At 40.6% G+C, this 70809-nt stretch overlaps 2 protein-coding genes across 11 annotated transcripts; both read left to right on the forward strand.

Moving 5' to 3' along the window:
* Nucleotides 1–6467: 6467 nt before the first annotated feature.
* On the forward strand, nt 6468–41050 carry LOC118261696 (WASH complex subunit 2A). Of its 7 annotated transcripts, none has more exons than XM_035536791.2 (31): nt 6468–6565; nt 6687–6803; nt 6948–7112; nt 8734–8799; nt 9352–9525; nt 10159–10252; nt 10639–10697; nt 11487–11534; nt 12766–12855; nt 13376–13463; nt 14721–14789; nt 15153–15268; nt 16896–16968; nt 17759–17815; nt 19727–19888; nt 20290–20423; nt 21881–21973; nt 22479–22583; nt 23870–23986; nt 24793–24956; nt 25388–25499; nt 26434–26616; nt 27623–27802; nt 29076–29204; nt 29419–29517; nt 31549–31650; nt 33266–33328; nt 34006–34218; nt 35734–36348; nt 36961–37135; nt 40277–41050. In XM_035536791.2, the coding sequence occupies exons 2-31, from the start codon at nt 6687–6689 to the stop codon at nt 40411–40413; spliced, it is 3999 nt and encodes a 1332-aa protein (XP_035392684.1). In that variant the 5' UTR covers nt 6468–6565; the 3' UTR covers nt 40414–41050. The 7 variants fall into 7 exon arrangements, with proteins under 7 accessions (XP_035392684.1, XP_035392598.1, XP_035392854.1 ...); XM_035536705.2 differs by having other exon boundaries at nt 27617–27802; nt 40277–40923; XM_035536961.2 differs by lacking the exon at nt 17759–17815 and having other exon boundaries at nt 40277–41032.
* A 1702-nt stretch (nt 41051–42752) lies between these two features.
* Nucleotides 42753–64348, forward strand: ZFAND4 (zinc finger AN1-type containing 4). 4 transcript variants are annotated; one of them, XM_035569568.2, is made up of 10 exons: nt 42753–42810; nt 43032–43334; nt 50549–50624; nt 50720–50787; nt 52387–52573; nt 55377–55524; nt 56407–57588; nt 58193–58247; nt 61315–61432; nt 63428–64348. In XM_035569568.2, exons 2-10 carry the CDS (start codon nt 43151–43153, stop codon nt 63561–63563), a joined length of 2154 nt encoding a protein of 717 aa, XP_035425461.1. In that variant the 5' UTR covers nt 42753–42810; nt 43032–43150; the 3' UTR covers nt 63564–64348. The 4 variants fall into 4 exon arrangements, with proteins under 4 accessions (XP_035425461.1, XP_035424667.1, XP_035426270.1 ...); XM_035568774.2 differs by having other exon boundaries at nt 42803–43334; XM_035570377.2 differs by lacking the exon at nt 42753–42810 and having other exon boundaries at nt 42918–43334; nt 61318–61432.
* The last annotated feature ends 6461 nt before the right edge of the window (nt 64349–70809 follow it).

The following is a 70809-nucleotide window of genomic DNA, read 5'->3' on the forward strand; positions in this document are numbered from 1 at the left end:
GTAACCCATTTCTGAACAGTCTCCAATTTGACAGTATCTCATCTCAAAACTGAATAGAGAAAAAGACATGGAAGTTTGCCTGTGCTGTGAAAATAACCCCAGATATTAAGAAAAGACATATTGCCTTTGCTGTATCACCACAGCTATCTTAAGCACCATATTTTTCTAAGTACAGAACTTTGGCTTTCCATCCCTGAATTCTTTTCAGACCCACTGATATTCATGCAAAATTCCCATTTCTACAAACTGTAAAAAATCTCTAAAGCATAGATTAAGCAAGCGCAGTTTATTTCACCATCAGCACAACTTTAATTAGTATTTGACTCATTAAGCATTGTTTGCAAACTCTCCCAACAATGAGTTTATGTTTCCACCCAGACCACTTGATATAGATGAACCATACAAGTGTAGAGGAACTGTTGACCATGTGTACCCACCTATGGCTCGTACCAGATTTACATTATTCCCTTCCCTTCACCTACCATGTTCAGGCTTTGCTAACCCCAGGTCACCTTGGGCTTGACAAGAAATTTTATGCCTGTCCTTTTGTGGTTTTTCATAGACAGCTCAAAGCAAGACTGGTTTTGCTTTCAAGGCACTTGTTAGGCAGAACACCTTATTCTTCTGTCAATGAGCTCTTGATAAACACGTTGGAGCCCTGCCAGCCATGCTGCTCATTGTCTGCTGGTAGGCTGGCATTCCTCCGAGTGTCTTTGAACCTCCCGTTTCAGGACACGCAGATCTTGCTTTAAGAGAATTGTTTCCCCAGTCTCTTCCTCAAGTCCTAGATCGCGCTACACTTCCAGTGAGATGATTTTAATACACTTTTTGCAAGAATGATTGTTTCCATAATAATGTGCTGATTTGCTTTTCACCTGTTGTCATACAGGAAGAAGAGAGACAAAACTGCCTTGAAGGTCTGCCCAAGGCATCAGGAAACATTTGTAGGGCTTTGTTGGTATGACAACCACTACTTGGACCTTTCCTAATTTCCCAGTTGAATGCTGCTAAACATGTCTGGTCTCTTTCAGCTTCTCATTTCTCAGCACTTTCTCAGAAGTGTTGACACTTGGAGAAATACCTGAAAAGCTCATCCTGCCCAGCTATCATAGTATTATTTTTCTAGATGTTACAAGTACTTTTCTGGGACCTTCCAGCAGGCAGCCCAGTATGACCCAGTATTTATCCAGCCTGTTGTGAGCCTGTTGTGAGCAGCAGATATTCGGACCATCACTTGCCTTTGCCTGGGCAAACTGAGGCTGGACGAGCAGGTCTCCCAGAGCAGCCAGCCCACCCGAGGGGGCTGGAGCAGCAGGAGATACAAGCCAGCAGCAACAGTGGAAAGCAAGGTGGAAGGGATTCAGTTCAAAGGAGCTGAATTCACCTTCTTTTAAGGGTGTATGAAATCCTACCAGGCTGATTTGGGGTGATGGAAAGATGGTGATTTGCCGCTGTTGTGCCATTCCTGTGTGCCAGGATTGATGTATGCACTGCAACAGCAATCTATTAACAGCAATTAAAAAGTCCTTTAATGATCCTTTAATAGTTTTTCAAGCAGTGTTGCTTACATGAATATGCATACACAGAACCTAGCATGAATTCTTTGGTATGCTTCTAAACTATCCTGCAGCTTTATTCCCTTTGTAACTGCCTTCAGCTTCTCATCTAAGTATGTATAGTTTTGATCTATCCAAATTCACTTAAAAAGCAATATGCCTTTCCCTTCTTTTTAAATGTAAGCTGCATGTTCTTACTTTCTATCATCAAAGCTTTCACTTTCAGCTCCTGCTCCACCAGAAGACATCTGTCCTTGTGGTGGGCTAATCCTCGATGGAAGAACAAGGATTTTGCAATGTTCACTGCCGATTCCATCTAAGATACATATACCATACAGACAAATATTTGTACAGAAATCACACAGAGAACTAAAGTTTACATATATTGGAAATAGCAGTTTTCGCTTAACTAAGTTCCAAGTCCACCAAAGAAGGCTGGAAAACACCTGTGAACTTCTGCATTCTTCAGATTAGATCTTAGGGCTTGAATCAAGCAAAGCACTTAAATATGCCCCTGGCTTTAGACGTGTGGGTAATTGAATTGTCTCCAGTGAAGTCACTCCTTGTTCTCAAGCATAGGCTTGGTAAAGGCTTTGCTGGATCAAAACCAGGGTCATATGGTGGGAACATAAACTCACAGTTTTCCTGCATCCTTGTTGCTTTATCAAGTATGATATATCAACTGATACGGGAAGTGTGATTTCTCGACCTATTTACAAAAGTGGGAAGGTAGAAATATTTCACTACTCATATGAGTTTCATATTTCCATTTTTTGATAAAGAATGAATGGGACAACCATGGGACTATGATTTGAGCATTTTTTTATTTGTTGATTCTAATATTGACCTGATGCATTGTTTGGGTGGCTTGCTTAAGTGTGTTGGAGGTTACAAGTTTCAGAGCTTACTACCTGACTATAGAGGACTTCAGTCCTCAGAGATGGAGCCCGATACTCACCTTCCCCTGCCTCCTCACACACTAGGCAGTCCTGCCCTACTGCAAGGGAATTCCAGGGTAATGGTTATTCTCTAAGACCACGGTTTTATCATTAGAGATTAACTTTTAGGAACAAAAACCACATGGGGTAACTGATGAGCCAGCAAAGTCATGTGTGTCTGAGCCCAGGTTCTTTTAGAGAGCTAGCAGTTCTGCTCTTTTTCCTTCTTTAGGACTTTCAGTTACCTGAAATGAGTTTATCAGCCCTGTTTTGTTTTGGTTTGTTTTGGTCTGGTTTTTGGTTATTGTTTTGTTTTTCCTGCTTGTATGACAACTTATTTCAGCAAGAAAAATCCATTTAATTTGACTGAGTACCTGGCAGCAAGGACTTTTAGGTAATGGGTAATCACAGTCTGCTAATTTCTGACACACAGGTTATAATTAATTATTTTAAAGGAAAGGTCAGCTGATTTTGGATTCCCTGAGATGAATTCTCTGATATACAAGTGGTGTGGTCTGTCATGCATTGACCAGCAGAGGAGGAAGTAGCCCTGGGGGCTTCAGGCAGGTCCAGTGCATGTGCTTATTTCTAGCTATAGACACTCCTTTCTACACTGTGCACCAGGCACCGAGGCATACTCCAGCCCTGACTTCAGTAGCCAGCCCCAAGTTCTAGTAATTGCAGGGCTTGGACAGCTGCATCTCAATCCATGTCTGTACCAACCTACACAACACAATATATGCAGAAGAATGAGGAGTGGCAGGAAAAATGAAGAACAATGCATGAAGTGTGGTGTTTTGTTTTTTTTTTTTTCCTGGCATGATAAAGGAGCTTATCTTTTTATTGTAAATGAACTGTTTCTTTTGTTTGCATCCTGTTCTAGAATTATAAAAAACATATTTACTTTGTGTTAGGAAAGCTGGTTGTGGTATTCTTTTTTTTTTTTTTTAAAAAAAAAAAACACTTTGTAAACATTTGTGAGATTAACCAAATGCTGTGTCTGTTTAAGCTTTTGTTAGCATTTCAAATTTAAGGCAACAGAAAGCAGTACTTCTGCCAAAGGTTTTACCTACAAAAAAAAAAATTATCCAGGCTAGCTGTATGGCATATTGTTACCCTGGATTCTCAAGAAGAGAGAATTATATTTAAATTGATATCAAATTTCACATCAAGATCCTAAATCTTTGTCTACTGTAAGCTGTAAATTCTTCATGAACAAACACTAATATGAATTTAGTAAATGCTTCATCCAAAGAGTTTAAAAATAAATAAAAGAAAAAAAAAATCAGATGATCCTTCTAATAGCCCTGTACCAACTCAGAATATATATTTTTTTATTTCATAGTCAGCATATGGGGTTTAGAAATTATTCTGTGCTTAAAATAGTTGCTTATGGTCTAGAAGCAAATTAATACAGCATACACAATATCTCCCTTAAAGCTGGCCATGTTGCTTTTGGGATATTTTCTGGACAAAGCAACCTATTACTTGCTTTGAGAGTAGTCAGGATCCATTCCAAATGGAAATGTTTGCCCTCAGCTCTGTAGAAGTTGTGCAGAGGCAATAACTGTGGTCATACATACCAAGTGCACACCACTGGCCTCCAAATGATTTTCAAGGTTCCATCATCTTGTCTTTAGCCTTCTGCAGCCATTCTGCAGCTGTGAAAAGTCCTGTGCAGTTCCATGGGCCTGTGGAAATCATTGTGGATGCTATTGAAGACGAGTTGTCAGCTTGTGCAGGAGTGTAAATACTGGATTTTCTCCTTTGCTTTGCAGTTGCTTTTTGTACCGATGCTTGCAGATGTTTCTTTGTGAACATAAAGAACATGCTTTGTGGTTAGGACAACGAACACTTAAACTGGTGGATTAAGGAGTCTTACTGTGCTCTTTGGTCTGGGTACCTCCAACCATTTCTCATACTTGTCTCACCCTTTTTTCTCCCCAGCCCATGCCTTAGTTTCCAGAGGAAGGAAGCTTAGGGACCTAAGCCAGGAGAAAGTCATCCAGATTGCTACAGCACAGGATACTAATGTATGCCAGGATGAACCCTCCACTGCTCAGTCTAAGCTCAGCTAATTTCCTTATCATATTGAGGAGGCAAACTCCAGACACATATTTACATCTGTGTCTCCAGCTCAGTTGGGAAATCCCCAGAACCAGCTGTAATTTCATATTCCTGATGCCAACTCTGTATGTAAGCAAGATTCTAGATCAGAACAGCAAACTTTCATTGCTATTGCCTCCAGTCCTAAGTGTTGTTTTACCAGAACCAACCAGAAGATTCATGAGCTGGCAGCAGTCTGGGATAGTAAATGTTTAGAGACAAGGCTAACAAGCAGTTTCTGGATGGTCAGTGACTTTCTCTGCCATGGAGCTTCACTACAGAAAACAGACTGAAATAGGACCGGGAAGAGGTCCGTGGAAGTTTGTTTCCTCTTGCATCATGTCTGCGTAAATATAGCAACCCATTATACTGTGCTAGTTCTTCACCAGAAACTGGAGGGATGTCCAGGAGAAGAAAGCAGCAATTGCAGTCTGTGCCATGTTTCTCAACTCTGTTTTGTGTATGTTTTCTTCAAACTTTTTGTGCCCTGTATTCTGGCCCACCTTTGCAATCCGCAAGGACTTCTAGTAACCTTCTGACTGTTTGACCCCACCTTAAACACTTCCACTGCAGCCTTTCAGAGCCCCACCAGAAGACCTCTGGCTCCTCTCACACCGCTGCAAATGCACAAAGCAGAGCAGTAGGACCACAAGAATGGCAAGGAGCTGTAACTTCTGTCCTGGTGGCCATGCAGGAAAAGCTTGCCCCCCAGCCTGATTCCAGAAGCACTCTGCCCTGCTCTGGAAGGTCCTAGGGAATCTGAACTACACAAATACAGATCTCAATGTCACATAGAAATAGCAAGCTATGCCACAGAGCTCAGGCATGCCTGTAAGCATGGGTATCAGGCAGCTCAGCTCTGTGCAGTCTTACATGGTCTGTTTCTTAGCATGCAGATCAGTCCCCGATGATAAATGTGATTTTTGGTACATTTACATTGTATACTTATATGTAAAGTTCTGGAGGGAACAGCAAGTGATTTTTCTTGTTGTCATCTTCTCTTTAACCTCTACAAGGAATATAGCAAAATTCTTCTCCAAAAGGAATTTTGGGATTGAAATGTTCTTTGGGTGCCTGACAATAATGTTTAGGTTGGACCTTCATGAAGGCAGATTTTTATTGTGCTCTTTGTAGCCCCATCTGCTCAGAGATTGGTGTACATGTCTCAAAGAAACAATTTTCCCTAAGGAACATTTAGGTTCCATGTTGTTGTCTTTCTTTTTTCCTAGTGGAACCTAATCCACAAGGTCCTCGGACCTGAAGCTGCCTGGTTGCAAGACCTTGAATTTTTCAGCATCACGACACATAGAGCATATAAACACCACGTTTTGTAACGCACAAAGTTCTGTGCCAAGCAGACAAACACTTTGCATTAACAACCAAGAACTTGTTGGATTTAATCCCACATTTCAATAAATATGGAAAATAACTAAAGGCTTTGCTGCTTTTTGGAATGCTGCAGAGGAAGGAACTATGGCAAAACACTAAGAGCCTGGAGAATAATTTTAGATTAATCCCATCTGTGTAGCATTTTTACAACCTTGCTCAGGACGTTGTTGTGAAACGATCCTGAACAAACATTTGTCTACTTGTACTTTTTTTGATTTTCTGCTTTATTATGTCTATTAAAATACTTTAAATGCGACTAAGGCTGAAGGTTTGAGCCAGCTTAGCGATGGTATCTTATTACAGAACCGGCACTGAGGAGGGCGGCGTGTGCCCGGAGGGCTGGTTGTTCCCCTCAGCCACGCACGCACCGAGGCCTGCGGCCCGCCTGTTGCCGCCTGCCCCGCACCCTGCTCCCGCGGCGCCGCCGCGCCCCCTGCCGCCCCGGCCCGGCCTCACGCAGGCCTCGCCCCGCTGGGGCGGAGGCTTCGGGGCGGGCCGTGCCGGGCCGGGCCTCACATGACCGCGCTCAGCTGACTGCGGCGCCCGGGGTGCGGCGCGGCCCGGCCCGTGGTCACGGTGAGCGGCGGGGAGGGTGGAAGTGGCGGCCCCGGCCCCGGCCCCGGCCCCGGCCCCGGCCCCGGCCCCGGCCCCGGCCCCTCGCCCATCTGCCCCTCGCCTCACGGCCCTTCTCCCGCAGATGATGAACGGGGCGCGGGACGATGCGGCGGAGCCGGCGCCGGTGTGGGAGCGGCCCTGGTCGCTGGAGGAGATCCGTAAGGGCAGCCAGAGCTGGTCCTTGGCCTCGGACGCCGGGGTGAGCAGCGGGACCGGGGGACGGGGATGGAGAGGGCCGGGACCTAGGCGTGTGCGTGGCGGTGAGGGCGCGATCGCAGCCGGCTGTGGCGCAGGGGGGCAGAAGGAGCTGCCCCCGAGCGCTTCCTTCCCCTGTCCACAACAGCTGCTGCGTTTTCTGCAAGAGTTCTCCCAGCAAACCATTTCCAGGACGCACGAGATCAAGAAGCAAGTGGACGGGCTGATCAGTGAAACAAAAGCCGCGGACTGCCGCCTCCACAATGTCTTCAACGACTTTCTCATGTTGTCCAACACGCAGTTCATAGAGAACGTGAGTATATTGGTGTGTGGTGTCAAGCTTGTGCTTCAAACCCTGGCGTGTCCACGCGCTATAACTGGTAAAAATGCTTTCACTTCGTGGCAAGTGTTGGTTTAGAGACGCAGTTGCTTATAAACACTTTATTTTAAAAGGTCTTCCAAATCTTTCGTGAGTGATGCACAGTCCAAGATGTGCAGATTCCCTTTTGCCTCTTCTGAGTTACTTACCTCCTTGTTTATGTGTGATGTGGCGATCGGGATTTCCTTTCCAGGATTGTGAGTGAGTTGGGATCTCTGGGGTGCCTTGGCACATCTTTACAGGTAGCATGAATGTAGCACTTGGTTGTCTAAATATAAAGAATGCTGTACAGTGCTGTAAGCTTGCTCAGTGCTGTTACACAAACTGCTTTTAATGTAAAATTAAAGGTGCTAGTCTGCAGGTGGTTGTCTATTATATTTGGTCAGGAAGAGCTGCCTGTTAGTGAATCGTACTGTTTTGTGAATGTTGCGACTTTGGAAAGGTCACAAGAAAGATGTGAAAGCCCCTTATGATACTGTATTGCTAATAGCAAATGTGTAATTAAGATGTAGAGCTTTAATAGTTTTACACATTTGTGGGTTTTGTTTTTTTCCCTAGCACTGGCCTTTATCAAGTATTTTGTTTTGATCAGCATTCCTCGCAGGCCACATGTATCGCCTCTGAAGCCATGATGCCATTATTGGAAAGATGCTGGCAGAGGACAAGGCAACGAAAACCTGGGTTTCTGCTGTGGGTGTTGCTTTTTTTTTTTTTTTTTCCTCAGTACAGCAGTGTCTTTACTGGCCTGCCTTTGCTGTTCAGCTTAACGATTTTGCTGAGAACAGTTTGTACCAAATGTCTTAAGTCTTGGGTACTTCGAAACGTTTGTGCCCAAATTTAAGCCCACAGAAATGGGTCCTCACTTCTAGTTCTCAATTTAGCAATAGAAAGAGCCCTGTCTCTTCCAAGGGGATAACTTTCATCTGTGCTTGAGAGATTTGGATTCAAGTTTGCAGATTCAAGGAGTGCTCTTTATTTCCCTGTGTCTCCTTGTAGCTGTTCCTACAATAGAATACCAAAAGTACTGGATGGAGGGATCATCAGAACAAACTGAAATCTGAGGGAGGATGTGACCCTTCTCTGTAAGAACAAGAGAAGGATATATAGAAAAGAGGGGGAAAAGCTGCTAGATGACAAAACCTGACACATCATAAGTAAATCTAGGCTTGATTTTGAAGGCTTCTAGAACAGCTTAATAATAGAGGGTTAAATAGTATTATGTGTATTTTATTTTAAACATATTTAGGTCAATCTGTGAATGGAATTAAATGGCCAGCTTGTCTTCTACTGCGGTGACATTTGCAGTCTTGAGTCACCTCAATTGGCTTGAGAGGCTGCATGATAGGAACTTGATAATGACTGCAATGCATGAAGGAGGCTATGAAGATGCCTGGCATCATCTATGTTTTGTTCTGTTTTTTAATATTTCATGAATTAATATATAGTTTAATCATACATTAACAGTGTATTTTTTGTTGTTGTTGGCAGTCCTCATGATTTAGCCCTTGCAGCAGTATGTTGTTCTTACTTGAGTTATTTGTGCTTGAATTTTTAGCGAGTATATGATGAAGAAGTGGAAGAGCCGATTCCCAAAGCTGATGTTGGAGACAAAACAGAGCAGGTAGTTACCTTAAGCTTCCATGAGTATTTACTTCCATGAGCTTACAAATCAAACTGTTTCCGTTCTCCTTTGAAGTCTTTCTACTTTATAAGCTTATGTCATTCAAACATAACATTGAAAAGTAGTATTGAAGCTTATGATAACCTGTTAGAGCCTCCCCAAACTCAATATTGTAATCTAGTAGACAAGACTTGTGTTGATTTTTCAACAGCTATGCGTATTTTTTCAGCAAGAGAATTGAGGCCTCAGGCCTTATTGGATTCAGAGGTAGTGAATTAAGGAAGCAGAATCTGACTACAATTCCCAGGGATAAAAACTCAGAGCTTTTTTATATATTTTATAGTTTTGGTGTATTATACCACAAAGGTTCCTTTGATGAGCTGGAAGCACAAATAGGATAGTGCTGTGCTGGTAGGGATGTTTAGAACATCTCTGTTCACCGCGTTGATAAAGGTGAATTAAGGAAAAAAAGTTAAATTTTCTCATGCATGTTGCGGTGAGATTGAGTCTAGAATAAAATGCAATGGCAATGTGTTTTTTTTCTTGTTGAAGGAAAGGACACGTGAACAGAAAGAAGCTGATCTGATCCCCAAAATCCAAGAAGCAGTGAATTATGGGTTGCAAGTACTAGACAGTGCTTTTGAACAGCTAGACATCAAAGCAGGCAACTCTGACTCTGAAGAGGAAGAAAGTAATGAAAGGGTGGAACTGATACTTGAGCCAAAGGTAGAGAGACATGTTCTTGCTGGGAGCATTGTGTTTGTGTTTCGTTTTGTTGGATTTGCTCTTCACTTCTGCAAGCACTGTCACTGTGTTGGTTAAAAATTGATGTTCTTTATCTAAAAAGAGGATTTGGTGACTATATCTAAAGCAGAGATGCTCCTTGCTGAGCTATTTTCTTGTGTAGCCTGCTTGTCTTGCAGTTGGGCTTATCATTAAGGAATGGCGCCCCTTAAGGGATTAGTTCAGTGGTAGTGAACTTGGAAATGGAAGTCTGAGTTCTGGGTGGAAGGGCACCTTTAAATGTCATGCTTTTTAGGTACAAACGGTATCTTCATAGTCAGTTTTTACTGTACCAGTAATGAAGAACCCTAGATGTAGGAATTGCAAGGATGTTTTTATGTTATTATGACATCTAGAAAATGTGCTGGGACCACGCAAATAGAAGTAGCCCATGTTCTTTGACAGTGTTGAAAGGAATAAATCTCAGTTGGCCCACCCCACTTGAAGTGTATGTCTGCTGGGATTCACATGAAACTAGTTTGTATCTTCCTTGCCTTAAAATAAGGGTTGTAGGGCTCATTAGCAACGTAGAGCTGTTCCTAGATGTCAGAAAGACTTCATGTTGTCTCTTTCTAGGATCTCTATATTGACAGGCCTTTACCTTACTTGATTGGCTCTCAGCAGTTCATGGAACAAGATGATGTTGGCCTTGGAGATCTGACTAGTGAAGGTATGTGCTAGCATGACCTTTTATTTCTATGGGAGTAACTAGCTCCTAATTTGAGACTTTGGTCTTAATTGTAATAGCTTGTGTGATACTACGTAGTGGTTTTGCACGTTTAGTTGCATACTGCAGTTAGCTGGGGAAACGTGCACTATGCTGTAACAACCAGCTTTCCAAATATGAGTTGTCAGTACTTCGTGCTCTGTGTATTGGAAACACAAAATGCTAGAATTTCAGCAGACTACAAAGCACTTTCAAACCATTCTTTTTTACCTGATATTTAGTTCTCATCACAAAGCCTTTAAAGTTGCAGTAGGTATGTCTGCTGACCAGCAAGCTGTGTGTGAAGATGTCATGCCTGATCTTAACTTTTCTATTTTCATTTAAAATAGAAGGTTCGGTAGATAGTGATCGTGGAAGTGTGATTGACAGCGAAGAAAAGGATGAAGAGGTAAGCAACAGAGTACTAGCTACTTTGCATAAGTATTCGTGAGTTTTTGTTTACCTGCAAGGCCATTACCTACCTTGGTTTTCCATGTGTGGTATCAAGACAGTATTGCAATGTACGCTCTCTGTGTCAGTTGTGAATGTATTTTTCTGTTACTGTTCTTACACTATAATTTCCTCCGCAGCCTTTCAGAAGAGTGGTAAAGTGGTGTTGGCTCTAACTGCTGTTATAGTAGAATATTTCAGACTGAAATTTTTTATTCCAGTTTAGTCTCACATTGTGAAGCAAAATCAGCTTGAAGCTTTTGCAATGAACAATTGAATTGATGGAGGGCAAATTTGTTGTAAGTTACAGTGACAAAGAATGGAATGGAAACTAACAGGAATAAATTTAAACAGGTTTCAATGATGTACCTCCAGGCTTTGCCTTATGAATCCACTGCATTGAAATAACAATTTCTGATATTTTGTCTGCCTTAGCTGGAATGTCTCTGGTTTATGGCTGTGTTGTAGAAGCACTCCCTTTTTCCTTAGGAATTTGGTTTTGGTATCCTTGTTCAATTAAAGTTTAATCCCTTTTGAGTCACTGAAATGGAGCTTGCTTTCTTTGCTAACTCAGTGATGCTTTACTGAGCTCCTTTCATGAAGATGGTCAGTGGTGGGCAAACAATCATGTGTTTGCAGTGAGGAGATGTGAATACCCAAACCTAAGCAAGTCTGGACTTTGAGCCCTATCCCTTAGCCACTGAATGAAACAGTGTGTGATGCTTGTCTTTGGTCTCTTATGTTCCAGGAATCAGATGATGAATTTGGAAACCCTAGTGAAGATGACCAAAAGACGGTACGGTTATACACCTTGGTACCACCTGAAAGACTTTCTGCTTGAGACAGAGTGAGAATGTAATAAAGAGGAAGGAGATCAGAGCTCTAGACAGTTAACTATTAAAAGCCTTATTTAAGCCTGGTTTGTATAACTTTGTATGGGTAGGTTGTCCTGACTAGGTGGCACTGTATTGTGCAATTGAACCTCTACTGGGGTTAAAGACATGCTTGCAAGCCGTCATTAGATGAAAAGCATATGTGCAATAGCATTGCCTGATGTGTGTTTTCCTCAGCAATAACTTCAGAGCCAAGAGAGTTGAAAGAATCAACCCTAGGAGAGCTAGGTTCCTGAGGGATTATTGTGTCTGATCAAAGTTCTAAACTTGCAAAGCAGGAAGTAAGGAACAATGCAGTCTGGGTATGACATGAAATCAAAGATAAGAACAGCATGAAACATTTGGAAAGTGTGACTATTTGGGTAAAAAATGAAAAGAGAAAAACGCTTAGGTTTAGAAATTCAAGCCTGACTTCAACTGTTGGTGCTAGGGGAAGGAATCTTACCCATGTTAAATGTATCAGTGAAAAAGGGACTTTTAGTGGGGACCCTCTGGCTGAGAAGATGAGGGCCAAAAGAACAGTGTTTCAAAAAGCAACCCTTTTTTAAAATTGTTAAAGCAAAGTTACAAAAGCACTCAGATGTTAGTTATGTGAAGTTGTATTGGTCTTCATAGGGTAACTTTGTATGCATGATGTATTTTAAGTACTTAGTAACTTAGTACTATATTTTAAGATACTGCTATCTACATTTGGAATAGCTCAAAATGGCAAAATTTTGTAGTAGCTAATCTCAGCGTTCCAGAAATAAGGCATAATTACTAGGTCTTTGGTGGAGAGCAGTTAGTAAACTAAGGGAAATTGGGCAGGTAAAGCAGTTCAGGCTTGTGTATGGTAGCAGTACGCTCCTTGTGAGGCCAGCCTTATTGTCCTCAGTTGCCCCTGATCCAGAAATGTTTGGTGATGCACCATAGAGGTGTACTAGAGAATACAGCAAGTTACTTGCAGCTAGAGGCACTCTGTTCGTACCTCTAAAAAGTTGTGCAGTACCTCAAACTGGCTGAATGTTTCCATCCTTTCAGTAAATCTGCTTTGAATATTTTATCTAAGGAGGTGGATTTTTTTTTTTTTTTTTTGCTTATCCTTTTGTATGCCAACTTCAGGAGAACACAACAGGGTATTATTTTTTTTCTTAGAGGACAGCACAGATGAGTGATGAAGAAGATTATGATGGTGGTGATCTCTTTGACTCTGAAAAAGAGGAAGATGAGGATGGAGACATAGAGGTAAGCACAAGGACTGTAAGTAAATGTTGACTCTCTGTGGGGATAGATTTTTGACTTCCCTCATGAAAAATCTGAAAGGTGTGATTATAACAGTAACTCTTGGTTACATGAGATGGGATCCTGTGGAGAGGGCCTGTAAGAATCCTGTATGGTCTTTCAACATGATTGTTCCAGTTTTGCTTCTTTAAACTGGTGGAATCCTGCACCCTAAATTAGCATCAAAGCTGTCTTTAAATGTTGCATTTATGTGTGGTAAATGCTTCTTGCTGGTCATGTTCCCAAAATGAGATGATATTAAAAACTGTATTGTCGTGGAGGACTAGAAATGGCTTTTCCTTGATGCATGCATGATCTCCTAATTGCCTTCTTAATAGAAAGCTGCATTGCCTCTTATGAGTGCTTCAATCAAAGTGTAGATAGGAAATTGTACAACTGAGGCTGTAGAATACAATGCAACTGCATCAAACTGGTAACGGAACTGCATATAAGGAATATGCTGGTATTTTTCCCTACTCCTCAGAAAAAGAAAAGACCGACATCGTTTGCTGATGAGCTTGCAGCCCGAATCAAAGGAGAAGTACTGGTCAAAGAGGATGAAGACCGTTCGTGTAAGATAACTCTCAAGTTTTGATACATGATTGTGAAATAGTGGGAAACTCCTGAGAGTGTTGGACAGGAAACTTTGTGTAACAATATCTGAAATTACACAGATCTATTTTTTGAGCATGTATTGGGTGAAAACCTGACAGGAGGAATTAAAGACACTATTATAATGGTTTTGTGCTCTGAGAAACTTTTTGGTCATTACTTATAGGAATGAACCAAAATCTACTGAGAGTTATAGTGGTAAACTTACTGCTTTTGGGTGAGACAGGTCATTCCCCAGGTGCATATATTATGGTACAGGTTTTCTCTCTAATCTGATTCTCTACCGGTATGCAAAACTGCGTGTTTGACCACATGTGCTTTCCCCCCTGCTTAAGATAGGTTTGTGGAAGCTGTGGTCTCTATAGGCATTTGGTCTCTATAGTCTTCCTTAAAGCTCTGCAGTGGAAAATCCCTCAAGCAACAGTTTGGTGTTTTCATGGGGTCTGGGTGCTTTTTATCTCCCCGTTTGTGGCTTAAATATGCTGTGTTTTCAGGAGCTTGTCCTTACAGCTGTTTTCAGTGATAGAATAAGTGCTACAGTTACTTCTGCTACAGTTTCAAATGGAGAGGTATCTCTCTAGTTATTCTTGCAGCAAAGCGGCAATTGAATATAGCTGAGTGAAACTGAGTTGTAGAGTGCTTGTGAGCCTGGTTTTGGCTTGTAATTTTGAGAGCATAAACAGACAAATACAAAATGTATTTGTTCTTACTTAGTTCAAATGATCTAGCTAGGATTTTGGATGATGGAGTACCAAAAACTATCAGATTAACCTCTTATTGAGTTACAGGCAAGTCTTCTGTTCATTGAAATAACCTTGTCGAGGGATGAGAGAGGGGATAAAACTTTCTGGATTGGTAACTGAATCAGGGCATAATGTATGTCTGGAGCCATTTGAGGTGCTCAAAGGTTCTGCACGCCCTGTGTGAGAGCTGTACCATCAGAAATGCTGCATTGCTCTCTGCCATCTCAGGTGACACTAGTCAGTGTGTGGGCAACCACGCTGAACCTATAGTGTCTGCCAGAATGATGCCATTATGATTTCAAATGTATATTTTAGAACCTGTACTTCATAGAATTGCTTCAGTGGGTTGATTTTATATATATGTGAAGAAACATAACTCAGCTTGATTATATTACTTTTTTAAGGTTCTTTTTACCATAGGTTGAGCACAGGTTACAAGTAACATTTCATTCATTTGAACTTTTCTTCTTAAAGCCCTGCCACCAGAGACCAAAACAAGGAAAACCCCAAAAGAGAAGAAGGAAGCTAGAGTTCCGTCGGATGGTAGAATTTCCTCTTCTTGTTTTTCAGTCACTGGCTGGATTGTAAGACACTGCTTTAGAAAATGTGATATCTGCTGTAGAAACTGGGTGGGATATCAGTGAACATCCTTCAGGGTGAGTGTGTACACAAATCTAGGTTGTGCTGTGTGTGCAAAACAGGACCAGAAATAGGCCTAGTGAGAGTTTCCCCTTAAATGGGGCATTGTGGAGGAACCACATACAACCTGATCCATCTACAGCAGCTTCTCTGTATGTATCATCTTTATAAGAGGGAGGGGCTGGAATTATACCAGTTTTTGTTTTGGCTGTCTCTTTATCCATTTCCTGAAATTAGGTCACAGCTCTTGGCTCTTGTGCTTTCTAGATGATGATGATGACATCTTCAAGCCTCCTAAGCTGACCGATGAAGACTTCACACCCTTTGGTTCTAGGGGTGGACTCTTCAGTGGTGGGACAGGTCTCTTTGATGATGATGATGAGGTGAGAATGCAAGAGAGGATAGAAACAGAGATGTGTGTGTGTCTTACAAAAAAAACACAATCCCAGAGCCCCATCTCTGGACAGCAGTGAGAAGAAACAACATTTTGTTGCTTGGTAACATTCAAGCATAATAGGACAGTGTTATCTTTCTAGTGGAGAAAGAAAATGACACAAGTACGATGCTTGTGTTCTCCTTGGCGCAAAGCCCTCTCTTCTGCAGTGGTGCTGATAGAAATTCAAATGTTGTCCTGGCATTACACTAGAGTGGTTCTGATTGCAGCAGAGTATGCTCAGTACCTCACTTCTGTCTGTGGAGGTAAACCAAACACCATACAGTTTGTTCATCTTAAAACAAAAGATGTATATTAAAATTAATAAGGTTTAAGAATCTTACAGTAAAGCTGTGTAAAATAAATTATTGCTTCTGATTCTATCGTGCAGCTGATACTGCTAACACTTCAGCTTTGTCCAAAATGGTAGGTAAATCACTGCATTTGCAGGGTGTTATATTTCTAGTTATAACTAGAGGAACAAAAGTTATGTTTTCCTTGGAGCCAAGGAGGCTATTGGATTGGAATTTGGGAGGAGACGTCATGTACAGCTGACTTCAAGCTTACCATGCTAATATGCTGGAATATATCCAACTACCGGGCTTTCTTTTTAAGTGGCAGCTGACAGCTTTAAAAAAAAATAATTTAAATCTGGTACTGTTAGCCAGCTTTACGTCAGTGCAAATTCAGATGAAGGTATCGTTAAACTCTGTTGCTTACTTATTATCAAGACTGTTTTCCTTATCCTGCTAGATAAAGGACAGCCAAGTAGAGTTGTCTGAGTGTTGTCTGCCCACATGTAAATATTATTTTTCTGTTAGCTGAAAAATGATCATCTAGGAAGGGTAACATATCTTCATTTACCTTATATAATGGAGGAGGCCTCACTGAACCAGAAGGCAGATACAGGTTTCTTCTGGGTTTGGATGTACTAAAAATGGGTTTGTTTCAGTTTAGCTGCTGTTCTGTGTGCTGTAAGAGTTTGCTCCCCTGGGTTGTGAGGAGAAGGGGAGTGACCTGTGACGTGTGCTGTTCCTCAAAGACTCTTGTGCTAGGGTCTTGCAATGCTCTTGAGCTATAACGTATATATCTGCACCAAATTAGTGTTTTGGAGACTCATTGGCAACAATATAAATCATTCATCTTATGCACATGAAATTCAGAAGTATTTTTATGTGTGTCCTGACCTGAATTCTTCCTTTAGACCTTACTGTATAAGCCTTAATGGGAAAGCTTGGAGGAGTGTAACCAGGATCTAAACAGCTGTAGTTTAATTAGTGTAAGCCCTTGAAGAGGTGCAAATGAAAGTTCATTCTTTCTCTTTGGTAAACAGGCTGATAGTCAGAGTGAATTGTAGTGTAAATTAAACTTTAGAAGGCAGAAAGCTACCTTTCTGAATGTCTGTGCTCAGGTTAACTCTTGAGTAGCTAGGTTTAAGTCTGTATGTGCAGACATACCTTTGGGAAGGGAGTGGTGGTTACCTCTGTCTTGGCTCAGAAGTGGATATTCTGCGTGGAAAAGTTGACATCTGTCTTCTACAACAGACAAATTCACCACTCATTTTTGTCTATTACTAGAGTGATCTTTTTGCTGAGGTACCACAAGGAGAAGAATCAAAAGAGCAAGAGGAGCAAGTCCTGATAAATGAAGGTAAGAACCAACTCTGTAGTCCTGTCTATGCTGGGATTTATCACAGCTAGCGGGTAGTGTTTTGTTCTTTCTGAACTGGAAAGTCTGAAGTAGCAATTGTTGGCAGCTCTCTTGCCCAATCTTAATAGAGAACAGCTGTATTTTCTTTGAATTTTACATGTTTGTTCACTGCGATCGTTTACACACCCCTGTTCTCCTGGAGCTAAAAATGAGGTCTTTGCTGGTGTTGGCAGAACTCACTGCATACAACGGGTTCTTGCTGCTGAAGAGTACTTTGCAGTGTCCAGTGGTGGGTTTGAGTGGGGTCAGGATTGATCCTCACAGACTGATGAACATTTAAGTTTCACATTAGCTATATAGCCAGGCTCTTCAGGAATTTGATGAGCATGCATTCTGTACTGCAGCAGGTTTTGTTGAAGCATTGTATTTGTTGAATTTTCATACGTAGCTTTGGAGACTAAGCCATTTTGGTTTAGGCACGTTGTGTTGAAGTGGTTTCAAATGTGTGAATGTCAACCCTTGTAAATAATTCTGTGTGTAGATGTATGCCATATTTGTAAGCTTCAGTTTCATAGGCAAGTTTCAATGGACCACAAAAAGCTAGACTGTTCTTATACATATCCGCAAAAAGAAAGCGGTTCAAAGAGAAATGTCTAAAGACTTCTGGGCTGTTGAGCAAAAACTGAAGCTCAGACGACTTCTCGGATTCCTATTTCTTTGGTAGAGTTCTAAAGGCTTTGACAGTGTAAAGCAAGTGCATCCATTTGTATTGTACTTCCTATGATTTCAGCATCCTCTACAAAGTCCTTAAAGAAAGTTCCTGCAGGTGCAGTGTCTCTGTTCCCAGGTATGACCCATTCAATAGCAAATTGCTTCATGCACAAAATGCTCTTTTCTTTAAACCATACTAGGGAGCTTTTAAAGAAGAAAGCTCTGAAAATACAGCAACACTGCATTGCTTGATCATGTGCTTAATGACAAATACAGGCGCTTCTACCATGCTAAGCCTAACTTGCAGCATGCTTTGTTTAATCAAGATTCTGTAGGAGCTCTGAAGGTAGGTGTCAGTGATGGGAGATAACTCTGGAAGCTGACAGCTGCTGCTCTGCTAGCTTACTCGTAAGGATGTGCGTTACTTTAACTAGTAATATGCTGTTTAAATCTGCAGTACACGGTTACACCTTCCCTCTATACTCTGTGAAGGAAAAGCATTTTGATTTTTCAGACTTGCTCATATTCCCTGAGATTAGCAGAAGGACAGTTTAAACACAGCATTCAAGTTCCTCTTTTTGTGACACAAGTAAATAAAACCACTCATTTTTCTTCAGTTTTGATTATGAGGATCGACATACATGGAGAAGGAGCAGATCTGTAGCTCAGAGCTTTCCAAAACCAACCAACCAAACAAAAAACAACAGAAAAACAACAACAAAAGGCTAAGATGCGTGTTGCATATACAACTTCAATCTTAGCCATGAAAAGAAACATGTCCTCAGTCTTTCTGAATCGACTGAGTTACAGTAATTTCTGTCTCTGTGCAGAGTCTTTGCCTGAGTTACCTCAGCTTTAAGTTTTGCCCGTTACTAAGAAAGGCCTCGTTTAATATAACAACTTCAGCTAACTGAGCCCTCAGCACACTTTAGAGTAGGAAATATACAAATACAGCCTTTTTACTCCAAGATCAAAGGTACAAGCACTGGTCATTCTACGTAATTGTAAGACTTGATAGCCAAGCTCAAAACAGCAAATAGCAATTTTCTTTATCCTTTGTTCTTTCTTGGAGGTACTATTGCATAAGCAGTGAATTTGCCATCATTCTAATCGTGTTCTGTTCATTAAGTTGTATGCAGCATTTATTCAAAGTGTTCTGTTGCATCTTTTCAGTACCTTGTAGACAGGCTAAAGTCACCAGCTCATTTGCTCTTCAAAATCACTTCATGAACATACTCCCAGCGAACAGCCCGTTTAGGAACAGGAGAATGTATAATAACTACCTAAACAAGTTCTCTGACTGTATTCCTGTAAATCCCGTGGCACTTTCTAATTGTGATTTATTTTTTTTAAATGATGAACTGCTGCTGTGATTCTAAATTCATGCAATCAGCAGAGTTTTAACCAGATAGCAGTTCTACTGTTTTTAGCAGGCTTTCAGTTAGTCTCTTTTCTTCACTGTTTCCAAATACCTGTGTTTAAGGAGCAAAAAGATGGCTTAGAACCAGACTGCTTATTTTACCAGAAAGGCTAAAAGTGTTTGCAGACAGTTTACCTAAAGTATTCAGGGATCTTGGGACCAAACTCATCCTCATAGTGCAGTGATATTAGTGATTTTTGCATGACAAGATCTGCTCCTTAGGAGAGCTTAGTCATCTGCCCTCCCCTCTCCCCAGGTACCTTATCACTTCTATCTGTCCACTGTTTTGTAGCTTACTGGTTTGTAAAGTAGGATTCTGGTTTGGGAAGTCCATGCAGACAACAGAGTGGGACTGATGGGTTTGCTGCCTTTAACACAGGAGCTGACTGCTGTTTTAGGGGAGATGAGCAGGTGTTAGGAAGAAGTGTTTGCAGTGTGAGTGAGAGGCCGTCAGTCTGCGACTTGATTTTACCATGAAATTTCTAGTTAATGCTTTTTGATGAGACATTGTTGCAGGAACACATCAAAAGTTGCTGTGATGGAAACTATCAGCCTGGCTTCACTTAGAATGGAGTAGCTTTTCAGTAACTCTGGTAATGTGTGTTTTTTCTCCCATCTGACCTGCAGGAGGGAGTGATGTCTTCAGTTCCCCTGTAATTGTAGAAAAAAACAAGAAACCTGCAGCACGGAGCACAGAGAAATCTCCTAAACAGCCTGGGAAAGTTGTTCTGTTTGATGATGATGACGATGACTTCTTTGGGGGAGCAAGTAAAAAGCCTCCGGATCCAGGTATCTCTGTATGTGTGTGGTGGCAGGTTAAACATTAAGGGTCAGCAAAATTCAAACCGATAGGAACCCAGTGAGTTCAGTGCTCAGCTCCTGTGCTCACCACTACCTGTTAGCAGACTCTAGGCCTTTAGAGATGCCAAGCTAATGCAAAACACTGCATTCAGGAATTTAGAGGTGTCTGCTGACTCCAGCTCAATGCATGTTGACTGCATTGTCTGTTACTAGTGCTCTCAGGTAAATGATGTTTCATTTTGAGAGCATGCCTAGTTTTTTCTCAAGATCTCTGGAATTGGTCAGCTTTAAAAAGGGAGCATGGTATCTTTTACGACTGCTGTCTCCTCTTGTTCAATAGTGGTTGTTCTGTTCTATTCATTCCCTTTTTGTTTTGTCTCTTAATGCAGTCAAGTCTACAGCTGACCTATTTGATGATGATGATGAAGGTGACTTGTTCAAAGAAAAACCTGCCATTCCTCCTGTGGCTGCCAGCACAACTAAAGAAACAGAAAGTCACAGGGAGACAGTCACAGCAAAAAAGGTAATGGAACATAAATGGATCATATCCTCAAGGTTTGAGGAAAAAGTTATTACTGCAGCTGAAGTCATCTTTCCATGTAAAATGATATGGAAATGCCATGTTTGTGAGGCAGAACCGCATTCGTAGTCTTCTGTGACCAAACTGCTTCAGGTGTCCGTAAACGTATTTTGCTTCTCAAACTTGGGGTTTACTTAGGTTGTTTGCGGGGGGGACAATGATTAGAAGAATATTGTTAAAGCAGGACTGAAGTGAGAGCAAAATGAGAAGTGTCAGTTTAAGGACAAAACAACGACTGAAACAGTTTATGAAGTTCATGGCTGGAAAGAAGCCAGCTTGACTTAAGAACCTTTGGTGTCATGGTTCTGTGTAGAGATTGTGCTTGCACTTATACAGACCACAGATAGGAACTTTACTGGTAACCTGTTGCTTGTATATATTTTAGGATAGGAGTGTGGGTGTCACAGTTTTACTGAAGCACATACAAAACTTTGAGTGTTCAAAAAGCTGCTTTTCAGCTGAAAACTGTAAGTTGTAGAAAGCCTTAAATGCTGTCCTGAGGACACAAGTATGGAATTTTTGAGACCCTCCTAATGCACGCTCCACTTTCCTTTTCAGAGCAGTGTCTTGAGAAAAGCAGTAATGCTCTTTGTTTCTGTAACAAACTGTATGTGTTCACTGAATACATACTGACTGTCTAAGCAGTATACAAACTTAATGAGCTACAGGGACTCTTCTCCCCTCCGCACTGAGAAGCATACAGAGCTAGGTGTGTGTGATGCAAATTGCTGTAGGACTCTCTCCATACAGCCTTATAAAAAGCACTTGAGCACAAGGCCCAAGGCCAGCTTCTGTTTCTGGTGCACTGCAACAGTATCCGTGGTCAGTGGAGCAGCAGTGATGATGGGAGGTCATCCATAGCCATTGCTCAGATCTGGTAGCACTTAGCTTTCCTGGGGGAGAGCATGACAGCTGATTCAGCAGCACTGTCAGGAAGCGAAGTCTATTTTATCTTCCAGGCTTGCTGACAGTAGTGATTGGGTCTGGAATCATTCTGACTTTAATGGCAATATAGCTGGTAGCAGGCTTGGGCTGCACACTGCTAATACAGGAAATGATGATCGGCAGAAACTGCCCTCTTTCTTCACTAAATATGGCTTTAAAAAATAATTTTCCCTTTAGCCCACAATGGGGCCTGATATGAGTTGCTGCACACATTCTCTGCTGAGAAGTAAGGTGGTGGGAGAGGAGGCCTATGTCAAGATCTGCTTGTCGCCTTTGCATAGTTCTGGCTGGGGAAGAGCTGCTCACACAGCACGTAGGACTTGAGCTCGTGGATGGCAAGCTTGTGTCCCTTTGACTGCTGGGATGCTGCCCTGTAAAAAGGGACATATAGGGTGTCTGTCCTTACTGACCTTAAATGGGTACAGATGAAGTGTGTTTTTCTTTTTGTCTTAAAGAGTCAGCCGTCATCAGGTGATGACTTCAAGCCTTTATCTGAAGCACCTCAAAGGAAACAGAGGGGCCTCTTCTCTGATGAGGAGGATTCTGAAGTGAGTATCTCTTAAATCACTACAGAAATCCTTGGGATCTGGGTCACGCTAACTTCAGTTCACTGGTATCTGGGGGACGCCTTGTTTACCCATAAGGTTGAGGACATCCATGCGTCTGTTCCTGTCCTTTTTGAAAGTTCGTTCTTGCTCCAAGAGTGAAATCTGGCAGAATTTCTTCCCCAACACTAGAAACCTGAACTTGTGTGGTACAAACAGGCATAAATTAAAAGTCTGGTGGGGGATGAGGGGAGCAGCAAGTCATGAGCAAGAATCACGAAAGACTGCATGTGTTTAACCTTGTGTCCTGGACTTGCAGCTAGCAATTAATCTGCAAGGCTGAAGGAACTCCCTGTGGAGTTTCAGGTTGTTGGCACACCTGAAAAAGTCTTTCCTGACTTCACAGACATACTAAATTTTTTTTAAAGGAAGAGCATAAATGTCATTTTTAGAATTCTTAAGTCCATAGCATTGCTTTGCAAAGTGATGTTTCTTTGTTTTTGTGCAGGACTTGTTTTCATCAAGTAAAACTGTGAAGTCGAAAGCTCCGTCTCTCCCCACCAGCAAGTCCATGACAAAAACTCCACTCTCTTTGTTTGATGATGATGAAGAGGTAAGTGCCACTTCCTGATATCGCCAATGTGTGGGAATCCTCCTGCCCAGCCTTGCAAACGCAGCAGGAAATACTCAAGTGTTCAAAAATGCTAAATTTGGAGCACCAAATTGGTGGTCTTACATTGTGTAACAGTTCTGAGCATGTGGACAGCATCAGGGAGGAGAATTGAGCAGGTACTCTTGTGGGTTCTTAGTATTTTAGTCACTGCATGTCGTTTCTGGACCTAAACACTAAAGATACTGGCATGCTCATGTGGCTAAGGAGCACTGAGATATAGAACTGTTAAGAGCTTGGAGAAGCTGCTTTATACTGGCCTGTGGTAGCCAGCCACATGGGGACTTCTTGCTTCCTGTGTGTCGTGGCTGGTGATTTTTTTTTTTCTTTTCAGTATGTAAAAATTATGGTTGCTAGTGCAGAGATTGAGATGAGAGCACAGTTTCTGCAAGAAGCTTTTCAAATCTGGATTAGTGTGTGTTTTCCTTACCTTTTGTACCCTCTTCTCCCTCGCAAACGCTCTCCAGAGAGATTTCAACTCTGGACCTGCAGCCTTCATGGTGACTTAAGGTTATCGTATAGTTCTAACATGAGGCAAACAGGAGACCTGTTCAGAGCCATAAGACCAGGAATGTCTGTAAACTTGAGGTAACAGTCTCCTGTTCAGGAAGGGGCTGCTTGCAGCTCACCTCCTCTTTGACTAGAGGCTGTTCACAGAAGTAACTGGCAGGTTAATGAAACGTTTTCTAATGCACTGGAGTCTGAGGTGTCTGTCAGGAAGGTTGCATTATGGAACTGATGTTCAAGTTGAGTGGGGCAAAGCATAACAAAGTGTTACGTAATGAAGTCAACATCTGTTTTTGTATGTTCTGATATCTTTATAATAATCAGCATGCATATCTTCAGGTGAAAGTTGTGGTTCTTGCTCAGAGGTGGTGGTTCAGCTTGCCTATTGCCCACCCTTGTAGAATGGGATTCATTCTCCATATCACTGAATAGATGTAGAAACTGTGCCCCATTGTTTTTGCTGTTGTGCAGCACTATTGCTGTGTGGTGGTTTTTGGAGAACCTGTGGGCCAAAATCAGGCTGTGCACTTATGAGTTTCTGGCCTATCAAATGCTGTGTGCATGGAATTCCCTTAACTACAATGCTGTGACATGCTTGAGAAAGCCTGCAGAAAAGGTTCATGAAAAAGATGTTTCTTTCATCTGAGAAGTATGTGGCAACATGCTGACGACTTCTCAGTGAGCTTTCCATCATGGCTTTGTTTTTTAATATTTTTTTTAAGGATCTCTTTGGTGTGGTACCTGCCAAGAAGCAACAGGAAAAGCCTCTGGAAGAGAAAGCAAAACAGTCAGAGCCACTCAAGAAAGCTTCCAGCTTACTGTTCAGCAGTGATGAAGAGGTAGTGAAGAGTGAGATTTGGATGAAAGGGCTTACAAGGTTTTATTAATGAACAAAGCATAAAACTGTTAAGATAGGAACCACAGCCAGACTCTGCTTGTGTCCATGTGCCATGGCTACCTCATTCCTCTGACTTGTTTGCAGCCAAGGAAGCTGATTCTTGGCTCAGATTAACTCAGGATCTGGGTAACAGAAGTTATGTGGAAGAGATAATCGGAATTTTCAATGTAATTTATAGTAAGGCCAATAATAAATGGAGGAGGCTGCTGCCTGACTTAAAAATACTGAAAGAGGAAAAAGTGGGTTTGCTTTCACTTACTGACTTAATTTCTGTGAGGAAAGTTTAACAGTTCTAGATAGATTGGGTGGGTTTTTTTGTTTGTTTTGAAATGTGGGGATGGGAAAAATTAAACATAAATGACCAGCACTCTATTAGGAATAGATTAAGTGTAGTCCTAAAACTTAATTGAAAATCAGAGGCACTAAGTAACTAAAAAATTGTCTGGAAAGCCTCTGAATTTACTCACATGAATAGTATAACTGCAGTTTGCACCGATCTCACTTCTTGAGAGCAACTATAATAGTAAAGTGTGTACACTGTTGTGCTGGCAAATACCATGTGCCGAAAGGTGGCCGGGCCCTCTGCAAAGCCTGAACAATGTCAGTGGCTAACACAAAGGCAGGAAAGGAAACTGGTAGAGAGATACAAGGAGACTGCCAAGATGCTGAGCTGTTTCTGTTTGTAGAGAAGATGTGAAAGTGGCTTTGACAAAGACAAAAGAAACTTAAAGGTTCCTTATTTTTCAGGAACCCTGGAATGTCTCCAAGCCACCTAAGCTTCCTTCAGAAGACAACCGAAAAGAGGGACCTACAAAATCAGCTAGCACCATCAGTCAAGCTAAAGCTGTGAAGAAGACGAGCCTCTTTGAGGAAGAGGATGAGGAGGATTTATTTGCAATCACTAAAGAGAGGTGAAAATCCTTTGTGGGGAGATGGGAATGCTTTTTCAGAGCAATTCAGCACTGTCCTCAAAACCTGACGGAGTCAGGCATATTGAGTGTTGTCTCCTGTTAGTGTTGTTGAGGAGGAAGTAGAGATGCTTGAGTGGGCTGGGCTGGGCTCTTTCACCTCATTTATGTCTGTGATGGATTGTTTTCCTCCCTACCACTAAACTGGGCACCCCATTTCCCTGCCTTTGATACCTTTCCGACCTCTCTTGTCTTCACTCCTGCAGAAAGCTGTGCAGATGAGAGGGGTGGTGGTAGAATTGTTGATGTGTTGAGGAAGCATAGTCCTAGATCTGGGACCAGATCCTGCAAATGAAGTCATACTTAAACAGATGCAGTACATGGGCCCTGAAACTTTTGCATTGATCTTCAACTTTTCTCTTCCTCACCTGCAGCCAAAGAAAGCCACAGAAAGTATCGCTGCTATTTGAAGATGATGCTGTTAATGGAGAATCACTCTTCGGTTCCCAATCAACACTACTTCCTTCAGCTGCAAAGGCCACAGCGGTACCTTCTCTTTCTTTTAAACATAACACAGAACACTTGCATAGTGTTTTCATAGGATATCTTCCTTGATAGGTAATGTAAACCCAAATTGTTCTAGACAATAGTAGTTCTAGCAAACTTGGAAGGGGATCAGGGAAGACTGAATTCATACATGTAAAATTTCTAACATCAGCCTAAAAGAGATTTCAAAATTGTCTTGATCGTCAACCCTACACTTGTTTAATTTATGTTAAACGTGTGCATGTGTTAAGAGCTTTCAGCTGAAAGGTACCACTAACAGGAGCAGATGGCTTACTGCTGACTGCGAAGCTGGGATTTCATCCTTTGTGCCACCTTGGCCCAAGCTGACTGACCCTCTGTGGAGGACACTTATGCTGTCCTTTGTCTTGTGAGCTTAACCCATAGTGTGCTGTCTGTCTGGTTGTGCTTTGGAATTGTAACTAGGAATTGCAGAAGTTGAATTGAGCTGTATCTGTAGGACTCCCTGCACTTGTGTGCCCTCACTCCCCAGTTTTGCCTTTCTGGTTACCAGCAAAACAGTTGCCATAAACATAAGTATAATTCCAGACCTTGTCTTTTTCAGTTTGGGTTCAGTGTAGGCTTGGGAATAGAAAAAGAAACAGGCAAGCCATAGTCTGGCTGCTGGCAGTCTCAGGAACCAGTGCAGTAATTAAACAGGTTTCCCACAGCATCTACTCTAAGCTTGCAGCTGCTTCCTGGCACTCTTCATTCAGTCTTAAGAGCCTATAGTAATAGAAATCAAAAGTCACAAATCAGAAAGCCCCATGGGAAGAAAGTAGGAGGCATCAAGCATGTTGCCAGTGTCCACGTAGATCCCTGTAGATAACATACTGTGAGTCTGCTATCCCACAGCAGTAAGTACTTCCTGTATACCAAGCAATTTTGTGTCAGTGACATTCTCTTAATTTTGCAGGAGAAAGTAAAACCAGCACAAGCACCACCTTTGTTTGGTGACGAAGAAAAGGAGGAAAAGGGAGATCTGCCAGATAAGGCAAAGTCTAACCAGGTAGAAGATACGTTGTGGTCTTTAGAAGAGCCTGGAGCAGTTCCAGTGCGTAGAGGAACAGATGTTGCAGGGCAGCATACAAAGGAAAAAGTGAGCGATTTTCTTACATTAATATGAAGTTTGGCAAAGGTTCAGTTTAAAAATGTAGCGGCGCTGCTTTGGGACAGTTATTTTTCTGGATTGTGTCTGCTATTGCTAAAGAGAGAATAATTCAATCTTTCTATAGCAGAATCACTTGGTCAAACCAACAGTAAACTGATTACATGACATTTAAATTTGTTTTCCAGCTGGCATACGTGAGAGGTTTCTGTTTTGGGTTTGTTTCTTTCCACCTCCATACTGACCAGGGCAACCTTTATTCGCATTCGCAGAGCTCTCCTTTCAAAAAGCAGGCTATACTAACGCATAGGTTTTATAAAACTCAGTAACTTTATTGTTTGAGCATACTGTTTGGTGAATTATAAATGGTTTTGGTAGCTGTAGAAATGTGTCTCTCAGGATTGTGAGTTTCTTCTGGGCTGCATTGTTTACAAAATGAGATTTGAGTGCATTATTGGAGAAGCTTCAGCAGAACTTACTCGTGGGCGTTCTCCTACTGAGTGATTGTTGGAGAAATACCAGCTGATGGGTTTCCAGGGTGCTATTGTCACACTGTGTGTTTTCCTGATCACATTCAGTGTTCAGGTAGTGCTGCCCACTACAAGGGATCTCAGGTTGCATGAACTGGGTGCCTCATAGATAATGTAAAAACTGCTGTATGCGCCCTTGTGGAGCAGAGACAGCCTGACTTATAGATGGGGAGGAAACCTTATGCAGAAAGCTGCTTATCAACAGCACTGTGGTGTTAGGGTGCCAGGAGGAAGCCTTTGTTCCTTTCAGAGCCATAAAGCATGATCTTTATACTGAAATCTATCTTGATAATCTGCATATTGCTATTCTGTCTGCTTAGGAAAAATGAATTGAAATTAGTTGTCTGCTATGGTACCAGATTACAGAACTCTGACCACTGCTGGCATTTAAACAGTAAAGTTTAGTGGTTTTGGGGGGCAAACCTGAACTAAATAACAGCTTGATGTATTTATTTATTTTGGTGGAGCCTTTTGCAGCAACGTCCTTGGAGCCAGACAGCAATTCAGATTTGTTTGCAACATCACCACCAGCTCTGGAAAAAGATGTCAAGACCCAAGCTAAGAAAGTGTTAAGCTTGTTTGATGAGGAGGAAGAGGAGAGACTGGAAGATGATGGCACTAAAAATGCACAGAAAGAAATTGGTGTGGTGAGTCTAGAGACGTTCTTGAACGCAGAGAAATAATATTTCTGCCTCTATACCTCTTCTATTCTAGGCAGGGTTTTGTTTTTACCCTCCCTTCTCTGCAAGTCATGAAGTTCAATCTTTTTCAGATTTTAAACTTCCAAATTCTTGGATGAGAAATGATTCCTATTCTTCCCTATGATCCCGAATCCCTCAAAGCTTTTCTGGAAAGCATTCAGCAGTCAGCATCTAACATCCATGGAGTGATTAAGGTGCTGAAATGCATGATCATGCAAAAACCACAATAGATGATTTAGGAACCTTATCTTTTTAATAGGGAAATCTGAAAGGTGAGACTATTTTGAGTGCTTGTCTCAGTCTAGTATGTGTTTTGTGTATGGATGCTACTAGACCTATATCAGGTCTACGTGTGTCTAGGCATACACAGCATATCTAGCTCTCTAAAAAATTGACCTAGCTTTTGATGTGAAGTTGAAACTGATGCATGGAAAGGCTGAGAACGGAGCAGTAATAAAAAATGTAGAACAGGAAGAGCAGACCAAATATGATGTGCTGGAAACTGCTTAGATAGCAGCTTTACCAGTTGGCTTGCCGGATTATGGAGGGCTGATAAGGTGCTCCGTTTGACTGTCAGCCTTCCCTACCACTCAGCAGCGAAGTTGTAAGTACATATTTTTGCCAAAGGCAGGCATTATGTTATTTTCTTATTTATGGGGGTGCTTTTGCTTTAAAAGGAGGAGAATGGGAACGCTGTCAACAATAACAGCTTTACAGGACTTCATACTTTGTCTTTCTATTCCTTTTTTTTCCTTTTTTTTAATTAAAGGTAGCTCAGAAAAATAATTACCCAGATTCTCTTCTTTTCACTTCTGTCCTGCACCTTCGTCTGAACAATCCAAGGCATAAAAGTGTCTTGCTAAAATATAAACCTTCCTGTACGCTCACGATACCATAGTGAAAAACTTTTCTTCCTCCTAGGGACATGTAATGAGTAAGTAATAGAAGCTGGCTCTCAGGTCAGCAGACAGGTACATTTTGGTTAATGTCTTCTCATAAAAATGAACTGTTAATACATGTATGTACTTTGTAGGTTTTGCAAATTTAGTCAAAGTGAAAAATGCAACTGATAGTTAAAGTTGTATTTTTGTTACCAAGGCTGTAGTGTAGCCTTGGGTGAATTATAACCTGCCTTATTACTAGGCAAGTAAACCCATGAACTAGATGCCCTCCGTAAGGAGGGTTTTTTTCATTGTGTGGACCTTTCTCCTCCTCTCAGCCTTCCAAGAAAAGCACTCGTCCCAAAAGCACTGGGGTCTTTCAAGATGAAGAGCTTCTTTTCAGTCACAAACTTCAGAAGGACAATGATCCAGATGTCGACCTCTTTGCCAGCCCCAAGAAGTCAGTGGTGAGTTCAAAGCCCTCCTCTGAACCTTCTACTTAAAAATGGTCTTTGAAGTGTGCAACCTACGAATGTTGCTTGTTTGTACATAACTTAAAAGTCCCTGATCTCCAGGGATGGCCAAATGCCTAAAATCAGTTCAGGCATCACAGGCAGGAGGAGACATGCTTTTGATCAGTGACTCTTTTATTTATTTATTTTTTATCATCTCTCTCTTCAGTCTGCAAACCGTATCCTGAAACCATCATCTGGAGGTGGGCTTTTTGGGGATGATGATGATGAAGATGATCTCTTCAGTACTGCTAAAACAAACCCTCCGGTATCTGGTCCTCTACTATAAATGACTTTTCTAAAAGACTTTGGAAAGAAGTGTATAGAAGGGATTTTTTCCATATGTGTTCCCACAAGAAACGAAATGAATTAATCTTTTTTAAGAGAATAGAAATGGCTCATGTGACCCTGAAGACCTAAGGAACAAATAGATGCAGTAGATCTCCCAAAACTGGGATGTGAGGAGTGGATTATTTTCCTCTTTGCATGCCACTGGGATGGGCTTAGGTGTTAGAGAATACACCTGAGCAGAAATCGGAGTAGTGGAGTTACATTTGTATTTTATTCAGGGTCTGACTGGTTTAACAGGTAGGGAGATGGTAGAACTTCAGCTTACAGCTTCTCTGCTCCAAAGGGCAATGAGGTTCTTTAGGCTCAGCATGCTTTGTGGGAGAGCTAGCACAGATGGCTAGCCTCAAATCTGCCTTTCCAGGTTACAGATTGCCTACAGATACAGCTTCACAACCAAGCTGTGGAAAAGAGATTAAAAAATTACACTTCCTTCCCTGAGGCATTCACTATTTGTCTACCGCAATAAGAAGCAGCTTGAGCCACTTCTATAGTAATTCAGATGAACCTGTTTTAATTTGCACTGTAGTCGACTAGCTGTATAGTTACCCTTATAGATGGATAAGGGCTGTAACCTTATTCTGGTCTATCTTCCTGTGACCAGCTGCTACTTCAAGGTATAGCTACGCTTTCAACAAAAAATACTGAGATTAACATACTTGCATATCACTGAGAGGTCTCTTCGAGTAGACTTAATTTTTTTGTTAGTTTCTGACAGAGAGTTTAGATAGAACTAAGTGGTTTTACTAACTTTTTATAAAGGTAACAAAGGGAAACATCTGTTACTTCAAAATAACCTTTTAAATGGGAAAGAATAGACGTGATTATGTTTTTCTTTTCAATAGGCTTAACAGTTTGGATAACAAATCATGATTGAATATCTAGTGCAGGAACCACAGATCATTAGTACAGTGGCAGATTGTTGATCTTAAACTATAATTGCCTGGCAGCATTGTTCTGGGGAAAAAATAAGCTGACTTTCTTACCCTGAAGAATACAGACTGTAGAGAGCTCGTGTTCCTTTTTATCTTTACTATTTTGTCTAATAAGTGCAAAAACCCCCATTCAATAACTACTGCAAATGCCCTGGTTTTAGAAACAGGCCATTTACAGAACAAAACTAGATCTCTACCTCAAGACTTTACATCTTTCATCGTGTTTGTCTACCCAATGATATTCTAGTTCTTGCCAACTTGTAATATTAGCAACTGAAGTCTCACTTTCTTCCCTGTGATTCATGCATGACTGAGCCTTACTTGATAACTTTTGTTAAAGACTGCAGATTGGTTTAATTTAAGATAATGAATGTGTTAAAATGTTCTTGGTCACTGGATTGTTTTTAGAGTACAAGCAGCTGCAGTAATGAACTGGACTGCGTTACGGGTGGTTTGAGGTCAAAGTCCTAACATGCATTCTAAACTGCTACTCTAAATGTATTTACAGTTTAATTAAATGAAGCCAACTCTTACTTTAATCTATTTTCAGGTCGTTAGCTGGAAGTTAGGCTAGAAAACTGGCAATATTTCCTGGAAACTGTTTCTCTGAGGACTGTAGAAGGGGTGGTCTTAGCTAATTAGTGCTTGGCAGCTATGTACAGAGCCGATTTGCTTGAAACCATAAAAATAGTAGTGTTGCTTAGCTATCTTTGTACCTGTATTTTCCCCGCTGTCCTGTGTATGAGGACAGCATATGTATGCATTCAGAAGCTTATCCAAACTCACTTTATTTTTTAGTATAGACAACAAAGGCATGGGTAGGTTAAAAGTATGGTGGAGTGGAAGGCCCTTGCCATTGCAGACCAAAAAGCAATGCCTGTGCATTGCAGACTCAAAAGATGTTGGTAGTTTTCTTTGCAAATGGAACTGAGATCCTAAAAGCTTTGCTTACTTTGTTGTTCTGCTGACTGTGCTTTTTACCAATTCATGTGGTCTTGTGCTCTTAATGTTTTCAGAAAATAGTGGAGAAGAAAACAGTGAAAGCCAGTTCGAGCCCTCCCTTGGAAAATGCTTTAAGTGCCAAACAAGATGACGCTCTGAAGACAGTAACTACAGAGGCAAGTACTGAAATCTTGTGTCTTGAACAGTATGCGCAGGAAAAGGAGATGTTTTAAAGTCTCCTGAAAAGATCAAAACTAATGCCTGAATTCACTGGCTGCAAAGCTTCAGAAATGCAGTAATGCATGGCCATACTTATCTCTGCTTATCAACAGCAGCACTGTTGATAAGCAGAAATTTAAGTTAACTGCAAGAAGTTTAAATGCTGTTGATAGTATTTTGTTCTTTATCCACGTGTTTATGAGGGCAAAGTGCAAGGCAGTGAATAACTAAGTTTCAGATGCAGTTTGATACAAAAATGTGTAATTTGATCACTTGCTCATTCTTCGAATTGCCAGTGTCTGATGGAGTGAATGTTATCTTTAAAGTATAAGTAGGCTTTCTCAGATAGGAGATCATGGCACATAGCACAAATCTGTGGCTGTTGAGAATCTTTTCTTGGAGGCTTTATGAGGAGCAAACAAGACTCCTACTCCTGTTCTTAATCTTGCAGAAACAGCATATCACAGAGAGGCAGTCTGGATCTGAAGTCTGTCTTGTCTCATCAGAGCTGCTTGTTTGACTTCCAGCTGTAGGAAATGAGCTTTTCATCTTCCGGGAAGGGGGGAAGCTGTTTTTTGCCTCCTGGGTTGAGGAACACAGAGCAAGCTTGTCTTCCCTTTTGGTGAAGTACTCTTTGATGTGGAGAATCACACTTGTCTTCCCTTTTTTTGGAGCTACTGGTAGCCTAGAATGATTTTAGCCTGTGTAAGGTTCAGCCAAATCCCATGTGCATTTAAATGGAGAATAATCTCAGGCAGCAGGGTTCTTCTGTCATGCTATCAAGTCCCCCGAAACAGTGTCCAAACCCTCAGTGACTGCCCACTCACACCAATGGCAGTATGGCCCAGCTCATAGAACCAAGTTAGATCAGACACTTGTGGTGAGCAAACCCTGGACAAATACCTCTGTTGATCTGGTTTATCCCCGAGTCCTAGAATTGATTCAAATCTTCAGACCACAAAGCTGCTCTTGCTCATTTAGTCTGCTGGTCTTATTTCTGGTACTGATGGTCTGCCTTCTGTAGAGGAGCACTCCCTTCTCAGAAGCTGTTTTCCTTGTGAGCTAAGAGGTTCTATTTTGTAACCCTCTTGGCTTCTATGTGTGCTGCATTAAAGCCTGTGGCCCTATTATAGCCGGTTACAAAGAGAAGAGAAGTTCATTATATCGTGATCTGGCAGCATGGCCTCAGAGGATCTTAGGGGAGGGAACAAGCAAGGAGTAAGGGTGGCTGTCAGAATTTGGTTTGGCAAGAGTCATGTGTGACATGGAGAAGATGGAAGTTGTAGAGTTACTATGGCAAAGCATAATATTGGATAGAAAGAGGGTGGAACAAAGATGTCATAATGAAGATAAGGCTATGATGTTGGGAATTGAGAAGTTGAAAATTGAATGACTATAGCTCAGGTACTAGAATGTAATGAGATGCCTCGATAACAAAGTATTCCAGAAAAAGCTGGTAAGGAGTGAGCTGGTTCCTTTCTTTAGTTGTATTAAAATGTAAGCTATAGTCTGGTTGAAGATGTTGATATTAACTTGTCCAGCTGTTGTTTAATCCAGTGTAATTTTGTGCAGAAATCTACAGGTCCTGTTCCCATTAAAATCAAAGAGCCCTCATCTCGGATTGGAAAGTTACAAGTAATTACTTTATTGGCATTTTGACTTTCAAAAAAAATTTAAAAAACCTTCCTTGCCTTACTGATGGCTCTCCCTGAAACAAAATCTTTTTACTTCCCTACCTTACTCTTGCAATTTTTTTCAGATTACATTCTATATTGTTACTTTTTTCTGTATTGCATGTTTAACATTATTTCCCCCTTCTCACCTTTCAGAGCTGACTATGAGCAATGCTATTTAACTCTATTTGGGGGCAGAGGGTGGGCTGCTCGTTGACCTGCTAATCTACTCAGCACTATTTTAAGTATGTTCAGAGACTTAGGGTTTTTGAGTTTTGGTTGCTTCCCTCTCTGATATGAAAAATCTAATAACTATCTATATGACAATATCACTTTAATGTCAGAACCAGTCTTTTCCTCAGACAGGATACTGAGCTACGTAGGTTTTTGCCTGATGCAGTCGCCATGCTGTTCTTGAAGCTCTTATACAGGATTATAGTGTTGAGCACTCGACAGATTTAGTGAGACAGATGATGTGGGATATACAGAAGTGAGTAGATGTGAGAGAGGCCAGGTACTCTCAGGAGTAGAATTTGAATGCCTAAACACGCTTGCTGCTTCTCTGGAGCCATGCCTGCTCTTGAGCAGTATTAACATGATTTCTTTGTGTGTGTTTGTATGTTTTTCTCTATTTTGTAGGCTAACTTAGCTATTAACCCTGCAGCCTTACTTCCTGGTGCAATGCCTAAGGTCTCCAATGTAAAGTCCCCCTTGCCAGTTTTGGACACCCCACTGAATGAACCCGATGATGTACAGAACAGTGAAGCCTTCCCTGCTGCAGGAAACAATGAGGAACTGGGTGTAAGCTTCGATCAGCCTATGCAAGCGGATACCTTGCACAGTGCCAATAAGGTAACCTTGGTATTTAACAGGATAGAAAAGGGGATTAAAAACAGTCTCTGTTCTCTTTCAGAAACTTATATTTTGCAATGCAAATTCTGCTAACAGTGTAGTCTATCTGAATAAAGGTGTGGAAATCTAATCCACTATACAAGGCCAATGAAGAGAAGGTCAAGTTTACTGCATTTTTAGCTCTGTAAGGGGCTTACGCATATGCCCAATTCAGTCCCTTTTTAAGGCACATGCATACAGCACCCAAATACATTGTTTTTCCCTATAGGTTGAAGGTATTTCAGTCTAACACCTTGTACTGTCTTGAAAGGTGCCAGCCTGAAAAACATAAAGAAGGCATTTCTCTAGGCTAACTATAAAATATGTTATAGACAGCTGCTGTAGCAAGATGTCAAGGGCATGTCACTACTGGAGGTTGAGCTTTATCCCTTCTGTGGATAAACATGTCATGCTGTCCTGAACTGTCAGTCATAATTCTTTTTCAGACAAAAGCTCAAAAAAAACCCTTAAAAACAAAACTCAAAAGAAAACAAAACAAAAAAACGTGACACACATCCCCCCTAAACAAACAAAAAACAAACCAAAAAACAAACAAAATAAACCCAGCCACAAGCAAAAAAGTTACAGCTTTTGAAATGGCAGATCTGTCTCCTGGCTCACTTGTTTTTCATTCCTACCTTTTTCTTAATGGACTGCAAAAGACATTCTACTTAAGGATTTAATGGTTCTTTAAAAAAAAATCTTGAATCATACAGTTAAGACTTGGTCTGGATGTTAATAACAGGGAAGATGAGGTTGAACTGATATGTTTACTACTTGTGTGCCCATGTGGTATATGGTAGAGGCTATAATGGAAACTTGTGGGAGGATGTGTTTTCCTTAAAAACAATGAAATTAAATGGAAAATGTAATTAGTCATGACCTAGACTAGCTGTGCACCACAGAAGTTTCTGGATTAGTAAAGTGTCAGATTAAAGCAGTGCCTAAAGTCATAGGGTTAGTGTGATTTGCTGACCTGTGTTGTGACTCTCTACTTGCAAGTGCTATTGCTTTTGCAACCCAGTTCTACCTGCTGTGGAATGACTAGCAAAGCAAAAGTCCTGAGTTATTTTCTGAATATTTTCTTGCTGCAAGCTACTCCAAGCTTGAATGTCCAGATGCCTTTCTGCAAAATAGGGAGAGTGGATAATGCTGAGATAATGATGGTTCTTGCTGCTTTTATCTCTGAGCAGATAACAATTTAGTTTCATCATTCCTTGCTCAGAATTTACAACTGAACACTTGCTTAAATGTACAGGTAGCTGCTGAAGTTACTTAGACCAGCATTATAAGCAAAACTTTGAGTTAATTTGGTTTCAGTGAGCTAGTATGAAATGGGTACTGTGTTAATTGGTGGTGTTACGAAGGCAGAAAATGTTATAAGGGAACAAAATGTGAATCCTAACTTCTCTTCCATAATTTGTTATTGTTGTTTTTTTTTTCCCCTTTATATGTAACCCTGCTCTTTTCTTGCAGACCAGGATCAAGGTTACAGGAAAACGAAGACCTCCTAGCAGAATGGCCCGCCGTCTAGCTGCACAACAGTCTGGTGAGAGTGAGGAGGTGGACAGTGCTAAAGAACTGCAATTCTCGCTACCAAAACAGAGGTCACCAATAGAGAATGTAAAGGAGCCTATTGTTACTGAAGGAGAGTCCAAGGAAAATGGCTTTCTGTCTGGCTTGTCACTACCGGCTCATGGCAGTGTTCTTTCTGCTGGGACAAACAAAATCCTTCCTCCAGAATCCACAGATGAAGGAGATGATATATTTGAATCAGAAGACCTTTTTGCAAGCAGCTCAGCATCCAGAACAGCTGCACAGTCAAAGCTGAAGAAGGAAATTCCAGACAGTGTGGCTAACGTACCCATTAAGGGCAGAGAGAAAAAGCCTGATCTGTCTGTTCTGGGTAATCGGGACAGCAATGATCTCTTCCAGTCTGTACAGAAAAAATCATCATCGAAAAGCAGCCCCATACCTTTTTTGGAGGAGGAGGAAGATTCTCTTTTCACCAGTCAGAAAACTGGAAAGAAGGAGTTGAGATCTTCTGTCCGGCAAGCTGTTGACCCTACTGCACAACAAGACATCTTTGAGGTAATGGTTGAAGCTTGCTGGAAAGAGTAGGGGCAGAAAGCCTACCATGTTGGCGTTTTTGATCCCCAGGGCCTTATGCAGAAGTTTCTACTTAAACACAGGCTGAATGGTGGCTGTTGTAGGACTGGGGGTGTGCAGGAGAATGAGTGAAGTAAATTGTCCATTATACTTTGATATTGGGCAACAGAAACCCTTTCTTTGGATGTTCATCTGTTTATTAGCAAATGTGGATTAACAGGTGGATTCTTAACACAGAGCAGATGCATCAATGAATGTGCTGTGATGACGTCCCTATGTTTATGACTGTTTTCAAAGTAGTGAAGTATTTGGTTCCTTTTTGTTACTTGCCTGTTCAAAGCACAGTAGCTCAAATAGATCTTTAAAGGAGGAATGAATTTGGCAGGCTGGAGAGGTGATACAAGCATCTCTGTGTTGTACTCGACCTGTGCACAATCCGACACTAGAGCACTTTTGCTTGGGGACAAGGGACTGAAAATTCTCAGGTTTGTCAAGGCTGTCAGTCTTCTAAACACCTTAGCTGCTGTGTACAGGTAGTGACTATTCTTTTGAAGTGTATTGTGTATTGATGATCTCTCTGTACTTTGCTCTAAGGATGATATATTTGCTACTGAGGCAATTAAACCAATGACGAAAACAAAAGAGAAGATGCCAGAGACTAACCTGTTTGATGATAACATTGATATCTTTGCGGATCTCACCATAAAACCAAAAGAAAAGAACACCAAGAAAAAGGTGGAACAAAAATCCATATTTGATGATGATATGGGTAAGTGTCTAATGTCTTGTTACTAATCTCATAATATTGTCCTGAGTTGTGTTTGTCAGAGATGTTTTAGAACCCTTTGATTTCCTTAACTATGAACTGCTCTCAAGTCTCTGGATATTTTTGGATTTTACCCCTGGATGAGAACTTCTTAGATCTGTAGAAACAGCACAGAATCTAAATGGTTTAGGAAAGCGTATGAAAGTCCTCTTTTGAGACGAGGAATAGTTTAATTTCTGTAGAGATTTTCTCATCTGTGGGAATTAGAAAATTTCTTGTCTGGAGTAAGAGACTAATCTCATCCTGTTACAGCACTAAGAGATATGTTCTCTGTTTAATTTGCACAGCTTCTTGTATCCTGTTTTCAGATGAATCACTAATGGTGTGAAGAGATCGGCATCTTTCCCCGCATCCCACCTCAGCCCCCTTCAGTATTGCACAGACTGTCTTGGAGCCCATAAGATTTTGTTTATGTCTGTGTGTACCCAAAGCATTTTTGCATACACTACACCTAAGAGCAAAGATTGCCCTGTATAATTAGTTGAGAAAGCAACATATAGTGATATAAAATGGAGCAAAGCATGCTCCTTTCTTGTTCTGTCAGTGGAGGTATCAGAACTCATTTGATCCCTGACTGCATCTGTTCTCAGAGTCTTCGTGTTTACAGCTCTCCTTTGGGATTGCACTTATTTCTTTTCCTCTAACAGGAACAAAAAGGAGTTCCTTCACCTCTAGCTTTGATTCCTGTCAGCTGTCCTTCATTCTGTTCTGCCTATTCAAATCGAATCTGATTTAATCACAGTTTTGCTTGTGCTGCTCTTAAGCACTCAAACGTGATGGAATGACCTGGCTGAAGTCTCTAAAGATGTTAGAAAACTTGCCAGAGAATGAAAACGTTGAGATTTCAAAATCTTGTCAATTGAGTAAAAAAAAAAAAAATAACCCTTACAGATTTGCAAGTAAGATATTTGAAATATAGATGGGATCAACAAAAATATTTGTCTAGTTTTTTTTTCCTAGATGTAGCCTATATCAAACGAAAGGACTACTGAAGCAGCTACCCCTTTTAAATACTTTTGCACAAAAAATCAGAACCTCATGTTGAAAAACAATTAGAGAGTGTCATTTGAAAGTAACTTGGAAAATTAGTCACAACAGAGCCTGTTTGTGCTTCTGCTTTTGACATCTACTCTGGTCCTAGAGCTTGTTGTCTCTTACATGTGATGGTGATGCCTACAAGCAGCTACAGCATCCTGTTATCTGATAGACTTTGTTTTCCTCTAGAGTATTGGCTGTTTTGCGGTGCAGCTCTAGGTATGCAGCTTCTTAGTGCCCAAAGGTATGGAGTTTCAGAAGCCCAACAGGAGTGTAGGGAAGATAGTTGACAGTGAGGATGTTCTCTTGGATGTAGGCTAGTAGAACTGGCACTTTCCTACCACGTAGGTTAAGGATTGGCTTCAGGGATTGTGGTAGCACTTTATTTAGGCTGAACGTTGCTGTCCTAGGAAATCCTTTCTACTGCAAATAACTGGATGCAGTTTGGTGGAGGAGGCAGGCTACTTGCTTTCTTTGTCCTACCGCAGCTTTGAGTCATTATTTGGTACATTTGTGGTAAGCTTGTGGTTACGCATTAGGAGGAATTTTATCTCACATCTTTATTCTTCTAGCCTCCTCAGTGACCTTATGGCTGATGACACAAATAGCTTAATCAACAGCCATCTCTGCCCATCTCGGACAGTCCAAGAAAAATGGAGATTGAGCTTTTTTTGTGCACTGACAAATAATACTGTTTTTCATGGCCAAAACTCTCTCCTCTTTCCTAAACCTTGTTATAAAATGTGAGTGATACCTCTACTGCTGATGTCACTCACTGTACTTCCCAGCTGGCTGTGAATCTAATCCATGTGATACGTTTTTGCTCTGGAGTGATGCCAGTAGGGGATTACTTTATTTTACTGCTGTTCTAAACTGCTGTTGTGCTGAGATGGTGTCCTGGATTATTCCTGTGTAATCCTTTATGATAAGCACAGTAGCAAATGTACCAGAGAGGAAGAAGCAGTGAGGACAGAAAGGAGAGTGTGCTGTGATAGGCCACTTCTAGCTTGGCCTCTGCTCATGGTTAAGATACATGTTGAAGTCTGGAATATTAGTGTTCATCCTCTGGACCAGTAAATAGCTATGAACCTCAGTGTAAGGCGTGTTTTCTAAATAGGGATTCATGACTAGCAATGTAAGGGTCTTGTGAATTGCTAGTGACTCAGATGCCTCATAGCAACACTTCAGTGTTTGTACTGGAGAAACTGTCTTCTTCCCTGAGTGTAGCCTAAACACTAGCAGCCCTAGCCCCAGCAAGAACTGCAGGTCTGTGGGCTCTGCTGCTGATACAGGGTATCTCTGTTGGAGGGTTTCCTCTCACCTGTTGTTGTCCTTTGGGAAAAAACTCTTTCTTAATAGCAGTGTGAGATTTTTCTACCTTGAGGTCCCATTTATTCATAGCAGAAACGCTAATACTAAGGAAGGTGGGGGAAGATCTTGACTGAGGACTGTAGACAGACCTTTTGAATATTCAGCAGGATGGCAGCCTGAGGCAGTCAGAGCAGTCTGCCTCCTTGCATCTTAGCTGTGCCCTATTCTCAAGTGATGTATGCTGTGTTTTTATTCTGCCATAGGTTAAAGATTCTCTCTTATGGCTAGCAGGTGACACAATAGTCCCTAGCAAGTACTGTTTTTCTCTTATGATTTTCTTTGACACCAATCTTGGCTGCTCTTGGAGTCTCTCAGGTTCTTCAGACACTCATGTTCTAGATAAGTGGAATGTTATCTGGAACTTGCAAGATGAAACTTACTGTGGAGGTTTAACTTATTAATATTTCTCAAATGCTTCTGAGAGTTCAGACGTTATAAAATACAAGTATTATTTTGCTTTACTGAGAAGAAAAATTGTTCTTGATTTGACTTACAGCTAACAGCTCCCACGTATGTCCTTACAAATAGATGTAGAATTGCAAGCAGCAGGAAAGCATTTGTTTATCACAGAATGTCCTTGGCAGTCCCTGTTCTGTGCTGGGGACTTTTCTGTACAATGTTACTTCTGTTTAGCAGTCACTTCCCATTAAAAGCATCTTTTTTTTTCTTCCCCTCTAGATGATATCTTCTCTAGCAGCCAAACCAAGATACCCACTCCCAAAAGTAGATCTTCCCAGACAGCCTCGGAAGTGAAGTCTGAAAGCAAGGCACTGAACACATTTGATGACCCACTGAATGCCTTTGGAGGCCAGTAGCCAAGGGGAATATGTTGCAGAGGGGAGGCCTTCCTTATGCTCTGTCTAATACACTGGATTCCCTAATCCAGTAGAGCTGAAATGAGATAGCTGTGGATATGTAAATGACAGATTACCCATTATAAATAGTTACTATGCTCTTGTACTGGGTTTAATTACTCTTAATGATATATTAAAAAAAAGGACGGTAACCTCCTGCTATTTTTTTCCATGGTGGCCAGATGAATATAGCCTGTGCAATACCTGTGATGAAGTAATCTATTATACAAAGTATAGTTTGTTTTATTGAACAGATCTATAGAGAAAATCATTGATATTGTTAAATAGTAAATGGAGTCTGTTAAATGAGATCCGTCTGTACGTTTTGCTTTCTACTTTACCACTTGTGAAGGACATCTGCACTGGGACTGGAAAATAATCCAAACCACTACTATGCTTTGTGTGGGCCAGCTGTCAGTCTCCTGAGCTAATGTTAGTGTAAGGTGGGATTCTGTCTGTTATTAAGTATAGCTCTTTATATATAAATCCTGCACTTAGAGCAGGAATTGATACCAGGTAGAGACCAGTTATTTCATACCGGCAGCTAATATGGTCTATAAAAATAAATGCTTAAAACTTCTCTGCTATTGTGTATTACAGAAGAGTACCTAGTGTTCTATGAGAACAATAGAAACCTAAGGTTGTCTCCTATTCAAGTTGTAAGCCACTAAATGAGACTTTGGCCTGCTTGGATTTGTCAAAGTTTTGCAAATAACACTTTCCAAGTAGTCCATCTATACTGAGCATGGTTGGTCACTTCTGTGTTGACAAGCCTATGTGCATTCCTTAATGCAGCGGCTCACTTGTGCCAAAGGCTTGGATCACTTCTTACTATCTGCTTTTCTTTCTCATCTGTAACACATCGTAGGCCGTTTACAGGAACTTGTGATTTTGTGTAAGCTGTCTAACTCTCTACTGCATTTGGCTTAACCTTCTTGGTTCCCTTATTTTCTAGATTATCCTTGTGGAACAGATGTGATTAACCATATTTTATGTCCAAGCAGAGCAAATGTATAAATTTTACTAGTGACTGCCTGAATTTCTAACTTTTAAACTAGGTGTGCTGTTTTTATGATAGGAATGTCCTACCTTAGCTCTTAGACTGTTCTGTTTTCTGTGAGTTTAAAGCAGGTGCTCAGAAGATCTCTTTAAGAGCAATTCCTGCTGTCACTGAAGCCTTTGTTCTGAGACACCTGCTTCCATCTGTCGTTACTCAGGTTGGGTCTACTTTATGGGGCACAGAAACTACTACAGACTGAGCATCTAGCATTAATGAGGGTAAAGCAGAAGAGAAGGGTGGAAGGGGTAAGAATGGAGAAATATCACATACTGACTTATTACCAGGCCCACCTATGGTGTGACTCACGTTAAGTGGGGGGTAAGCTGGGAGTACCAGCTTGGAGAAGACGGGGAGATGTCTGCAAACGGTGCCTACAGTGAAAGCGCTCACAATTTATTTATATGCACTGCATCTGCTGCATATGCCTCATACATGCCTCATGCATATGTTTGGACAGCCTCTTTACTCCTTTCTTTTGTGCTTATAGCGGACTCCGACAGCCCGAGTGGAGAAAGGAGAAAGATGGTGGATTCTTCTCTTTCTTTTCTGCTCCCTTTGCATTAATAATTGACATTAGCATGGCAGAGAGTGGTGCTCATGAGCTGAGCACCCTAGGGGCTAAGAGCAGTTGGAGTAGGAGGTAAAAACACGCGTGGCAGGGGCTTGAAGGTTCAGGGGAGAGAAACCTTTGATGGAGCCTGGCACCATGGCCCCGCTCACAACCTGTCCTACCCCCCCCACAGCCTGAGGAATCCCCCTGAGGCGTGGGACTACACTACCCAGGACCCTCTGCGCCCCCCGCCCGCAGCCTCTCACGTGCCCGCCACTAGGAGCGGAGCCGCTGCATCCAGGCCCTTCCCGCGCACGCCCCGCCCCTTAACGACCACAACAAGCTCCCCGAACGCTCTCGGCCCCGCCCTCCCCCGCCGGTACCGGGAGCACCGCCCCTGGAGGGAGCCGATTGGGCGAGCCGCCGCCGAGCGGCCTCCTCATTGGCCGGAAGCTCCCTGGGGGAGGTCATAAAGGCTGCACCCAGCCGGCGCGGGGGCTGCCGGGCGGCGGGCGGGGGGCGTCGCGGGCGGCTCCCGGCTGCCACCCCGCGGCGGCGGCGGCTCCGTGACGGTGCCGATCCCCGCGCAGCCGCCGGGCGGGCGGGCGGGCGAGCAGCGCGGGGGGAGAGGGGCCGGGTCGCTACCCCTCTGAGGGCCCGGCGGCGGCCGCAGGTAGGTGGGCAGGGAGCGGGCCCCGCCCTGGTGCCCCGGGAGAGCGGCGGGGCCGCGGGGAGAGGCCGGCCTGAGGTGAGGGGCGGCGGGGGCGGGCGGGCGGCTGCTGCCCTCCTTTGTTCGCGGCCGGGCCCTGCCGCCGCAGCGCGGAAGGTGCCCGGTTGCCGGCACCGTTTGTTGCGCGATCCAAGTGCTGACTGATTGACCGCCTGCTGTCGGCTGCTGGGTTTTTCTTCTCGAACGAACCGGGCCGGCTGTGCTCGGGCGTTGTTAGAGCTGTGCTTGTTTCTTCGTAGGTGGAGGACCCCAAACATGAGCAGCGACACACCGCACCTGTCCTCCGAGCTGACCTGGCTAGGAGCAGAGCGTAGTTTCCTGACGGATCGTCTTGCGAGGAAGTTATAAATCCTTTGTGATGGCCAACAAGAAGGAGCCTCCCTTTTTCAATGAAGATAACATGGGGCCGTTTCACTACAAACTTCCTTTCTATGAAACTATGGAGCTCTTCATCGAAACGCTCACGGGAACCTGCTTCGAACTGCGAGTTTCTCCCTTCGAAACAGTTATTTCTGTGAAAGCGAAAATTCAAAGATTGGAAGGTACTCTTCTCTGTTATTTCAGCTTAAACTTCCCCTAAAGTGGTAAAGTCTTGTTCTACATACAATAATTCCTGAAATCAGAGCAGAAAATTTAAATTACCTATTCAATAATAGGCATAAGTAAGGCGCTCATTTTATGGCTTTGGTTTAAATGGATTTTTTTTTCTATTGTTTCTTTTGTTTTCCTATCAGCTCATATCTTAGGCTTCATTGGAATGGGTGTTTTCCCATTTTTTCCTCTTTTTGTGTGTGTTGTTAGTAAGATAAAGCATAAGAAATTTATGACGAATCATGAATTGTCTTGATATTATGTGGCATGTAATCTTTTTGTTGTTCAATGGATTATGTGACACAAAACTTGCTTGTTAACCAGCAAGGGCTTTCAAAACTGAGGTTATAAGCTTGAGTCTCGCAATATGTCTTTACTGCAGCTCCAAGCACACTTTAAACTTGGTGCTGTAGCTGTTGCTTCTTAGGTTCGTTGGTTTGTGGTAGTTTGGATTGTCCATGATACCGTAGTCCCAAGAGTAATTGCTGTGCAGGCCAACTGCAAAGACAGCTTTAAGTTTCTGATCTGAGTTTTGTTCAGGTGACTGATGCTTTGCTGGCAGGAGTCTGGCTGAGTACTGCTTTGTCTTAATGTGATGAACTTGGCACGCGTCTTGTAAAGTGATAACCTCCTTTAATTTATGAGGCTGGTCTGTTGGTCTGGCTAATGAAAGCAGAAAATATGTGTTGAATTAGTCTTCTCTCACCCCTTTCTCAGCCTGCATTGAAGAACATGATTGCATCTTCTCGCTCTGTAAGCCTAACAGAACTGTGTGACTGCATGAGCTGACAGTTGCTTATTTCAAGACAAGGGTTCCTGTTTACTCAGTACTTGTCCATGGGTTTTAATGCTTCTGTCTGTGGAAGCCACCTTTTGGGAGACGTAAATATGATGCTTGATTAAATTGAGGATACTCTCCTCCTCTTATAGAAATCTGTGCTAATGAACTGAAACGTAAGAGTTGCAACAATAAGGGTGATATTTTGCTAGAGAGATTACATACTAGAAGCTCCACTATGCACATAACACCAACTGTACAAGGTTCAGCAAGGCCAAGTGCTGGGTCCTGCTGGGGCACAACAATCCCGTACAATGCTACAGGCTGGGGGAAGAGCAGCTGGAAAGCTGCCTGGAGGAAAGCGACCTGGGGGGATTGGTCAACAGCTGGATGAATATGAGCCAGCAGTGTGCTCAGGTGGCCAAGAAGGCCAACAGCATCCTGGCTTGTGTCAGAAATAGCATGGCCAGCAAGGAAGTGATTGCTCCCGTGTACCCAGCTCTGGTGAGGCCACACCTTGAGTACTGTGTTCAGTTTTAGGCCCCTCGCTACAAGAAGGACATCGAGGTGCTGGAATGTGTCCAGAGAAGGGCAACAAAACTGATGAAGGGCCTAGAGAACAAGTCTGATGAGGAGCAGCGGAGGGAGCTGGGGTTGTTTAGCCTGGAGAAAAGGGGGCTCAGGGAAGAGCTTCTCTCTCTATAGTTACCTTAGAGGAGGCTACAGCAAGGTGGGGATCAGTCTCTTCTCCCAAGCACTAAGTGATAAGACGAGGAAATGGCCTCAAGTTGCACGGGAGGAGGTTTAGGTTACATATTAGGAAAAATGTCTTTACCGAAAGGGTTGTAAAGCGTTGGAACAGACTGCCCAGGGGAGTAGTTGAGTTGCTGTCCCTGAAGGTATTTAAAAGACACGTAGATGTGGTGCTTAGTGACGTGGTTTAATGGTGGACTTGGCAGCGCTAGGTTTATGGTTGGACTAGACGATCTCAGAGGTCTTTTCCAACCTAAATGATTCTCTTCTACTCTATTCTATAGCTAGAGTTTACATTAGGATAGTGATGTGGACATGCTTTTGTTTCCTGTGGACAAGGCCATAATTAAACATGAGTCAGAGAATGTGTTGAGGAACTCCTGGAGGCTAGAGGTGAAACAGGACAAGGAAAGGTGTTTTTTTTTTTTCTTCCGTGGTTGAGTATAACACTAGGAGAGGTGTGAGCAGATACATGATACAGTGATACAGTCAAGTGAATTGAAAGGGAGCATAGGCAGTAGAGTACAGGAAAAGGCAGGCTATAGAGACCATACAGATGAAGGAAAGAGCTTTAAAGGCTGCATGAAGAGACCAGTGGGAAATGTGAGAGAATAATTTGAATTTCCTGTAGTTCAAAACAGGAGACTGCAAATTGGCACACTGAACTATACCTACAGTCTATTGTTGTGGGCTGGGTGAGCCTAGCTTAAAAAAGCATCACAATTACATGAGATCAGTACTAAGGTTGTAGCATTGTTTATTAGGAATTTGGTTTACATGTTGTAGTTCTTAGGATGATAAAGCAGTTAGTGGCTTAGCTGCCTGTTGTGTTGAATTCATTATTAATAAGTAAATTTCATTTAAACACAGAAGAGTTTGCTGGTGCTTACCACTGAATTGTTAGAAGTCAGATGAAATACTGTAATACTCCAGAACACAGTTAAAAGATCTGCAACTTCCCAAGACATAATTCACTATAACTTGGAGGGGAGAAGGCAGAAAAAAACTGGTTATGTGTGTAAGTGTAAAAGGGAACAGAGGCTATTGACAAATCCATTTTATGTTGCATTTGAGGCTACCATTGCATGATTTTAAAAAACAAACAAAAAACCAGCAGCTTCTCAGTACCGAAGTTCTGCTGTAGTGTACAAGTTGAAACAATGAATCACCCATGTGAAGGGAAAATCCTGAAGTAATTTTGTGGTTGTGGTCTAGCACGGGAAGCGGAATGCTTACTTCTGTTCCCGTTGCAGCAGCGATTTTTTACTTTTTATTATTGTATTGTTTCAACATTCATGGGGTGTGAACCTCTCTGGGCGTATCTGCCTGCAGAATGCCTCCTATGTACACTGCTAGGAGACACTACGGGGCCCTGAGCGTGCGTGTTGTCTCCGTGGACTGATCTATGTGTGAGGAGAATGGTAGAAAAGCATGCAAAATAAGTTCTGGAAAATGATTAGTCTTGCTGACGTCTCCAAGCACAAAATTTTGAATCATATCAGAAGTTAACATAATTGTTCAGTTGTCATCAGCGCCTCTAATTGTACGAGGCTAATACTAAAACTACATCAAGAGGTGACCTCTGTCAGCAACTGGGATATTGATAACTGCAGACTGTAATAAGAATGGATAGTATGGGTGTCATGTAAGGAATTTTCAATACTTCTGATACTGTTTGTCATTCTTGGTACCTTTTTAATGATCTGATGGGAAAGGGTTTGTTTAGACAGCTGCAGTAGACATTGGTATCCTGCTAAAAAAGAGCTTTATTATCTCCAGCTGTCTCATTCCAGTTGGTTTTAGCCAGTGGATATGGGTTAAAATGCATTGATGGGTTCTAGCACATCTGAAACTTCAGTGCAAATCAACTCATAAATTGGAGTTAAAGCAGACTCAATGTGCGTGTTTGGTTGCCATCCAGGCATTTGTCTCAAATATGTTCCATGCAAAGTGAGCACTCAGTTCCCAAAACTTTGGTTTGTTATAATGATGACTTTGGAGCTACCAGTCATCTCTAGTCTCAGATTCACTGAATGAGCCTTTTTAGGTGGTGTACTAGAGAAGAACTAGCTCCCTTTGTCTCTGCTGGTGGCATAAAAGCCAGAATACTCTCAGCCAGCAGCAGGATGTGGTATTGTGAGCAGTGCTGCCTGCTCCCTTGGTTCTACTCAGTATTTTAAATCAGGACCATGTGTTGATGATCATAGGTAGGATGCTACCTGGGTTTCAAGGTGATGAGAGAGTCTGAGATTTAACATAGGAATCGTGGTTAAAAATAGCAGGGGTTCACTAGAAGAGGAAATAGCATTTATTTAAATGAGAAGCACTGGTCACTCCCTCAAGTGATCTTTTCTCGCTTCCTGCATTGCACAAGTCTTTGTGGCTGCTGGGCTGGTCAAGGTTTAGTATTCGTCATTCAGAAACACAAGTTATTATATTGAATTTTAAGAAGGAGCATTTAGACAGCACATGCCTAGTAGTGATTAATTTTTTGATCTGTAAAATAATTGTAGATAATACCTGGAAATATGTACGCTAATGTAGGTTACTGTCATGTAAATGACAGCTGGGGATTTTGACAGTTATAAAACCAGTACCTGCTGCTGTTAGTTGTTGGAAATCTTTGCAGCTCTTCCATAATGTAGCTAGATAATGGGGCAAAATGAAGACTGCCGGCCCAGCCTCGCTGTAGGAGGAACACAAAGTAAATGTTTAAGAAAGTCTCCAGCAATTTCAACATTAGATGAAAGATAAGTACGCTGAGTTTGAACTTTGACTTTGAAGTATTTGTGTTTTTAAATGTAGTAACCTTCAACCCACAACATAAAATCAAGCTTGCTCTGAAATCTGTGGGGTTTTTTGGGGGGTTCAACCCACATCAGTTTCTATGAGCTTGCTTGGCGTGCCAGAAAGAAAAGCAAAGGAGTGAACCTTAAGGGTGTGACTGACAGGATGATTCAGAGACAGAATCAAATCCCTACTTCCCTCTTCTGTGCCCCACTTGCCACCATTTTAGTAGGTCATATTTTCTATTGAAATGGCTGCAGATGTGCTGACAGCCTGAAGAAACTTCTTTTCTCCCACAGCATCATTTGGCTTGCCCACTTCCATTTGAGTGTTGAGCTTTAGCTTTTTGCCCTGTTTTCCTTTCTGCTCAGGACCGATTTAGAGCAGACCAGTGATACAGTCATGTGCTGCTTAGGGAGGAGGGGATAGCAGATGAGTATCTTGCTGTTGTCATTATGGTTGCCAATTCCATGTACTGATCCCCTGTGCAAATGTCTCTTCAAGAAAGGCTTACTATAATCCAGAAAAGGAACAGCTGATGCATATTTTCTTGCACTTGAACCTATAAAGCACATACCGTTTCATTTGTGTATGAGTACAGAATTCTTAGAAAGCAGCATAAAATGGAATTAGTAATAAAGACTCGTCTGTTTCCCATTACACCAGAGTATAGTGTTTTCATCTGTTCATCAAAATTACATTGTCATTGTTGGATGAACAAAACCATGCTTCACTGCAACACTGCCAGTCGCGAGGCAGCCTTTTTAACATAGACTCTCTCAGTTTATCAAAGTAATTGGAAATTGCTCCTTGGAGGCTGCTGAAACCATAACAAATGCAGACAGTAATGACTGTTTGTAATCAGAGGACTACAAAACAGCAAAGAAAAGAACTTCACTGCAGACTTGCTGGCTCTTGCCAGCATGTTCTTGTTTTGCTTATGCTGCAGACTTGAAACATAACCAATAACCAGTTATTCAATAGCTGGCAGGGTAACAGCTATTATGTTAGTCTACTATATGAACACATTCCCCTCATAAAAGTCTTGTGTACTTCGGAGGATACAAGACTCGTTCTGACTGCTTTCCAAGTGCAGTAATGGTGTGTCGGTCATTCATAAAAGACAAAACCTAGATGCTAGCTGTGGTGAGAAAAGGACATTATGATCTTCTCTAAAACTTATTAAAAACTATGATAGTTGCACCAAAATGCAATCCGTCTTTTCCATGGGGGTGTCCACTTAGCAGGTTTTCTGCTTGTCTCTTAAATCTGCTTGGACTGGACTTCCACCAGAGTTTGGCCCCCTTTTCTTCCTTGCTGGTGGTGGGTGTTGGTAGCCTTGTGTCCTTTCTCCGGCGTTAGAAGGGGCTACTGAACTGACCTTTTGCTGCTGCTGCCAGGCACAGTTGCAAGCCTTGGGAAGTTGAGGTGTTTTTGGCAAAACAACTGGAAGACTCTGATCTTTGCATTCCCCTTTCCCCAGGTGTATTTTGAGAAGTCTGTGTAGTACTGCTACTTACATCTCCTTTTAAGTATCTGAGCATGCAAATAAGCAGTGAATGGCACAATCTGACACTAAAGCATCCAAGATGAACGTATATGATAAGGTTACTTTAATGTAACCTTTTTTTGGAAAATGTATTTATAATTTTTGGTGCTTAAGCTGAAGAGTGGTGTTTGGGCCATTTTCAACAAATAGTTCTTGGCCTCTATAGATTCCAATTTAATTAATTTTTTTCAGGAACGCACAGTGAAATCTTAATTAGCTGGGTTTCACTAAGCAGGCTGAACAGAATTTACTTCCTTTTGATGCTGAAGGGAAGATTTTATTTAATTTTTTTCAAAGGCAGAAAAAGCTGTTCATCTTCCCAGTAGCCCTCATGGTCTTTGGTGGTCAGAAATGTCTCATCCTTTCATAACTGTCCTGGCTGGTACTCTATTCAAAATGTGGAAAGTGGCAGCATCCTCATAAAACTGTGTGAAGACCTTGGGTTCTACCTGCTCGTGCTTATTTTCTTTAATGCGTGTTAGGTCTGTATTTAAATTACTTGACTGTATAGGTAAGAGGAAACAGTCATTATGTAGACTGTAGAGCCTTAATAAGGAACAAATATTTTGTATGCTTTCCTCTTTTTAACAGAAGTCATTCTAAATCTGTCCCAGAACTTGAGCTGGAAATGAGTATTACTGGATATAAACTATAAAGCATTCTGATGGCTTAAAAGAACACCTAAAGCAAGTCAAAATTTTCTAGTATGAAGTTTACTGTATCGTACATGTGAACTTTCAGGCTCCAAGTCAAACAGTAATAAAAACACCTTTATAGCTGTCACCTGAGCTGTTAACTGAGCTGCCACCAGTTACTTAATGCGACCTTGTCTTTACTGTGAGTAACACAGAATGTCAGTCTGATAAACTATTCAGCAGCTCTGTAGTTAGAAATTTTATCCCATTTTTCCTGTCAGTAAACAGGAAACTCTGAGGTACAGATTAACATTTGTATGGGAAGAACACAAACCAACCCTCCCTTGACCAGTGACTGGAAAAGAGCAGGTATTCAGTAAGTCTGAAGCAACTGAATGCTTCTACAGACCTCTTGAGCCAAGTGATTGAGCTCCATGTGCAAGCACAAACTTACTGAAAACCTTAACTTTGTTCTTAATAATTATTCAGTAGGTTGGACATCATGACTCGGCTGCAGTCCAAATGCATGTCCTTGCCCTGCTTCGTTTCTTCTCTTATCTCCGTTCTCACCTCTTTTCTATATACCCCCATGTTCTTCCAAAAGCAAAACTCCCCCAAAACCCTCCCATCAAACTCTACTTTTAATCTTTTTTCCCCCTTTAGGTATTCCTGTCTCTCAGCAGCACTTAATTTGGAATAATATGGAACTGAAGGATGACTATTGTTTGAATGATTATAAGTAAGTATAGAATAAAATTGCAATGAATTTTTCTATATGATTGTTAGTATAGACAATGAAAAGTGCTATAAAAATGTATTTATTGTTATTTACAGCATTTCAGAAGGCTGCACTCTGAAGTTAGTTCTGGCTATGCGAGGTGGACCTATTAACACTAGAAGAGGTAGGTGTTAACTTTGTTAAAAATGATTGTTTTCGTGTAACATAAGTGTAAACAGCTTGCAGCTAACTGAATTAAAATTTTAAGTTGTATTATTGCAGAAGAATTATGTTAGTCTTTGTTTCAAGAGAACTCAGTGCCATAAGAGGACTGATTGTCATCTAGCAGCAGTTGACAGTAGGATAATTCCATCTCTGAAAAGTTTTCTGTAAATGTTTAGCTGTTCTTCCCGAAAAATACCTTGGTAGGAGTCCTGAGTACTAATAAAAGAATACAGGGATATGACTTAATGTGACAAACACAATTGGGAAATTACTTTTTTCCATGTAAAATTGAAATGATTGAGCTAAACTACATTTTATTTTATTCTGCAGTGAGAGAATTATCCAAAATTAGGCCCTTTACAGGGAAAAAAAAGGGGGAGGATTCCAGTAATTTTCTTTTGGACCCATTCTTCTGACTCTGAAATAAACTTACCTCTGAAGTGTTTAAAAATAATTTGTGGGAGGGGCTGGCCTGCCTCCTCTGTTACTGGTTCTACTTAACTTGATACCTTTGGGTTATACAACTATAATTGTACCTTATGCTTAATGAACTAGAGGTCTTCCAAGTTGTTTTGTGTCATGCTTCCCATCTGCACTAGTGCTTAAGAGAGATGTGTAAAGGTTTGTTCTACAATCACCAATATAGAAAGAATTTCTCCTTTCAGCTTTTGGAAATCAGGGAGGGGCATAATGTGATGGTCTTACTGGGCCAGCTATTCAGTAACTTGAGTTGATTTCTTAGGCTATTCCTTCCTTTTTTTCACACACATCTCAGTGTTGGTGGGACAGCTTTTTGTGAAGTGACATCCTGTACGTTAATGGAACAAGAAAAGAGAGTGGCAATGTGATGGTAAGGAGGAACAGCTAATTTAACAGAATGAACCGGACTCCTTTAATTCTGAAGTTTGGATTTGTATTTATCAATTCAGCCAGCCTGCTGTATGTGGGAAGTAAAAATACCTCCCAAACAGTCTCCAGAATGTGTGTGGTCATAATAAGGTCTTCTGTTGCTTCTCTGTATGGTTTGGTAGGTGCTGCTACGTTTTTTCCTCTCTTATATCTGTCAGAAAAGCTGAGAGTAGGACAGTTTAGAGTACCTATGAAATGGAATAAATTATAGTTAGGTGATTGAACAGAAAGAAGTTTTCAGAGGATGGATTATTAAAACAATTGGCCTGGTAGTTATCTTCTAAACTAGTTTGTTTACAAAGACTTCTTTGTTGTTTCTTAGTCTCTGTTTGCTACTGAACAGTTCACTGAAGTGTAGAGTTGCAAAACTGGCAGGGACGGACCTGAGCCAGATGTTTTGTGTGTACGTATTTAAGCATCTAACTTGAATCTAGAGAATGCCACTTACAGAACAGCAGGAATGTTTGAAACTGGCTATTTCAAGTTGAATCTTATTGCTGTTGTTTTCCAGGGGACAGGCCTGTTAAAATGCTTCTGTATCATAACTACAGTTGACTTTAGGCATGGTCTGAAAATGTGAGGGGTTTGCCAGAAATATGGGACTTCAAAGGTGAAATAATTTGTTTTTATTCTGTTTTTCTCTTTGTAGTTCCTGTAGAAGACCCTATAAGGGAAATGGCTGAATACATGGATCCTGGTAGAGATGAGATCTGGGAGAAAGGGCCATCTAACAAACAAGTTACCTTCTTGGTATATCGAGAAGGAGATCAGTTGAATTTCTTCCGTGTGGTAGACCGGGGAGATGGCACTTTAACACCATTATCTGAATCTTTGAGGTAAAGTTGGTTTTAATCTTACTGTTATTCATCAAGATGGGGATGCTGTGTTGACTTTGTCAAAAGAATATCTGGAATTTTGGAAGAATGGTGCCCTAAGGGCTACCAAATTGCAGTCAGTGAGTGGCCTAACTATACAGTAGGACTTTATGGTCAGTGGTCATGCTAACTGTTGTCTATTTGTGTGTGTCAGTAAAGTGAGATAATGCTGACCTTGTGCTTGAGGCAATTCCAGTCCCTTCCCAAAGAGAACTTTACATGAGAGAGTCAACTTGGCCATAGGGATATTAAAAACTTTTGTTAATCAAAAAAAAAAAAAAGCTATAAAAAAACTTCTACATCTTAAGATATTTATTTAGTGCTATATTTAGTATTGTATAGATTTCTCTGTTCGTGGTGTAAATCTTCTTTTCCGTATGGATATGGCTTGACCATAGTTTAAGTCAGGAAGTTTAGTCAGGAAGATAGTTTATTCAGGAAGATAACTGATTAGCAGTGCAAAGACCTGGCAGGGTCTGCCTGAAGTTTCAGAAAAACTGTTTTTGTTTTTTATTTGTTTTTATATATACTTAAATAAGTACTAATAGAGCTGGCCCTTGGATGTAACTAGACCTCAGATTAGTTACTGTTGAGACCCCAAACTTGTCTCAGAATCGAAGTACTGATATAATCAAATGAATGAGACTGTCACGTACGCTACCGTGTTACAGTAAACAGACTGCTAGTCTGTTTCTTCCTGAAGCTACCAAAATTGATAAAATCTGTTGGAAAAATATTAGATTGTCTTTATACTGCAGCTTTTGGTCAGGTTTCTTAATCTCCTGAAGAACTTAATATTTGTACAGGTATAAGAAAAGGAGTTGTACTGTTGTAGGGACTATCTGCATTTTCTCCAAGACTAAGGTTTGCAATGTTTTAAGTAACTCTTCTTGCTCCTGTTTGAAAGCAATGAAAGCAAGGTCAGCTTGTCTCACATTAGCAGAATTCAGTGGCTACAATTTATAAATGGTTCTGTTTTATAGTTCTCCAGATCATTTTACTTTGCCTGCAGTTACGTTAACGGTTAAAACTTGACAAGGTGTAAATACATTGATTATTGTCTCTGGGTTAAAATAAAATACCTGAAATTGTGGTAGAGCACTGGTGGCAAGAAAAAAGTGTTTTAACAAGATATGGATCATCTTTGAAGCACACGTTTTACGAGCAAGATCTCAGGAACATTGATACCTGTGGACAAAGTCAGTTAAAAAATGGACTATAAGTATCATCAAGAGCAAAGATCCCTGTCCCAACTCTCATAACTTTACAATCATGTTAAAGCAAAAACTCCTTTATTAGCCCTTTTTTGGTGTTTTTTCTCTTATTTAGTCAGAAAATGCAAGAAAAAGAGTAGCAGTTCTTTTTGCATAGAGGGGAAGAAAGGAAACATGACTGTTGCATCCCTTTTCTTTCTATCCTTTTCTTGAATGAAGGGGAGTTCAAAGAATGGGTCTGAGTTGATGGCTGAAGTCTTCGCAGATTTAAAATTCTGAAATAATTCTATAGTGTTGGTTCTTTACCAGGAGAGGTATGTAATGTTTATACTGACCGTTCCCATACAGAGCTGTTCAGTTTCTAGTGAGAAATGACTGGGCTGTTCTGCTGCCATCTTGTTCTTAAAAATCTGTCTCCCAGCTGTGTTGCCTTCTGAACTTTGCTACATTTTAGGAAATGGATTGGGAGAGTCAGTACAAACACACTGGCTCTTGACTAAAGCCAACAGAGTATTTCCAAGAATCAGGTAAGATGCCAGCTTTAATTAGTGGAAAATTTTTTGGTACTGACTTTCCCACGACCTTTAATTCTTCCTTGGTCTTATTTAGAGAGAAGAAACTTTTGTTATATCTACTAAGACATCTGTATGAACACAAGGGAATTGTCTGATTGTCACCATTTCTAGCTGTTGACAGCCTAATGGAAAAATTAAAACATTCTAAGATGTACTATATACAGTGTTGAAAATGCATCAATTTGTAGTGAATAGACATTCCTAATCGTTCTTTTATTTCTCTGTCAAATGTTGGATGTGTGTTGGTGATTAATGCTTCATAGGAAAAACAATTCAGATAATGACTTTAAAACATTGTCTTTTTCCATTCTGTATTCTAACAGAATGCAAAACTTCAATGTGATGCTATAAATTTCCAGTGACTGAGTTAAAATATTTTGTCTTAGGTCTAGCAATTCTAATCTGTATAATTTTTTTTCCAAATGTGAGACTTTTTGGAAACCTAAACTGATCCTTTTTTATTTTTTGTTTTTATTTTGAAAAGGAGAAATAGAATATCACATCCACATGGGTGACCCCTCCATTTCCATTTATGGTGAGAACACCCCTCAGGATGGATAGAAATTTGGACTTTCCTTCCATGCCAGTGTCTGGTTAATTGGAAAACTGATCAGCTTGTTGTCTGAATCACACTGTTAACAGCTTTGGCCATACCTTCAGGAGACACTTGTGGAACTGGATATTCCCTCTGTGGGGAAAATATATAGTGAGTGTGAACCAACTGTATATGGTATAAAAACTTCCCAGAAGTGGGGCTATGTTCTGGTTTCAGCATCAGCACTTTGTGTGAGCAGTCTAATAAGGAATGCTTATTTTCTAAAATAAATGGATTTGAAATGTCTCTGCATACAGTTTTACGTAATGCTTTGTCAACAGATCACCTACGGATTTGACTTTCTAGTTGTGAGAATACTCTACATTGAAAACAATTAAATTACTTAGGGGGTGAAAACAAATTTCTTTTATTATTTTCAGTGGTGGTTCAGTGTATAACTTATATGCTGATGATGAAGATGAGACGGAGGCATCACCTTCTGGCCAACAGATTATTGAGAATTCAATTACTATGAATAAAATGAAACTGCTTAAGGCAAAGATGGAGAACATGAATCTAAGTAAAAAGGTAAAGCTATGATTTCAATTCTTTTATCATTAAATGGTTTGTACTTTCCCAATACCGGCTTTTCTAAAAAAGCAGGTCAGATACTTTACTGTCTTAGGAAGTAGAGTGATAAAAGGGTATATGGTTTAATATCTGTTTAAGAAAGAAGAATGCTATTTTATTAAAGTTCTTCTGTAGTGGGGCATAGCCTTTACCTGGATCGACCTGTCAGGATTCGAAGAATTCACTACTGGTCCTGGATGTGTGTGTGTTTTGGTGTTCTTTTTATGTGTGTGTGTGTGTTTTTGTTTGTTTTTTTATATATATTATGTTTTAAGTAGTGTTGTTTTACATCAGTCCTCTGGTAGAAAACAGTGTTTCTCTTAAATGGAACTTCTGAACTTGTTCTTAAGTGGAACTTAATTTTAAAATTGGGATTAGAAATACTGTAACTAAAAGGCCTATAAAACTAAATATAAGAATGAGATTGCCTGGCAAATAAAAATACAGATGGCGTTCAGGAGATCTGGATTAGTAAAATTATTTAATATCTGTCTTGGTTCCCTAGATGTAAGATGACAATATTACGCTTTTTCTTTCATTGTTGGTCTTGGCTGAGACCCTAAGCTCTTCTGGATAACTTTGTCGGCATTCTGGTTTCCCTTTTCTTATTCCTCTGACATGTGGCCTTTTCTGATTGTAATCTTTGATTTTAATATTGTGATGTTACTGTGAAATTTTGGTGGTTAGCAATACATAAGAGAGTAGAGTGAATGATTTGGTGGTCATCTCTGGCCATATACTGTCAGCATTCCTGGGAATATGATTTCAGCAAGGTCTCTGAATGCTTCCATAATTTAAATACTAACTGTTGTTGTGTGTTTTTTCCTTGTTTTTTAATAGCCTAAAAAAACTGTCAAAGTGAAACCTCGTCCTCCAACAGCTCCTCGACCATCTAGTGGCTCAGCAGCTGCTGCTCGTCACCGGTTTTTAAGAGTGCTCCCCCATATTGGACAGTCTTGCCTACCTCCTCCTGGGAATTCATATCCTTCAGAGTCTTCCCAAAATGCACTTTCAGCGTTGGCTTCTTTGGCCACTGCTGGTAGAACAATGCCATCCACAACTAATGACTTTCTTAAGGAAGATGACACTTGGCAGGGTGCCTCTTGGTCTCATTCGGTTAGTAGCATCAGGTTACCACCAAAAATATCTCGTGTTGAACTAGAAAATGCAAAAGTACCTACAAATAGTATTCTGACTCCCATTTCGTCTCTGTCTGCAAACTTGGAAAAAGTATCTGAAAATGTGACCTCAGCAAGTGAGGAAGATTCTGTTTTGTATCCGAATCTAACAAATGTAGAACTGTGTGGAACAGAAGAAAAACTTTTATCTGAAGCAGATGCTTTTGCTTTGTTAACAGAAGCAAGCACCACCGAGCAGTGTAGTGAGATATATGATATAGGAAAAGTGAACCCAGAACTTGAACTGTCTGATGGAGATGAAGAATCTAAGGTTTTAGAACAGCATAGAAAACCTATTAGTAAAGTGCTGAGCACTGCAGCAATGGGGTCTGGACTTCTCAGTACTCACGAACTAAGTCCTCGGAAAAATACGCTTTTGTCACCTCTTTGTTATTCAGCACAAGTGGCACATCATAGTTCTCTGAAACCACAAACACAACCCAAATGCTTTGAGGCTGATAACTTGAGATCTACAGCCTCCCCAAATGTGCTTCGATCTTTGGAAGTCCGTAGTATAGCAGACTCCTCCTTTTCTAGGACTACTAGATTTCATAGCATGAAAGTAGATTCACTTGGCAAGAGACCTGATGTAACTGCTAAAGCAGAAGCTAGGGACATCACAGATGTGACTAACAAGGCATCCAAAGAACCTGTGAGTTCTGTAAATAACTTAGGATTTCTAGCTTCGCTGGCCCGAAGCGCAAACAGGGAAAGTTTACAGAGTTCCTGTGGGACAGGCAGGTTTCGGACTTCTGGTATTGCACTACCTACAAATCTTCAGCATTTTCAGGAAGAAAGCTTTAGGAAAACTACTCCTCCAAATGAAGCTACGGAATATATTCTAGTGAGTACTAATACCCCCAAAGGAGTTGGGGTCTTCCTGTCCCTTCTGGTGTTGGCATTATGAAAGCTGTACTTTGTGTATGTCTATGTGTCTTTCCAGGGAATGCAGATGGGGTGGGGTGCATACATAAATCTCTACTAGTCTGAAACTGTTTTCTAAATTCCTGTTGGTATATTAACTGCATGCGTATCTAAATGGGTCCTAGAAGTAATTTTTCTTAAGAATTAAAGTGGTTGTTTAGTTCACAACTAAAATTATTAGTTATTGTAATGATAAAATTATGACTGAAGTGTCGTCTTACTTCTCCTGCTGCTCGCTAATTGCCACTTAATCCAAAGTTTTCCATGTGACTGGCACCATATGCTCCTAGCTTCAGATCTCTAATGTACTTTATTGTTTTCTATGTTGTGAAGTACAGGGAGATTATTAATTTGAGTAAGGCTTTATATTGTAGAATTTTAATTTCTTCGTATGGAAATGTTGGACTGTTTTTGTAGGTATATTGATTGATACAGCATTGGTTTCAAACAATCTGATATCAGACTGCCTAATCTTTCATTTAATTTCCATCTGCTAGTAATTTCCTTGTGGAATTTTTTTTTAGTCTGCTCATGCGCTTGGAATGAACGGAATTAATGCAGCTATAGGGAAAAGAGTAGGTAAGTAATGTGACTTCAATAATAATTAAAGATGACTCCCTGATATTTCCTGATTTATTACATATTTAGAGGGCAAGGATCATATTTTTGTAAGGCATACATCTTTGAAAGTCCTTGCTGTGTTATACTTCTGTAGCATGGTATAACCTTAAATATTTTAAGCAATTCTTTAATATACAGATGTCATTCTGATCTTGGGTAGATATGGCTGTGACTCTTCCCTAGCATTTTTTAACACTTAATGAGTCCTGCTTGTCGTCTTTAGAAATAAAACATGACTTTCTGCTCTGAAGTTTCCAAAAGACCAGTTCTATGAATACTTCTGAATGTACTAGAATCAGAGGGACTATATTCATTGGTAGCATTTGCTCTAGGACTACAGCCTTAGCCAAAACAATTCTGCAAAAGGAAAGCGGGGAGGACATGGATACTGAAGACCGTTGATATCGTGCTGATTTTTTTATAATTTTGTTCTTTCTACCCTAGTCTTGTTAACTGTATTGTGTTTAATGCTTACCATCTACTGAAAAAGGATATTATTTGCCTAAATATGAACTTATGTGATTATTTCTCTCAGGAGGAATGAAGTTGTCTAGAGGGGCACTTAAAGACTCTTAATCCATGTGAGTTGGTCTCTAGCCTGAAGCAACCAGGCTGTATGTCTGGGGTAGAAGAATGGTCGTGAGCCTAGACCGTATTATCTCTTTAGGAGTGTAAAACAATTCAGGGGATGTATCTACTGACTTCTCTGTGGGAAAAATGCTTGGCCAAGAAAATAATTGTCCTGGGTGTGTTCAAATGCCTATGTAGGTAAAACTGTACTTGCTGAATCTTGTGGTGTTTTTATCCTCTCCCCATGGATATGTTAAACTGGTAAATACAGTGATTTGCTTCCACATCTTCTGCAGTCAAAATCAATAAACACATCTGTCCATAAATTCTCTGTGGCCAAAGAGGTGATGCCCTAACAGGCAAATCTGCAGGATGGGGAGGCCTACCTTTTTGTTACCTGCTCCATTTTGGATAGAACAGTGATGAAGAGACTACTCTGGTCTATTCTGTCAGACAAAAGTGTATTTTCCAAAACGTTTCAGGCTTGTGAAAGACTAAGTGGGTGTCATTATGTCCAGTGGAAAGGGACCTGGGGGGATTGGTCAACAGCTGGCTGAATACGAGCCAGCAGTGTGCTCAGGTGGCCAAGAAGGCCAACAGCATCCTGGCTTGTGTCAGAAATAGGGTGGCCAGCAGGGAAGTTACTGTTCCCCTGTACTCAGCTCTGGTGAGACTGCACCTCGAGTACTGTGCTCAGTTTTGGACTCCTCGACACAAGAAGGACATCAAGGTGCTGGAGTGTGTCTGATGAAGGGCCTGGAACACAAGTCCTGTGAGGAGTGCCTGAGGGAGCTGGGGTTGTTTAGCCTGGAGAAAAGGGGGCTCAGGGAAGAGCTTATCTCTCTATAGTTACCTTAGAGGAGGCTACAGCAAGGTGGGGATCAGTCTCTTCTCCCAAGCAACAAGCAATGAGGAAATGGCCTCAAGTTGTGCCAGGGGAGGTTTAGATTAGATATTAGGAAAAATGTCTTCACTGAAAGGGCTGTGATGGGAACAGGCTGCCCAGGGGAGTAGTTGAGTTGCTGTCCCTGAAGGTATTTAAAAGACACGTAGATGTGGTGCTTAGTGACGTGGTTTAATGGTGGACTTGGCAGCGCTAGGTTTATGGTTGGACTAGACGATCTCAGAGGTCTTTTCCAACCTAAATGATTCTGTGATTCAATATCATGCATGCTCTTGGGAGAAGGGTTATTGGTAATAATCACTTATGTAACTGGCCAAAGAACAGATTTAGTTTGTTATCTTAAGGCCTTGATTTTATTTATAGTTACTTCCTGTTATAATTGCTGTGGGACTGTAAATTAGAGAACAGGTGTAGCGTTTTTGTGTTTTGGTATGGTTCACCATGAGGACTGTCTTCAAGTTCTGTCTTTTTCATAAACTGGGCTAACTGACGCTTCTGGGATAGTATGCTTTTAGATGATGATGTAGATGGCACTGACAAATGTTGCCTGGAAATTGCTATCCTGGATAGCAGTGGGATGATAGCACTGTTTGGTAAATAGGACTGCAATGTGTAGTGACTACCTGGTGTTAACTGTTGCATACAGCTGCTGCACCTCAGCTGAGAAACGACTGTTGGGATTAAGGTGCACTGCACAAGGACCACTTCTCAGCTCATGAGGTCAATTTTTGGGCAGCATCCTGACAATATAGTGATTCAAGTACTGAAAAATGTTTGAGAGACTGTGGTGCTCGTTTTCATTATCCTAGCATATGGTAAGCATGCATGAGTAAGAGCTTATTTCTGCAGAAGGAAGAAAGATGCTTTTTCTTTATGTGCTCACCAGTTCTGAAGCAGCAGCCAAGAATTATAGGACAAAAAAGAGTAAAATAAGCTTCTAAGTACAGAAGTCTAAGGAACATCCACAAAGTGTCTTATGAAACCTTTAAAGCTAAATGGAGGTCTGTAGTCTAATAATGCACTTTTGTTGCAATCATGGAGTACCGGCAAGGTTTTAAAATGTTGCTATATTTATTTGACAAACTTAGATTATTAGATACTGCATATACTAAATGCTATGTACTTGAACGTCCAGTTGATTCTTTGGAAAGCTGTTGTGTGGGGTATTTTCCCAATTGCATTATGTATTTTCATTTTTGCATTTGGGAATAGTATTAGGAATTGTTTGACTTCTTCTGTAACTTTTTGCTTATGTGAATTTTTAACTTATAAAAAAAAAAGTGCATTGGACACCTGCATTGCACTGCCTTTTCCAAAGGTTATCCCGAGTTGGAAGGGACCCATAAGGATCATCACCATAAGGTTCATAGGCTTGAAGTGTGTTCACTGTTCTGGCTTTTGTGGTTTTGCTCCCTGTTTAGGCTTGGGGGTCCCACCTGAACTATTCTAAGAAATGCAGATTGAATCTGGATTTCAGAAGAACATTTAACTAGTTTATGGTCAGGAATAAATAAAATTAAAATGTCTTTACTGTCTCTCTACTTCTGAAAGCAGGTGAAGCAACCCATCTTCCACCTGTGAATGGCTCAGTTCAAGCAAAAAAGAAAATTACAAAGCATTGCTTTCTTTGTGGCAAGAAAACTGGATTGGCAACCAGCTATGAGTGCAGGTAGGCTGCGTATATAACCAGCTGTTGTTTAAAATGGATAGCTGGGTAAACCAAAAGGTTTTCTGGGCTGCATGATGCTCCTTGAACATAGGAAATCAGAAGAGAATGTACAAAAGAAGTTGAAAGAACTGTTTGCAATTCTCAGTTCAGCAAAACTCCAAGAAATAAAGCTCAGGAATGTTGTACTTGTTCTGCTGTTGAGGTGTACGTTCTTTGAGGAAAATCAAGAAATGCAAGTTATCAGGAAATAATGAAAATGTCATCGTTCTTTTTTTTTTGTGTGTGTGATCATATAATACAGAAGACTGGTGAGGGGAGAACTTCCTACAGATTTATGTCCTGAATAGTTTATCAACAATAATTATTAACATCTTGAGGAAAAACTTTTTTTTTACAATTTAAGAAAATCTCCCTCAGATTTGGCCCTACTGTAACACGTCTGCACCGTTTGATTGCCTCTTACAAATTTATATTTGACAACTTGAAAATTCATACGTGTTCAAATTCTTGTGAAACTTCAGTCATCTTTAAGCACCTCAAAAGCAGAATATGAGTGCTGCTCCCCCAAGTCATGGTTTGTAGGCAACGTAATGAGATTTGGCGCTTGGTGGTGGGCACTGAGATTAAAAAAAAAAAAAAAAAATGGCAAAAAGCACTCATTTGTTCTCAGTTCTCAAAGCTGTGTTTTTCCCAAGATACTCTTTTCTCAGTGTCATTTCCCATGACCTAGAAAAAGTTAGAAACTGCTGCACTGAGGGCTGCATTTGAAGATGATTTTGGTTCATGCCAAACAGCAGCAAAATAAAAGACTTCTGTCATGGGGGAATTGTGATGGGGAGTTTCAGGGTGAGGAACTACCTTCTTACTGACTCTTCAGTTTTTATGTTTGAAACAGTTTTGGACAATATAAAACTTATTACTGAGCAAATAGATGTAAGTTCTTCTAGAAGTAACAAAGCAGCTTGCTAAGGTTAAAAATGAAGTACATCTCCAGCCATATGACCTCTTACTAGAATGGAACATCAACCAAATGGAGAATAGAGTCATATGAGAGAACTGGTGATTACAGGACCAAGAACCAAAGAAAAACAAATTTGTTACCAGGCACACAAGCCTCAGGAACAGCTGCAAAGTTTATGGTGAACCCACATAGGTAGATAAATAGAGAAGTGCAGTCTAATAGTGTGATATGTTAAGGTGGATAAGTAATGCTCAGTCTGTTTAAAGAGCATTCTGATTTTGGATGATGTCATTGCTTTACTGTCAAGAAGCAACTTAGTCAAGTACGTCAGACAACAGGACGCTAATATTGATTTCCAAGCTCAGATTAGGTACAGCATATATTTTTCCTGCTAAGAGTCTTAGCTGGTGAGCTGTCAAAGCAAAATTATCATCTTAACTCATTCAATTTACAACTGATTCTGGAATGATGCATACTTAGCCAATCGTATAGGAAGCTATGTTCCCTATAGTTCATCTGTCATCTTTACAGCTGACTAAATTGGTAATTACTAATCTGAGTTTATGCCAGGCAGAAATCATGCTGAACTAAACATCTATTTTGGTGGTCTCAATGATGTGGTGTTTTTTAATTGAAATACATTGTGGCTTTCACCTAATGCCATTATTTTAGTTCCACGTTTTTGTCCTCCGAAGTCTACCTACTGATGTTGTGTGAGGTCTTTAAAAAGAAAAGAAGGAAAATAAATGAGAGCCCATCGTTCTTAACTTATGTGTTTGTGATCCTTGCTAGCTGATTCCTGGTATACTGCTATGGCTTAATTTACCAGCTGAAGAGATTGTTGGGTCAAAACTGCAGCATTCAGTGACAACAATGTCATTTTGATTACCAGTTAATGTTATCAGTCAAGGATAATCGGAATCTAAGCAGTTATGTCAAACAAACAAGACGTGATTAAGCCAAAGGGTTCCCAGCGTGTCAGAGAGTTAAAAGCTTCTAAAAGCTTGTAACTTATAATATTCTTGATTCTTCAGATGTGGAAACAACTTCTGTGCAACTCACCGCTATGCAGAGACTCACACCTGCACCTACGACTATAAGAGTGCAGGGAGAAGGTATTTGCAGGAGACCAATCCCGTCGTTAGTGCACCAAAGCTTCCCAAAATCTAACATGGTTTTGCTGCATGTGGCCGTTCTGCCATTGAAGAATTATTACATTGAGAGAAGCACTTGCTTAAACTGCATAATTTTGCCATGCTCCATATCTAAAGATTTGCCAAGTAACAAAAGCACATGAGGATGCATCCTATCGAAGAATAATGTGAACACTACTGCAGTTAAAACTTTTCTTCTTTAGTGAATGAAAAGTTAAAGATAGTTTTTAAAAACTTACACTATGAATTAACTGTTACTGCACGTCTTGTGTTGTGTTTTATATTTGGAAAAGCTATTTCACTAGACAAGTCTTTAAAAGATGCACTTTACTAACTTCATTTACTGTATAACCAGACTTGAGGGGGTGTTGTAATGAGGGTGTCATGTAATGTCTTCTGTACTCTTGCGTTTTTTGTCCATTGCGTGGTATCTAAGTTATTTCACTAGAAAGATCCTCCTCCCTCCCCTTTCTTCAAAGAGCCTGTTTTGAGATATCCGAGGTGGTAGTGCATTCTGCCCCCTATTCCATTCAGATTGGTATTCATACACTGTGTATCCATTCTGAAAATAACATATCATGTTAATCACATTTTCTTAAAATAATACTGTTTATATGACAAATTTGTTTTTAAATAGAAAATCTTCCCCTTTGTTGACATTAAATATAAGGAACAACTTATTTTAACTTTTTTTGTAATCCTAGATTTTTTTAAGACTTCACAGCCTGGTTTGTTAAGATGTCGAATGCTGTTACTGGAAGAAATTCTAATAAATATTAAATTTTATTCTGGTTTATGATCTTATAGATGCACAAAATAACTCGTCCTGTTTCAAAGCACATTCCTAAATTAAAAGTTGGGCTTTGCTGGGGGGGGGCGAGAAGGGGATATTTTTACATCTGTATTTTTCAGAAGAACTGGCTCATCTCCGTTCCCACTGAAGTCGGTGGCAAAATTCACACCCACTTCATTAGAAACAATGTGACCAACATTGTGTGCTTTAAATAAATTAAATAAACCTCCGGGATGTGGTAGTAAAGGCAAAAGGGGTATTCAACAAGTGGCATATTTTAATCTTGAGCATTTATCACCTCCTGCTGATACTGTAAAAAAAAAAGGCAATTCAGTACTTACTTGCATGAGGCACCCATAATGAGCATGTAGCTACTTCAGCAAGTGGCGTTTGGAGCCATACCTGCTGAAAGCCTGACCTAAAGCCTGTCCTTGTTCATTCCCTTAACATGCCTAGAGTCTTTATGAGCTTATGTTGCCCAAGGTGTTACAGTATGAACACACATGAACCTCCACATTGCATCTACGCTTAAATGTCATGGTCCCTTTTTTAAAAGTTTCCTCAGCTATTTGGTTGTTTTGGGATTTAAAATGCTCTATGCTGCTTTGTAGTCAAACAGTAGCATCTGAGGAGCACAGATGGTAAAAGTTCGGCCAATAAAGTTAAGTAGATCAATGAAAGATAGAGAAATAACTTGAAGAATTCTCATCCTTGGAGAAATGCTTTTACGTGTGGTCCACCTGCAACTTCTTCCTTTGGAATTTTCAGAAATCGATGTCCTTGGAACACAATTTTCATATGTATTCTTCTGAGCAGTCACAAGGTAAAATGGTCATTCTGCATGTGATCTCAGGGCTTTTTTCTTACTAGAAAAAGCTGCACTGGGTACAAAAAACTGCATGTAGTTTTTCTTCTTTCCAACACAGGATAATATTTCACGCTGAAGGAAAAGAATAAGAAACTGGGCAAATACAGTGTTTTCCTAGCAATTTGTTATTTGTGGCTCAGCATCTTTAAGACAGTGGTATTGTTCTCTTGTAGATAAAGTAGAGCTCTGGTAGGAAGTGGAATTAAAATAATGTAGGCTGTTATCACTTAAACGTAATCTGATATTGTTCAAGTATAGTGGCAGGATATTTTTTTGCAGTGCATTAGAATGGCCATACTCAAATTTTACAAAGAGTGTACAACTGAAAGTTGGATCAGGAAGTTTGAATAAAATCTTGGTTGTGACTCTCACTTTCTACATATGCATAATGACATTCTGAAGTGCATAACCATTCTTTTCAGAAAATATAGTGTAGTAATAATATGTAAATTCTGTATTTGTAGCCTCTTATCATTTTTATTATACCTCATTTTAATTATACCTGATAAAGGCTTTTCTTGAGCCTGGTCAACAATACTATGTTATAGGCAGTCCTTATTTCCAACCAGTAGTACAGCCCTAAGAGCACTAACATTTATAATTAATTGTTTTACTTGCTAATGTATGATATCAGGTTTTACCAATCCTGTATTGGACTGTGCTTTCGATTAATTACTGTTTACTGTGTAAACTTGCCTGAATGGTTTGGTTTTCTGAACATTAGTCAGTGCTCTGTGGTGCTGTGCATCTGCTGTACACAACCATTTGGTTTTTGTGTACTTGTTCATGTAACTAAATTGTATCATAAGGCTTTTACACAATGGGAGTTTAACAATGACTTTGTGAGCTCCTCTACTTTCTTTTTGTATTGTTTTTTTCTTTTAATGTGAGGACCTTTGAGGCATAACTAGGCTGGTCTCTTGTTGAATGACTTTCAGAATTCTTGTGTCAAATTATTACATTCTACAGAGGTGTCAGAAGTGTTTCTGAATCTTGAATGAAAGATTTCCTTTCTGTGAAATCTCCTGTGGCGATAAAAGTCTGCCTGCTCGCAATTCCCATCTCTACTCAGCTGGCATTCCCTTGAGATGTAATTGCACTGATGCCTTGCACTAACAATCTTGTCATAGACAAGGCTGGAATTGTTAATGCTTTATATTATCCAAATGAAGTCTTTCTAGCTTTTTTACACATGAGGAATTAGAGTTCTTCTCAAACACTTTCAACTTTTGTAATGGGGCACTATCTCCTGGGTGTAAACTGTGGGTTTGGAGTTGCTTCTACCTCTAGGAATTTGCTTTCACCTACAGCCTTTGTGTTGGTCAAGTTTTTCTAATTTTTATGTAACTCAGATTCATCTTGAAATGCATTTCTTGTTTTCTCTGGCATATTTGGTAGCGCTGAGTCACAGTTACTCATGTGAGAACATTCTTGTGACTAAGACAGACATTTGCAGCTATGGAATAGTTGTGTGAGCTTCCGCTGCTTCTGAATACTGTAGTTCTTAACCTGATTTTAGTTTGGGGTGAGCTTGCAATGTTTGCAGTGGATGGAGTGTTGGAGAGAAAACAATGAAAGAAAGCAATTTCCTTTGTGTGGTTATTGTCGTGTTTAAGATCCTTGCCTATTAAAGTCACAAGATGTGCTCAATAGAAAGACGAACTCTAGGATTTTCCTTGTGAAGCAAGTGTGTTCAGGGCCATTGCGATTTTTTTGGGTAGCAATGCTTGCTTTTTAATACATAGAACTGTAATTTTTTAAATTTTCTTAGATGAAGTTTCCCAAAACAGTCTCCTGTTTAGCCGTTTTCAATTCCTGTTTTGTATTTTATGTTCCTAAGGCTACTTGAGTACCATTGAGTATTACAAGCATATCTGTACATGAGTAAAGGGATATTCCTTTTTGCAGTATGGGTTTCAATTCCACTTTTCCCTACGCACGCTGAGCAAATATAGAAATGAACAGTTCTGCATGCAGAACTTAACAGCTAGTCAGAAATGCTTTTCCACTCATTTAGCCAAAAAAAGAGCAATTGCTTGAAAAGATAACAAGGGTTGTGTTTCTAGTAAGGAATGCCAGGCAAAGCCCCTAGGTGTCAGTGGAGATGCCAGTTTGAGCAGATTCAGGATAAAATTCAAACTATTCAAACATGCCTTCAAAATTGGACAGAATCAGGTATTTCTAATAATGCGTAGGTGTTTGCTATTTTGACCTATTTTATATTCATAGCCTATCTTTATTTCGTCATCAGTGAAGCTTAGGTTCTTTTATTTGTCAGCTGACCTTCTTGGGCCAAGTATTTCAGCAAGCTGTTTTTTGTCCTCTCCTTGCTCTGTTTACAGTAGGGTGGATGCTTGCCTTATTTTTTCCTCTTGAGGGAAGTCCACCACTCCCTTTTTGTCAGAGTTTACAGCCGTGGGTTAAAGAAGCAGGTCCTCTACTGTAGTTGTTCTTGTTAGCTCTGGGGACCTGCTGAGATCCTGTAGGGTTATTCCTGATGAATCCTGCCATCCAATAAGAGTTCCACTAAGAAAGTTGTGTGGTTAAAGAACAAGCTACACTTAAAGCCTTTCCAGTTTTTCAAGATTGACGTGCCAGATTTTGTGTATTTCTCTCAAAAGATGTAGCCATGTAATCTCATGTGTGGATTGGCTCCTTGGGCCAAGTCCTTTCCTGCAGCTAATTCCATGAATAAGAAACCCAGTTGTAACCAGTTTATCTTGGGACCACTAGATACATCTTATTAGAGTGAATCAAAGGTGATAGTTTCAAAGCCATCAAATATGTCAAAAAAAGAATGCACCATTTAAGAAAAGTGCAGAATACAATGTGTATCATGCTATACCCGTATGTGAAACTCTGTAGCTTAGGTAGGTTCTGTCTATTCCAGCCATTCCTTCTCCCAGCCATGAAACTCTTGGTGACATGGAAGTTCTGTGTTTTCAGCTCTTCTGTATTTCAAACTTGGTCATCTTAATCTTTTAAATCATATCAAGTCCATAAATAAGCCAGTATGTTTGGGTTTCTTCATCACTCTTGTCAATGCAACCTTGTATTTTTTCTCTATTTTTAGGGCTATTTTGTGCATATATTACGGAAAATAGGTTATTGCTTAAAGTTTCCCATTGAACAGTTCTTTAGCAAAGAAAAAAATATGCTTGCATCAGCAGCAATTTAATAGCATATCTGCAGAAGTTTTCAGAAAAGAGGAAACCAGCTATTTCCCTGCTTACTCTTAAGTCATCTTCAGTGTAGTCCAGGTTAGTCTATTGGAACTCTGGCTAATTTGGAGTAATTTGGTCTGGAAACGTTCAGCATGGGACACTGGTTTTGTTTGTTCTTCGGTATCTTATTAGAATGAAGCTTGCTTAGTAATTTGTTCTTTTTCAGAAGTGATTATAAGCATGCAAAAAAACCTTAAAGTGTCTAAAAATGTGGTCAACTGTTTTGCAGCATAATTTTCCTCTGGAATACAGCCTTTCTGGCAAAGAACTACGTGAGGTGTTAACATTCTGTATGAAGCTGCAGAAAGGAGACACCAGGGGGCAGCGGAGGATTTAAGAATGGGGGAAATTTTTGGTTTTATCCAATGAGTTTTACAAAAGAAAACCATAGATAAGAAAGCATTTCTTTATGACCTTTATTCAGCCCACTCTGAACAGATTTGAGGAGGGTACCTTGCCTTTGCCTAATTCTGAAGCGTTTCAAAAAGCTTTAAAAAGAACAGAATGACACAAAAATGTGCTTGAACACTGTTGTTTTTTTCTTATGACAAAAACTATTACCTAATTTTAGTATACTGCGGAATAGAGAGGTTTCTTCTGTTTCTCCCCACTAACCGTGCAAATGTGTATTTCAGCAGTGTCTGCTAGCTAAGTTATACAGGATGCTGTATGCATAGTAAAAAATATTACCTGTGCCCATAATTTCATCCTGTAAGGAGACAAATATTGTTGTCTTATGGATACAGAATGAGAATATGAAAGAATAAATTCAGTGGTATGTGAGGAGTGTACACCAATAACAGTTCAAACAAGCTCTGACTGCCCCTTTCTACTTGTCATTTCTGCCCTTGCAATTCAAGAAGTTTTACAGGTCTTCAGCAACAAGAATTCATTCCTAATCCACACTTTCAGGTTGTTTTCAATCCTTTTTAAGCCAGTCTTCTGTAGGGTTGATGACTATGTATCTTTAGATAAGGATTATGCATTCTGATCGCAACTAGATGGTGAATTGTTACTGAAATTAGGCATTCTAGCCGGCATCAGAAATTTAAAACAATACCTAATCACTAAAATAGTATGATTTACATGGTATATCATTAAGAGGGTTAATGAGTTGGAAATAAAACCAAAAAGGTTTTCAAAAAAGAAAAATCAAGGGTTTCAAAACAGCCTTTTCTTTCTCCCCTGTGTTTTTTTAATTACAACTTTTAAAAAAAAGTTTTTTTTTCCTCTCCATAAACTTTGTGCAGACAGTCTTTTTTTTTTTTTTTTTTTTTTACTTTAAAATAAGTTGTTTGAACACCACCAGATTATAGATTTATTTTGCATGAACCTATTTTATACTTAATGTCAAATGCTAGAACTGTTGCCTGTAATGGGCCACAATGGTTTGCTTAAACTCCTGTGCTGGCCAGTGCAACATTACAGTACAGGCATTTGTAATGAAATATCTTTGATTTTAGATGTGATTGAGAGTTGAGTGACAGGATTTCTTCCTAGCATTGCTGGTTTTGCCAATCATCCTAGGTAGTTTGCTTCAGTGGAAATGTAGGACTCATCAAAATAGGCAGGATCGGCTTGAGATCAGTCCAGCACGTGTCTCCGGGAGTAGGAGGTAACAGCCACCTTCAGAAGAAGGTGCAAAAATTCTTCAGTAACTAATGTGCAGGAACCTGTTTTCAACACTGGATCTTAATCTCCTGTGCTAGTGACTGGTGAAGAATTTACTGTCTATATCTGCAGCATGATACTAATTTTGAGGTCTATAAAAATCCAAAACTATCTTTGAATCTTAGTACTAATTGTATGTACTGTGAAAAGCATTTTCTTTCACTGCAGTTTTTACTTTCCTACATTTTTTAATTGAAATTAATTTGGTCTATTGCTGTGAGAAAGCTATTGCTGTGAGAAAGCATGAACAGTGTCTCCTAAACAATTCAATTTGTTCTATTTTTATATAGCATCTCTTCTTACTCATTTTTTTTTTTTTGTGGTACCAATTCACTGTCTTTGCTTTTCCAGGGCCTTAATTGTGCTTGCTGTCTGCTGAATCTCCTCTAATTTTGGAGTACACCTTCAGAGATCCTTCTGTCTTCTTCAGTTCCCTGTTTCCAATTTTCCTGTCTTGTATATTAAGCTTCAAGTTGCTCAAGGTAGTGACTGTCAGCTACTAGGTACAATGGAAACCTTTAAAAACATGATTCAAATGGTAAAATATACCCAGGGTTCTTCAAAGGGAGGTCCTATAGAAATGCTTAGTATTAATCTGTCCTCTCTGGACAGGATATAAATAGCAATACAGTATGAGGAGAAAATGTAAGGGGAACATCTAGCTGAGAAGCTCAGCACAATAGCTGTGCTTAAGAGGAAGATGATG

The sequence above is a fragment of the Cygnus atratus genome, chromosome 7, assembly GCF_013377495.2.
Source record: "Cygnus atratus isolate AKBS03 ecotype Queensland, Australia chromosome 7, CAtr_DNAZoo_HiC_assembly, whole genome shotgun sequence".
NCBI classification, from domain to species: domain Eukaryota; kingdom Metazoa; phylum Chordata; class Aves; order Anseriformes; family Anatidae; genus Cygnus; species Cygnus atratus.

Coding starts and splice junctions, on each gene's coding strand:
- LOC118261696 (XM_035536705.2), top strand. CDS start 6,687: ATGATGAACGGGGCGCGGGACGATGCGGCGGAGCCGGCGCCGGTGTGG. Junction 23,987..24,792: donor TGTTCAGCAGTGATGAAGAG/GTAGTGAAGAGT, acceptor CTTATTTTTCAG/GAACCCTGGAATGTCTCCAA. Junction 24,957..25,387: donor TTTGCAATCACTAAAGAGAG/GTGAAAATCCTT, acceptor CCTCACCTGCAG/CCAAAGAAAGCCACAGAAAG.
- ZFAND4 (XM_035569568.2), top strand. CDS start 43,151: ATGGCCAACAAGAAGGAGCCTCCCTTTTTCAATGAAGATAACATGGGG. Junction 43,335..50,548: donor GAAAATTCAAAGATTGGAAG/GTACTCTTCTCT, acceptor TTCCCCCTTTAG/GTATTCCTGTCTCTCAGCAG. Junction 61,433..63,427: donor GCAACCAGCTATGAGTGCAG/GTAGGCTGCGTA, acceptor TTGATTCTTCAG/ATGTGGAAACAACTTCTGTG.